Genomic DNA, 72,089 nt, shown 5'->3' with positions numbered 1-72,089 from the left:
TGTGAAGCTTGTGTCTGTTTGTTTGCGTGTGCAAGAGTGTGTGGGTGCATTTACATGTTAGGGAATCGAAGACAACTGCTATAAGTGCCGCGGGTGTCTCCTGTTTGTTCTTGTTAACATCACCATTCCTCCAGTTTATTGTTGCACGTGCAATCTTATCTTTCTTTCCTCCCTCTTTCTCTTCCCTCTCTCTTTCTCAATCCACCTAATAGCAACTTTACCCTTCAGTACATGCCCCTCCCCCTCAGTGATGTCACCCAGGCGTACCGCAGCGCCCCAGAGAAGACAGACCAGGCCCTGACCAAGGTGAGAGGAGCTCTGTTCCTTCACCTCGTGACGCCTACGTTTGCTGCATCATGTCATAAAAATGCAGACGGTGAATAAAGGCATTACCTGACAATTAGGGTCACAGTGATTCATGGGCTTGATGAATGACTTTCATTTGCTTGTGCATTAGAAGTGATGATTAAATCTGAAAGTTTTCATAGATTACATTGCTCTAGTGGAAGCCCTGCACATGTGGTATGAGCCGTACAGAAAGTTTGCATAAAAAGTTTTCCTAATGCGCCTTCTGAATATGTTGGTTTTACACCAGGTTTAACATAAAGTGGAGGTCAGTTTCATGTGAACTTGAGTTAATCACAGGTCCTTCCTGAGATGAGGACTTGTCAAAAAGCTGTTGATTCAACCCATTTACAGCGTTTTTATTCCTCTGTGCCAGCGACAGCCCTGGCTGGGGGCATTACGCTTTTAGGTTGTCTCTGTCCCTTTCTTGTGAAGGTGATATCCCATTAACGCCTCGAGGGAATTTCTTCAAATTTGGCTCAAATGCCTGTTTGGATTTCAAGGGTGAACTGTTAAGATTTTGGTGGTCAAAGGTCTCTGTGACCTCACAAAACACATTTTTGTCCATAACTCAAGAATTTATGCACTAATTTCACACAGATGTCCAATAGGATGAAAAGGTCAAAGGTCAACTTCACTGTGACATCATAATGCCCTGCTAAAATGTCTGTCCATTATTCAATAACATTACTCAGGTGGGAAAATTGTGACTGTATGTCATTTTGTTGGATACTGAATTGGTGATGAATTGGTAACGTTAGTTGTGGATGTATTGGCTAGCAGAGGCGCACAACTGCAATGCAGTGATTCTAGTTTTAAGTCTGGAGATGGGCAGTATTTCAAATTAATATATTTATAATATCTATTTGATTAGAAAATGCTTATTTTGTCATTTGTATTTTGCTGGATAGAAAACAACACGATGCGGTTTGTAACAAAACACTGAAAGACCTGTATTTGTGTGTTTAAGATACTTAAAATACAAAACACATTTTTATTCCCAGGCTTTAAACGGAGAATAAACATCTGCTCGACAATTAACCTACACTTCCACTTTAAACGGCTGTTCACTCAGTGGTCGCTTTGCCACTTCAAATCTATGATTTGTGAATAGAATATATTTTTGTATTTTCAAATGACAAATTACATCTAATTGAATACATTTTTCAAATGAATATTTTGTATTTTATGTCGATGCATTTTGTGAGCAAGTATTTGTATTTTGTAACAACTGATGTGTTTTGCGCCCATCTCTGGCTGGTCAGTGGACAACAGCAGGCAACAAGTGTTCCTCTTTGTCAGTTTGATGTGTCACTGTTTGTCACCCGGCTTGTTGGCAGGATTCTCCGCACTGTTCGCCAGGTCACATCAGCCTTGATGAGTCATTGAAGCAGTGCATCTGCCATTCAGATGTCGGCTGTTCAGTTGTGTATCCTGTTCATTTCAAAGCTCATACTGGAGTGATGGATCTCTTTTGTAGCCAACATGTCACTCTTTGCTACTGATTTGTATAGATGTGGTTACACATTTTAAAGTCCAACTGAGATTGAGTTGCATTTTTTCTTGCTACACCACAAACGTGCTCTGAATATTGGTGCCTTTTTTTTTTTTTTTTTTTTAATTTGTGAGTTCAGTTCACGTTTGTTCCAATATGCCTCTGCTATATATGTAACTGGAGATAATTTTCTTTCATATAGCCAATCAAAATATTTAATTTCAAGCCACGTTTGCACAAAACAGTAAACTTCTCTCTCCGGTATGTGGTAGTGACATATACTGACAGGCAGACAGCAGCCAATGATAAAGACACAAAGCCGCTCTGTGCAAACAGTAGCTTTTTGGCCGTTTTGTTTTTCTTGCCTGGACACATTCTACATCTTATCTTGCAAAATGGCTTGTCCAAATCCATAAACAAATAACCATAAAGGAAAAGTGGCCTTACTAACATTGCTAGAGTGGATAGATGGCTGTGGCTCAATATAAACGGCTGTCACCGTAGAAACTGAATGGTCTGGTCATTTTTCTTCAGTACCACTACAAACTAAATGCTGTTTGTCACATGGCTTGTGAGCTGCAGTTAACAGAGCAAGTCTGTTTACGTCGCATGTCAAAGTCTATTTCCCCGGCGGTTCAGCTGTCAGTCAATCAGGCACCACATCTCACCTCCCTGGAAGCATGGAGGCTAAAGGAGAATTCCTGATACATCTCCAGAACAATGAAGAACAATTTCAACAGGATATTTGTGTATCAGATTAACGGGGTATTTCTAACAACAGAAATGGATCAGCTGTGGAACTAGCCTAATGCATCATGTGCATGTGTAGTGGATGAAGCTATTATTTAGGTTGGGGGGCCTTGTTTGTCTGTGCATTGTCTGTGAAGCTCCTAAGTCCTTGAGCAACCCTTGATTCCATCTTTCACTACATTAGATGATTAAGCAGTGAACACCTCCACCTGCTGAGTCGAGAAAATAAATCAAAGGCATCCCGTTCATTTTCGGGGGATCAAAACTCTCTCTCCAGTCTCCTTATTACCATGCAAATGGACTTGTCTCCTGTCTCCTGCACACTGTGCTTTGTAAACACCTGTCATCTCCATTCCTCTCTCTCCTTGTTTGTTTTCCATGTGTGTCTGTGTATGTGTGACAGATCCAACGCGCTCTGCTTAGGAACAACCAGACTCAGCGTTTCTCTCAGAAACAGGCTCTCAGGCTGCACCAAGGCCTCGTCACCAGCACTGCTGAGCAGGTGTGTGTGTGCACATGATGGGGAACACCTCGAGATTTTTAGTTAATGTGTATTTTACTGACTCTTTCATGTATGATCACACACATTCATGTATTCATGTTTGTTTGGATGGGTTTTATGTGTGTAGGTGATGGAGCGCCTGTGCGTGCGGGTGCAGCAGCAGGTGTGTGTCCTGAAAGGCTGTGAAGAAGGAGAGGACATCCAGACGGCCAGACAAATCCTGAAAGAAGCCAGGGACTCCAGAGCTGTGAGTAGACTCTTCGTGCAGCTAAAGAGCCAGATGTTTCCCTCCAAAGTTGGTGGAGACCAAAAACAGAGCTAAAAAAGACCTCTTAATTTCCCTTAATCCCAAGTAGCCAGTAACATGACTCCAGTCAAATGCTAATGTTTGAATAAGCAAATGTTTGCTAACAAGTTTATTGTATCAACATAGAAGCTGATAATATGGTAAGTGTTATTGGCACCCCCAAGTGGCCAAAAAAAGTTGCTCATGGAGTTTTAACTAGAGTTTTGAGGTACTTTTACTGTACTTGAGTGTCATTTTAAGATACTTCATGCTTCTAAATATTGTAGATCTCACTTCATTACATTTATTTTATAACTATAGTGACTAAACATTTTGCAGATTAAGTTTTCTAATTGTATTGATTGACAAGTAATAACTAATGACTTTATCACTGGTTATTTAATTTACTAATTATTTACTAATTTACTAATCTGTAATAAGCAGTTGTTTAGAACAACTATTACTCTGGCTGGCTGGAGTGCATGATGTACCCTGCAAAGCATTTTAAGTTACAGAAGTCATTAGTGAATTTTAGGATCATGTTCAGAAGCCAGGGTGGTCTGAGTGTTTCAGTTAGATGTAAATAAAGTTAATGAGAACCGCATAAACTACGAACCCCTGTGGTTTAGGTTGCTATGGCAACACTGACACACGGCACACTATAATCTAAGATCAGTAACAAAGGAGTCTTACAGCCACAAACTCAGGATGAGCCCTCAACAAGCAGAACTGACAACACTACAGAGCAGCTTCACTGAGTTCAGCCCAACAAAAAAAAAAAGTATGTCAGTGCTGAACGCTGACAGAGTATCAATACACCTGAGCACCAACACACAGATCCACTCAACACCTCTAAGAATAACAAACAAGCTCCTCCGCTGCACTCGGTATGACGGAGGGAGAGAGTAAACGAGGTGGCAGGGTGTTTAACATTAAATGTGCTCTCCAACAGCTGAAGCAGCAAAAACACAAATGTGACTAATATATACTGCTGCCATTTCTCTCTTAATTAGAAGAAAACTCAATAGAAAGTTGCTGAGCTACCTGAACTAAACGGTTTACAGCTCATTTGTTTTGTATCCAGGTCCGGTTGAAATTCAAGCCTCACACAAACCTCCCTTTTCCGTGGCACTCGGATTAAGCTCCTTTAAAGTCTAATGGTGAAAAAACTCCACCAAATATACATGTCTCACCTGTAACGGTTGGGCACTGTCTGACGCTTCACAGAAGTGGAGAAGTCGCCTGCTGTCAACCCATATTTATACTCTGATGTGTGACTGACATAAAGACTGTCAGTCACACATGAGAGTAGACGGCCATGTGGTGCAGTGTTGCATATTTGGAGCCGTTTTTCCCTCTGAGGCTTAAAAATAAAGATCCCATTGAGGTAAAGAACATGAGAGCAAACTGTGCTGTTTCTAAGAGCTGATGGCAAGACAGCATACATAATTAACACCAATTGAGCTACAAATTTAAGATTCACAGGTTTCTAACTTTCTAATAAGTCAATAGCAAAACTTGGCAACCTGGAATCCTAAAACATGGTCCTCTTAATAGCTTATAAATACAAATAGTTTACGAATGAAAATAGATTATTAGAAAATAGTCCTGATTTGGTACACAAAATACATGGTCAGCTTATAAAATATGCTGATTTTGTTGTTGATTAAACCAACCAACAGTATATAACAGTCAGAGTTGGTAGTTAGCCACCTGCCACTACACATTAATAATAATAATAATAATAATAATAATAATCTTACAATATACGATATACACTGATATTCAGAAAGGGGACATTTGGCTTCCTTTTGGTACTGCATCCTTCCTCCATTGATTTTTACCCTCTGCTCTTCCCTGCCCTGCTCTGTGTGTGTGTCAGCTGTATCCCTCTCTGTGTGAGTTGGCCCACGTGCTGTCAGTGGACGGCCCAGTCAAACAGCGACTGGACACTCTCGCTGGAGAACTGGCCAAGGCTGCCGACAAGGAACTGCAGGTAGGTTTGAGGTGGAACCATGGCCGTAATTGCAGAAACAGCCATTCCCTGATGCACCCGTATTTTAAACAGTGGTGGAGCTCTGGACTAGTTGCATTTAAATAGCCCATTAATAGCACGTGGCTGTGTGTGCGGTGCAGGTATGCTGACTTCAAAAGAAATGTAGCATTTAAATTCAGAGGCAAGGAACAGTTTAACATTTCTTCAGTTCTGTTATGTTCCCTTTGGGGTTCAGGAGCACAGTGAAGTCCGATGATAAAGAAGCAACACACCCTGAGGACGAATCTGGGACACTTTGTATCTAATTTCAACTTACTTGAACATGATTTACATTTCTGTTTGTGCGTTGCAATTTTGCACCCATGGACAAGGCTAAATTTCTTCACTTGCAAAGGTCCAGATCAAATAAGTTGCAAGAATATCAGCTGGGGAATTTTCCCACAACTTTGATGTGAAAGCGTGAAAGATCTTGAAAGGGGTGTGAACAGATCATATGAATTGTTGCCAGCTGATGGATGGACTGCTGCAATGCACGTAAATAAAAGATGACAAGTCCGAGAAAAGGAGCTAGATGAAAATCAATGCTAGCAGATGAAAACACTCACTGATTGATTAGATGTTTTGGAAACATAGCTGAATATACAGAGAGTGGATAAAAATGTGCGTGATATACGTCTGGTGATGCACGTCACTTGTGTCCAGGTGGTGGTGGACTCCATGGTGTCTCTGTGCCGCGAGTTGTGTCCAATGTCCTGCTCAGCCGCTGAGAGACTCAGCCCTCCTTTGTCGTCCATCTCAGAACAAGTCTCCATCCCTCGCTCCGCCATCCGCAGCGCCCTCATGGAGAGAGCAGCTGAGGACATTAACAGAGCCCTGGAGTAAGGAAGCGAGCGGGTGAAACAAGTCCAGCCAAAAACGTCAGCTAAGATCCTGGTTTAATTGTTATTCCCTCCCCTGTTTTCCTTCGCTCTCCTCTTTTCAGGGAGGTGAAGTTGTCTGTGGTCTCCTATCTGACCAACTCCATAGTGGATCAGATTCTACAGGAGCTCTACACCACTCATAAAACACTGGTACTGGTAATATCCCTTTACTGCATGACTTCTTTGTAGAAATGTAGAAACAAATGTTTTCACGTTGAAAGCTGAAATCTGTGACTTTACAGCAAAGATGGAGGATCTTGCATGAGGTACTAACATAACATTATTCCTGTCTCAACAAAGATTGGTGAATGGTAGAAACCATTCTTTACTGTAACGATGCATCATGACAATATTTACATCATAATTTGTTACAAATTTCAGCTTTAAATTCAGATTTTTGAAATGGAATATTTCAACATTTTGGGAAATGCAGTTATGAGAGAATTACATACAGAGAGTTTGCTGAGAAGATTGATAGCACTAAGTATGCAGCTGTAGCCAGGAGACGGTATCTTAGCATTCAGGCTGGAGGCAGAGGGAAACAGCTGGCCTGGCTTGGTCCAAAGGTCAAAAAAATCTGCCCACCAGCGCCTGCAAAGCTCACATTATCAAAAGCAAAGTTTGAAAATGATAAGTTGGCGTTTTAAGGGAGGTTATGTGCCGGACTATTTCTCTATGGGCAAAAATGACATCATAGAGACTTCGCTGGTTTTGCAAAGTCAAATAATTCATTAAAGTTGGTTCAAAGTCATAAATTTGCAATCTCAAAGTCTTCCCAGAGGCAGATTCAAGGTGATTGACAACAAAAGCAACATTTTCTATTGCTTCTATATGAAACATAATATTCCATGAGGAACTTACTGCAGCATTCACTCTCATGTAAACTCACTGATTTGTGCAGTGTTTTTGTGTACAAGTTTGTGAGTCAATATTTTTCTCTAGTAGGATAAGTCACGGGTTCATGGGTGTACTAAAAAGTTTGTATATTACAGATCACACCCATTATTGATTGCATGTTGTCAAATAAGTAAATTCTGCCTCCAGCTGCATCAACCTATAAAAAAAAAAAAGTGCTGTAGACTTGGCCCAGAAATCCCTCCAGAGTACACTCAAAATGCCAGAAGTCAATACTGAACTCACTAAACCGCTAAATCATCAAGCGCTGAAGCTCATTATTACTCTATGGCCTCTTAGAAAGACTTTCTGTATCATGGAGGATCCATTAAAATCCAATATGTCTGTAAAGTTTGTGATAGAAATCTCCCATGCTGTCGAAAAGGGGGTGTATCTTTAATTTTTAGTATCTTTAAGTGATTGGAATTTGATAGCTGTTATCTGTCATTAACATATCAGGATGGAGTATAGAGCAGCTTTTTAGGACAATATTGTCCTCAGAAACAACATGACAGCTAGATTTGAGTCAGTTAAGGCCATGATTAGACTCTGCAGGTTCTCCTCTCCATGAAATTAGATTGTTTAAAATGAAGTCAGAGGAAGGAGGAGGCAAAAATAGAATTCTGGCAATAACACTGCCTGCCCTGCTCTGCTCTGTTTTGCATTCCATTCAGTGCCTCTACCGTTACATCTCATTTTCCTTCCTCTGTTTTGCTGCAGTGCCAGTTTGTCCTCTATTGTGCCTCACTCTGCTTTGATAATCAAGAAAAACTGTATTGTATTCACATTCTTTATGGGCTTTGCAAACTACAGCAAAGTACCCTTTGCTTTTGTTTATGAGCTTCTTGGGTACAAGGGCAGACACACTTCTCCTCTGAGACCGTGCTGAAGGGTAATGTTCCAGGTGTCATCACTGTGTGCAGATCTGCTCATGCATGTGTTTGATGTGTGTGTTGCATCAGCTGCGGCAGGTGTCTCAGACGAAACGGTGGGATGATGTTGGGACGGGCAGACGCACTATCAGACAGTCCAGACTAATCGAGTCTCTGGAATTTCCTGATGATGACTTCGGTGTCAACCTGGGAATAGTAAGTGTCTAAGGACATGCTGATAATACGTTTGCATTGGCAAGTGAGAAGTGAGTTTCTTTTTATTCTACGCACATGAATATACTAATGTAGTACAATACAATTACTCAGTAAATCAAATAAGTGACAGCAATTTTGATTCAACTTTTAAAGTAAATTCTTGTTCACCAGTTTCGGGGACTGAAATGTGAAAATTTGTAGCAAATTATGAACTCTACTTGTACTAATTATGAACTGAATACTATTGGATTGGATTTTGTGCCGTTGAAGGTTCAAAGTAAGCAGTTTGAAAATGTCCCCCTGGGCTCTATGAATTTGTGGCGTTTTATAGATTGATGGAATAAATCCATCAAAAAAAGGCCTACGTTATGTTAGTGTTGTGTGCTAATACATAATATACCATTGTCATTGTTTCCCATAATCCCTGTTTTCATTTAGCCTTTGAAAACCTTTGCTCCTCTTTTCTGTTTTGTGCCATATAACAACCAAACTGATTCCCTGTGAGATTTTTTAAACATGGGCCCTATCTTTACATATTTTGAAAAGACTGGTAGGCACCAAAGCTTTGTAGAGAGTTCCTCCATTAGCAGGTGAGAACAGGCGGCGAATGAGCCACAGTTGCTGTAGTTTAATCCTTTGGGGCAATTGTGCAAGATCAAAGTACATCCACTAGACGTGTGTTTTTGCCACTGACAGGCTCAGATAGTTATTCCAAGTGTCTGACAATTACAGAAAGTATTCCTACAGAGATAAACCAGTAACATCCTTTTTGTTTAACCAGACAAAGCTGTTGTATAGTGATATTTAAACCCACCAGATTCCATTGACAAAAGCAGTCATTTTACCTTGCAGAACACAGGAGTGGGTGGATTATTGTAGTGTAGTTTGTGTTAAAGTATGTAGCACAAATATTGTGTTGGATCTGAACTAACCCTTTAAAGAAACTGAGACAGCAGCAACTCCCATGTAGAAATGACAGCTTTTGTCAATGGAGTCTGGTGGCTCAGAACTGAACCATTTAACGGCTATTTTTGGTTAAAGAAAAAGGATATTCCAGGTTTATCTCTGTAGGAATCCTTTCTGTAATGTTGTCAGACACATTGAATAACAATCTGAGCCTGTCAGTGGCAAAAACAAGCTCTTTCAGTGGAGGTTCTTTGATGTGGTGCAGTTGACTCAAAGGATTACATTACAGTCATTGTAGTCTGTTCACTGACCGTCTTGGCTGCTGGTGGAGGCGTTCTACTGGACACATTCCAAACGTTTTTGTTGCTACCGATCATTTCAAACCCAAAATGTGTAAAATGGGGCCCAGGTTTAAAAATACTGGAGTTACTCTTTAATGTTAAAATAAAATACATGACACAGTTTTGCTCGCTTTGTGTGTTATCGTCACATGTGTTAATGTTTATGTGGATTTCGGGTTTGAAATAAAGTCACTGCTAATTATATATTTATCTCCTTTGACAAAAGGACACAATGGCTATTAAGAAGCGGAGCTCCAGAACTAGAAGAATCCGTCCCGTCTCCACCAGACTGAGTGAGTTTTTTTTTATTTTGTGCGTCCTACCGCAGCTAATTGCCCCTCAACTCGAGTGCTCATATAGCATGACATATTTACAGTAATAGCAGGGTAAGGGTCAATTTACTTTCTATTTGTAATAAAATGAGAAAGTACAATATTGCCTCAGCCATACAAGTGGTATGCAGCTCACCATAATGACATGAGTGATCACGTCTTTGAATATTTAAACTGTCTTTTCTCAGCATATGCTAATGCTTATGTTAATGGTAACTGTGTTATTAGCCACTGCATTTAATTTGGCACATAACATTTTAAAATTAAAGGATTGACCCTTTTTAGATAATGACGTGGCTTTATCTCTGATACTGTCCCCAGGCCAGACTCGACATGTTTTGGTCCATCAGTGGTAATGGTCTAAGAATAGCAGAGATTTTCATCAATTTTCTGCCTCACAAGGCATCTAGCAAGGCTGTGGGCTTTTGTCTTTTTTTAAACACATAATTTTTTTTGTGTTCTCATATTTGACTTAAGAAACTTTGAATTGAAATTAAAGAGGACTGTCCTTAAAACAGGTTAATCTGCAGTGTAATGTCAAAAGTGACGTGAAAATAACTTTCATTTAGTCACAATCCTTTCCTGTCTCATTGTAGGTCTATGTGATGAGCCCAGTTCCTCTCCTACCCCCTCTGCTCCACTGCACTCTGCCTCTCTCACCCACTCGGCATCGTGGGAGTGTCTGTCCACCCTCCCCACTAACGGCTCGCCCTTGCGTCACGTGACCCACGTCAGGCCTCGCCCACCACGTAGACACAGAGCGGGGCACCCTCCCCCAGAATCTGTAGGTTGATGGCAAATGGAAATGACCTTTGACCTTATCATGATCTTCAGAGAGCAGGAATCACCTTTCTGAGTGAAGAAACACTCTGACAGGCAGTTTCTCCTCCATGAACAGATGTATGAGATTTGTATTCTGAGCTGATTCTAACACCGCTAGCACTTTTAAAACAGCATCTGAGCCTTTTTTATGGCACCGAGAAGGTAAGGGAGTTTTATTGTTCTAGTGACACCATTGTATATGTTCAACAGCCCCATGTTATATGGCAGCATGAAGTTCAGTCTGTGCGTTTCCACAAAAGAGCTCTTGAGGGTGTAGAGGTGAGAAACCCAACATGTGTAGTTTTTAGGTTTCTTATCTCCTGGCTGCTTTGTGTGAACTTTTGTTATTGATCTTGTTTTCCATGCCAGAGGCACTTTCTAAAAATAAGTTCCTTTTTAAAGTAGGAAGCTGTCGCATGTGTCTCTGTGACTCAAATGTTAATCACGCACAGGCATCTCCCAGGGGCCGTGGGGCAGCCTCTAACTTAGCGGCTTGTTTGTTTTTGCGACTTCATAAAAGCCTTTTCTAAATCGGTACAAACTCAGTTAGAGCGGAATGATGAGGAGTTGTTTTACAAACACACTCCTCTTGGCAGTGGATTCGGTTTTGCCAGCCAGCCATTTGAAATGATAATACCTTTTGTCAGCCTTTCAGCTTTTTGTCGACATGGTGGATTGATCGTTGTTATCCTGTTATTCTATCTGTTTCCTGTGTGTGTGTGTGTGTGTGTGCATGTGTGTAGCATTGCTCAGAGAACGGAGGAGTCAATATGCTGGAGGATGGACTGCCTGATTTCTACAGCAAGAGAGTCCTACCCGACAGGTAGCTAACAGAATCAGCTTTATTTTTGTGCACACGTCAAAAAATTCAGCAGATCCGTCATTACTACGGTGGCCCTTGAGGACAACACGCATACGAGAGAGAAAGCACAAACATTAAGATGAACTGTGAATTGGGTGGATCAGTAAAACCTGACATGATTTCATTCCAACCCGACATGTAACATATATTTCTTTAAACAATGGATCTAATGACTACTTGCGTGTGGAAGGGCTTGCTGTAATGGTGAACCCACGGCAAATTATTGCATGACTCTGCAGCTCCCAACGGCTTCACAGGGCATTTTAGCATGTTTGAGCTCATTGTTTTGGTTTTGTGACTCAGTGCAGCGGTTTTGCTTCACTCTCAGTGTGCAGTGCTGTAGCGAGCACCTGCTGTAGCAGTGAGTTTTCGACCACTAGTAGCCCTCTGCATGCTAGCAAATATTTAAGAAAAAACAGCCTTGCAAATGCTTTATAATGAAATCCGTTTGTTATAGAACTAAAAAGTGCACACGACAAATTGAAATTGTAATTTTCTTTGTTTACCAGAAAATACCGCAGGGTACAAACGGTAGAAGCTTAATTTTTTCGTTGATCTTTCTCTCAGATCTTGTTTTACATAAATTTCACCAGCATTTCCACACCCCCACCAGGGAAAGCAAAATACCCTGAACCATGTTTTCATGAACATTCCTGGCAGCTATAAATGAAATTCTCCCCTGCCCCCTTTATTCTATCAGACCACATTTCACTGCCTCGCCTGCCTACGAGCTGATTAAAAGGGTCAAACCTTTAGAAAAAGTGTGTATAGAAGAAGCTCTGTGGGAGTTTTTAGTGCACAGATTGGCACATATTTAGAAGTACTGCCACCCAGAAGAACCATATCAGTCTTGAGGACAATACATCAACAGTGAAATCAGACATCAGCAAATGTGTTGATGATGTAGTGATCACGATAAGATAACAAGACAATAAACCAATTCCCCAGTCTGAAAGCTTGAATAAATGGAAAGGGTGAAGGGCTCTATCCAGAGCCTTGCACTCATGTGACGAAGAAGCATACCGCCAGCGCGAGGCTGAAAGCAGGCATCCTGGCGGCAACGTGGAGACGTCAGCAGAGACTGGAGAGAGACCTCAACACCAACAACGAAAGATCTGTGGCAAGTGATCGAGAACATCACAGGCTACAAAAGCAGGACCGCCCACATCAAGTGTGACGCCACGTCGCCGGATGAGCTCAACACATTTTATGCTCACTTTGATTTCTTCAGCAAAGAGTCAGCTGTCTGTTCTGCCCACCTCCAGAGGACCAGCTACTGTCAGTATCCACAGCTGATGACAGTGAACAGGAGTAAAGCTGCTGGGCCTGCTAAGAACATGTGCCAACCAGCTAGGTGACGTCATTACTGACATTTTTAACATATCACCGTCACAAGAGTGTCCCCACTTGCGTCAAGACAGCCACCATCGTTCCTTTACCTAAAAAGGCAGCAGTGTTTAGTGTGAATGACCTCTGCCCTGTGGCACTCTGGTTCTCCAGGAACATCCCAGCCAGAACCAACAGATCCACAGACGATGCCGCCTCCACTGCCTCGCCCAGTCTTCAGACACATCCAAGACACCTTGAAATGTTCAGACTCATCAGAATCACAATGCTGTTTCAGCTCAGCATTCAACGCAATCTCCCCCATGAAACCGAATGCTCAACATCGGAAAAGCCAAGGAGCTGATGACTGATTTTTAGAAAATAGGAGGCGAGGACAAACATCCTTTTTCACCCTGCTGCCGTCTGGCAGGAGATGCAGTATCTGCTGTCATGCCACCAGCTTCCCTTCTCAGGCTGTAGAACTCATTAACTCGTCTTCCACACTCCCCCATAAAACAGTTCTTGTGTAGCAATTAGGATTACAGCTTGCATTATGTTGTGCAACCTTGTGTAGAATGACAAACCTTGTACATACAGTTCATTCTCCATGGATTAAAAGCAGGACTGTTAGATGTCCTTGTCTATTGTGCCTTTGCATTGTCATGTAATATCACTGATGAATGGACAGCATGCTCCTAAAGCCCTTTGGCATGTAGTGGAAAAGTTCCATTTGCACTTAATAAAAGCCTCATTTGTAGCCCTGTTTGTTCAATAACGAGAACATATTCCATTATATGAAATAGATCATCTTGTTGGCAGTCACAGCCAAGCCTCTTTTTTCACTAATTTCTTCCTCACTAAAACTGTACACTGGCCACACACAATTGTTTCTGTGTTTCTCTGTAATAGGCCAGAACTGTCCATGTGATGAAGCAATTATATATTGTAGAAACACAACTATTTACTTTCATCAAAACACCTAATTCTAATAACTATAACGTTAGTATTTGTTGATAGTGGCGCAGACTGCGAACATAATCAACGAAATTCCAATAAAGCACCGACTTTGACAGTGTCATGCAGTGATGATTGTATCCCGAAAGCAGCTATAATCAATATTTCTGTAATATTCTGGATCACATGAGTACATGTATGTGATAAAAGTGGCTTGAAGTGATGAACCAAGTAAGGGGTCATGTTCAGCGAGCCAGTCATTTGTTGGGGTTTGTTTTGCAATAATGACTGCAGTACATTATCCCGCTTATTACATGGCCTCGTACTAAAGAAAACAACAACCTGACAGAAAGTACTGACATAAAAACAGTTTTATTGATATAAAGACGATTGTCTTGCTTCTGCTATCACAACTGTGCCCATAGCAACGGCCTGTTATACAGAAATGACACACCATAGAATGCCGTAATTGACAAGCAGACTTGAGTATTCAACAAAGCTGTGCAATTAAACATGATAATCACCTGACTCTGAAGTTCACCTCAGCTCTGAGGAGCATTTAAGCATCTTTCAGCTCATTGTTTTGGTTTTCTGGTCTGCTATTATACTGTAATGGTCCAGTCTCATTGCTCCTAGCAGCACTTATTGCAAACCTTTATCATGTAGGTTTGTCCAAGTCTCCCTCAATTTAATTTTAGGATGTTGCCAGAATAAGATCTAAGTAAGAATATACATACAGCCTGCCTTTTCTGGGAAGTTAAAACTGCACATTTTACAGCATAAATGTAAGTGATGCTAGTAAAACAGAGAAGCTGTGTCATCACAGTGTGTGTTTAATGCTCGCCAGCAGTGCATGTAAAAGATTCATTGGGGCAACATAAACTATGCCTTCTGGCAAATATATTAAACCATCAATACTGAGAATAAAAAAGAAATCATCTATTATTGCTAAATGACCTATCAGCATACCTGTTAACGCTGAGACTGCCAACCAATGATAACATATGTAGGATGTGTGTATACTGGTCAGTAGAGGTTGATGACTAATTGCATTAATAGTAGGACCTCGCCAAAATGACCTAAATCCTCCTGTGTGTATCTCTGTCTACAGAATATTCATCTGTTCTTTTACTCTGTTGTTTTTAATAGTAACCTCTCATTTCTCCTCCTCTTTCCCTCCCCTTCAGTCAGTTGTCATCCCTCCATCAGGCCCAGTCACTGAGGAGAAAGAAGAGACGCAGTGTGTTGTCCATTTTCTCCGGCTTCCGCAAGAACCGCAACTCCACCATCTCTAATCAGGACTCGGAGTGAGTGTGCAGCACAGGGGCTGAGTGGAAAGGGGGGATGAAAGTAATATTTAAGTGCACAGACCCAGAGAATGAGATGCCGTTTAAATTAATCTAGCGCAGGGCATTAACGTCATTTCATAGCTTCATAAATATTTGAATGGAAGAAAATATTTCGCTGTCTGTGTTTTCTTTTGCTTTAAATTTACGGCGTTGCATACATTTAAGCTGCTGTTACATAACAGCACATTGGTTAAAAGGTAGACAGCAGTACTGCAAAGGGGGGAAAAGTACTGGATGCCAAACTTGTTTAAAAAAATGAATTTCACAGATTAATAGCTGACGGCAGAGAATAGCACTCAGTAGGCACTCTTTGTAAACCTCACCATTATAAGGAGTTGCACCAAACTGAGGAGAAAAAGGCACTCAGTGAGAGCTACGGCGTGTGTTTCAGCTGACAGAAGCGCTTACAATTTAACTTAAAAGAATTGTGGCAAGGCTGAAAACTGGTGACGCAATAGCCTCTGCTGGTTAACAACCTTGCTGCGGCGCAGGAGGAGTTACTTTTTGCACAGAGGCCAAGTTTTACAGCAGCCTACAGCAGTCTGAAAGAAAAGCACAGAACAGATGACTCATCTTAAGGCCAGCTGCACATAGAGACAGCTTTATAGAGAGAGTTGACCATGTGCTGTAGCATTTTACCTGCAGATTGTTGCTAAGCAATCAAAGACATTGTTTGTTGCTGCATTCTCTTGGCTGCCCTCTGCATCCATGTCTTTTGTCCCTCTACAACAGCCCATTGTGTGTGTATGTGTGTGGGAAGTATAAAAGCATCTGGGCCAAAGGTGTGTTAATTAACTTCAACATTTTCAAATTGGTGACAAGGTGTAGTACAGGCTTGTTCTGTACACTGTAAATAATAATCTTACTAGTATTATTAATTGCTCTAACAACTGGTGTAGACCCAGTAGCATGACACAAATACCAGGCTCTTGGAATCAAAAAGACTTTAGTTAGAAGGTTTGGTACACAGATGATCAGTCTGGAGAATGATTTACAAGTCAGCCAAGCAAAAAGGCTTAGTGAGGAACACAATACACAAAAACCTGGAACACTAAACACGAGTAGAGAACGTTTGACACGGAGGTACAAAGACGAACTGGCACACAGAAGGGAAACGCAGACTAAATACACCGGGAAGGGGAGGGTAATATGGGACGGGTGAAACAGATGAGGGCAGGAAGTGAGGTATCTGGAACCGAGAGGAGGAGTGGGTATGACAAAGTAAAACAGGAAATGATGAAAAAATTAAAAAAAACAATGACAAACATAACCTAAGAAGCGGGTTGTGACGTCACAATCTCATTAGCAATAGATACATACTGTGAATGTATTAATATAGCTAGTAAGTCAGTTTAAGGTCAAGTCGAATCACCCAACACACACACACACGTCAAACCTCATAAATGTCTGTAAATGTGACTCATCAAAACGTCTTGTGTGTTTCTTTCCGTCCGTACCAGCAGCGCCTTAGAGAACGTCTACTCGATGATTCAGCACCCTAAGGAGGCTGCGAGGCCAGAGAGCGCCGTTCCTGGAGCAAACGGGACCATGCCCTCACCTCGGCCCATGCCGGGTGTATCTGTGCACGGCATGAGGACTGCCAGCCCCCCCTGCCTCATCCAGAGACAGGTACAGTGTTGGGGGCACTCACAGGGAGTTACGTTGTGATGAGTTATCAACTAGAAATCCCCAAACTAAACTTCAGCTCAAAGTGCACTGGGCCATAGCGACCTGTGCAAGCACAGTGATACAGCATAGTGTTTTTGTATTTAACTTTGTAAATATCAAAACATGTTGGCACAAAGTAAATGCAAATGTTCGACTATTTCAATACCATATCTTCTGTCTGCTTCCAGTCTGACCCATAAATATGGATCCAGATTGTGAGCGCACTGCTTCCAGTTCCTACTGTTTCACACGACATGATGCAGTGCATGGTTACATGCTGTGCCAACCACCTGCTATTCCTAGCCTTTTTCTGTGTTACACTTGTGTAGCTTCCCAGATGTGTGGAGAGCTATATGGCCTATTTTCAATCTCTGCCCCTGCGCACACACACACACACACACACACACATTTACTCACTCAGACACACTCACGTGCGCACGCAAGACTCGGTGTCGTCCAAATCCCTCTGGTTCTCAGCGAGTCCAGGGAATCCTGACTGATCCTTGAGGGGATTTGAAGACATCCCCAGCAAATGAGAGAGAGCCTAATTTAATTTTGGTATAATTGAATTCAAATTTAATTGTAGCCTTCACTCTCACCACTGTTACCATCAGTCTAGACAGTGACTGATTCAGTGCATCGTCAGTAACAGCAAATCTGAGGCAGTTTATTATATCATACGAAGGTGTGTGGAGTGAAATATTTGACTTTTTTATGGTTTGAGGACTCATTTATCTCTCTTTTTATGTCCTTGTCCAGTCCACAGACCTGGTCAGCATGGTGTACAGCTGCATCGGGGCAGAAATTGATGACTCTGATGGGAGCAGCACCTGTGACATCAAAGCGACAGACGATACCGACAGATCGACCACCATCTCGGATGCTCCTGCAGATACTCGGAGTAACGGCCACGTGGTGTCCTCCAAACAACAGACGGACAGACAGATGGAGGCAGGCAGGCAGGAGAGGATCGTACCCCTGACAGACTCGCGGGCTGACATGGAGGAGGACGGGCAGAGCGGCGGTGGAAGCACGGCCCCCTGCGGCCCGAGGCCAGAGCCGCCTCCACACAGCACCAAGCCCAGTCTGGCCGTCATGAGGCAGAGACACCTGCAGGAGAGTTTAGGTACTGCAGCTTGGACCTCAAGCCAAGTTCTTTTGGAGTGTTTTGTGATTGCTTTGGCTCATGTTGAACAACGGAGTTTCAGTGTGCACACAAACTTAATTCTTACTTTTCAAAATGCTGAGCTTATACACAGTGCAAACACTAAGTCATATGCTAAATCCTCAGACTACAGACGCCTCATTAACAGAAGTTTGAATGCTTACAAATACTAAATATAAGGTAATGTATTGAACTGATGTAGTGATTTTATATATTGACTACTACAGAAATTGCCCCCCACACAAGTCTTTTCTTGCTTTCATCCCTGTAAACATCATATTATTTACGGTTTATTTAAAAAAATGAGTCATGGAAATAGCAAAACGGCTTAAAGCCTGTGTGTGTCAGAATCATTGTCAGGTAAGCTGAGATGCTATGGTACAATTACTGTATTCAACAGACATTTGATGGTGTTTAAAATACTGTATATTTATGGTCCTCTATAATAATTACTAATGATCATATAATATAAATAATCTGATAAAGCATCATTTATATATGTGTATATATATATATATATATATATATATATATATATATATAGAAAGTAACATACTGTAAAAACAGCTGAAAAATTAGACGAACATCATTAAAAGTTCAAGAAAAGGTCTGTCAAAGTGAGTTAAATGAGACGTGCAGTATGAACAGTGGACAACAAATTGATTGGCTTGGTCCCAAAGTTACGCTGCTCCAAGCTATAGGGGCCTTTACAGAAAGGGGGCATTGTTAAGGGCCAAGTCTGGACTTTGTAATGAGCCAAACATATCTGCTGCAAAAGTAGTTTAGGCTGCAGTCTGGCTCCAAGGGATTTAAAAGATCAGTGCAACAGTCAGAGACCAGAGCCAGAGTCATGTGTCAAAATCAGTGCAAAAGGTGATTTTGCATTAAAATGGAGAAATGGTACAGAAAAGTACACTTTTATCATCTGACTGAAAAGCCTGCTGCGATATGTGGAAAGCAAAAAAAATCATAATTTTGGTCACTGCCGTCAGAGATGACCAATCAGCACGCACACAAACAAGTGGCCAGGATAACATGTCTTTCTACAAATTGTAGCAAGCGCCCAGAAAGGTACAAGCAAGCCAGTCCATAGTTGAATACTCCAGACCACATGTTGTATCGATTTTTGTTTACTTGAAGTTTTTGTTTGAATGTTTTGGCAGTGATTTCAGTTCCAGTCCAACCACGGCTTCCATTTCCAATTACAGAATGCAAATGAAATGTGGGCTCCAGCTTCTTATAAGCACTCGTGCTGAAGTGTTTCTACTTTTAATTTTCAAACAAAACTCTGATGGGTCGTCGTAAGGACTGTGTTGACTGTGTTTTTTTTTTCTTCTTACCAGAAGAGGCAGGAAGGCTGGAAGGAGAAGAGGACCAGAGTGAAAGAAAGCGTGAAGAGAAGCAAAGAGCGCGTGGGCCAGAGGGACAGCGTCCTCTTCTACCCAATAAGGTGTGTGTGAAGCATGTAGAGCAGAAAGAAAACGAATACGCACTTTGTAGGAACTCTCACACAGCAGACTCTGAGCTGTAACATGAGCAAATGCTGTGCTCCCTCTTCAGCCCAGCGTCGACCCCTCACGAGACAAAACCCCACCAGAGGAGACTGTGACCTCTCCCAAAGCCTCACCCGTCAGTCCGGCTAAAGAACCAACTGATGACCAGAGGAGCTTGCCTCCCGCACAGCCGATCATTCCAGAGGAAGGTACCACTGAGAGGAAAAGTCCACCAGTTGGGATGGAAGCAGCCGATCCTGCCAGTCAAGGTACTGCACTTTCCTTTTTTCCCGTATAGCCACGGTAGCTGGTAATGTCTCTTGGAATAAACCGCCAGACATCTAGAAGACAGATTACTGTATGTTGTTGGTGATGTCGCTGAGGCCATATGGATAGAATGAGATGGTGCGTATGATGATGATGATGATGATGATGATAATAACGATAATGATGATGGTTTATGACTGCTCCACCAATCAGACAATGAAGACGGTCGTAATGGATTTTCAGCAACATCACGACACACCAGGAAGTCCAACTCCTTTGACATAGGTACTGTATGCCTGCCACTGTGGCCACAGCACCCCCGCTGTTGTGCACACATTATATCTACAATATGCATGCTGTTGAGTTACACACGTGGCTGTGTGAGTCAAATGCACATCTTGCTGTTTTTGTTCATAATTCATAACAATGGTGCATAACGCCTTTGTTATTTTTTATCAAATGAAAGCAGCGTGAGTCTCTTATTTGATGTGCTCCCAAGCCTGTAGAGCTTGGTGGCTGTGTGCCGCATTACTGCTTTATCCTGCAACCCCATTTTTTGGTTTTTTTTTTAGTTCCCAACCCCACTCTGTGTGTGTGTGTGTGTGTGTGTGTGTCTCATGCCATTTCCCCCCTCAGGCATGGAACGGGACAGCCCTTACGATCTGGAGAGGTCTTCAGATCGCAGATTCCCTGTGAAAAAGCCCTGTTTCCCCCAGTACAGAAACAGATCTCTGGACTACCCTGCTGGGACCAGATGTATGTATCTGTTTCACTTCCTGCAAACACAGTATGTGTGGTGTCACATCCAAGTCGCAGGAAAAGTTTGCACCCTAGACGTTTCGCACAATTTATTCTAATTAACCTTTTGTTATTTGATAGTTAAAATTTGACTCTAAGCAGTAAGACATTCAGTTACTCTGTATACAAAACAGTCACAACTTCTCTGTAGACTTTTTCATAGCACTTTGTGGATGAGTAATACCATACATATTGGATGCATGCTTGCTCCAGTTTTCTATAAATGGCTGGCCAAAGAAAGGATCGTTAATCATCATTTAAAGACATGATTTGGCTGTTTTCCAAAAAATGTCTCATTGCAGCTGGCAGGCGGATCTGACACTGCCAGGATAAGTGTGCTATTAGACGAGAACTTAACCACTTTTCAAATAAGGACCTTTTACCATTCCTGCTTTAATTGGAGATGATTCCTTTTTGATACTACTGTGTTCCATTATTGAGATAATTGGCAGCCATGTTTAGCTGATTCATCAGTCCTGACACTGAGCTGTTTGGCTCTGAGGATGAAAACCCTGAGGCAGCGGAATTCAAAGGCCACTAATGACATGGCAAAAGCACAGCCAATTACCTCGGTAACAGAACAGTAGAAGAAAAACCTGCCGCAGGGGCCTCAATTACCATCATTGTGAGAATGATAAAAGGGTCCGCATGTCACAAGTGATGGCGTAAAAGCTAGTTATATGGAAGGTGTGAAACCCAAGTGGTCCAGTGTGCCCTATCTGGTTCAATTGTTGGCAAACAGACACAGTTCACACTTTGGACAACAGACACTTTTCACATTAGTGTTTCCTGCACACAGTGAAAGTGTAAGGGTGGTGTTTGAGGGATTTTGTGGCAAATCCATTTGCTCCCAGTTCCAAGGTTGGTAAACTTAAAGCCACATCAGCTGTGGCCGCTGTGGGCGGTGAAGTGAGCTAGAAACTCATCAGACATACAGTATGTCACCTTATGACAAACGGTTTCCACATCCAGCACACGCAGAACATGAGCATTCAGCTGGACTTGTTTCCTGCCACTTGATGAATAGAAATCCAAAACTTCAGTCTCCTCTTTTAGCATTTAGCAGCTAAATGCTCCACCGTGCACCTAATCGCTAACTTTGCCTCTCTGCTGTTTGGTTCTGAGCAGCGAGAGCACAGTTGGATTATATTTAGAGTTTTGCTGCCGAAAACAGCTACGGCTGAAAAGAAGCTTGCAGAGAGCCGAGTCGTGCGCCAGAAATCCCAAAACAAGGATCCCAAATAGACTGAAAGGCTGTGAAGAGCTGAGGACAACTGCATAGTTTGTGATTATGCTCTTTGGGTTTTGGCACTCAGGAAAACCCTTTACATTACACATAATCTGAGCCACTGTTAATGTGAAAATTCGATTAGTGCAGTTTTAAACCTTCAGTAACTGTTTTTGACCACGTGGGATCAAAAGAAACAACCTTGTAAAGTTGATACGAGGCAGCAGTTGTTCCTCACCTGATGAATGTAAATCCAATATTCCCTCCTCTAATTCACTCTGTCTCGCTCTTCACCAACGCCTTGGAGGAATACCTGTCTTCTTAGCAGCTAAATCACTCACTGTGTTCTCCAGCTAGCCGCTAACTTGTTTAGTGCTGAGCAGGTAGTGTACAGAGAGTTTTTAGAGCTTTTTAGCTGCCGCAGGAAACGGTGAGAATGGAAGTGAAGATGAGCTAAAACACTAAAAGGCTCAGCAGAGTTTGGCTGCAGGTTTGGGTGATCACTAGTGACACCTGTCACATTGCACATAATCACATGATCCATTACTAATGTAAAAAGAAATGTGATTATGTGCAGTATTGACACTGTATTTGCCTCTTTAGGTTATGAAAGCCCCCAGCTTGGTAACAGAGATGCGTTATGACATTACCAGTGGACCAGGAGAAGCTTGCTGGGGAGGGAAGACTGGAACATGGAGGACTGGACAGAGACGAGCTTTTAAAACAGTTTGGACTCAACTGACAAAAGCCGACAGCAGCTTTTTCTTTTTTTTTCTTCCTTTTTAATCCACGTGAACATTTGTTGCTGGAAATGCATGTACTGTATGCTTTCTGTTTTTAACTGGTTGTACTTGCTATGGTTTTTCTCAGGCATAAGGGAGTAGTACGTTTCACACAAGCACACACACACACACACACACACACACACACACACACACACACACACACACACACACACAGAGTAGTTCCATGTCTCCAGTATGCTCACTCTACTATGAGCTGTTGTTTTATGCATTTGTGCAAAATCATTTAATATTGAAAATACTGTCTTCTCATCCCCTCCCTGTCTTCTACTGACAATCTGTGACTATTAAAAGTGAGTTTGTACTGTATTTATTCTAATGGAGATGTAAATACTGAATATAAAACTGCACTAACCATTGTGGTAACTCTACCAATTAACAATCATGTTTTTATTAGTGATAATATATCGTTTGATAACTGTGTTTGTAAGTATGCTTTTGGTGTATGCTGACGTTGATGATTGAGAACCGTGTTATCATGCACTTGGCACTCCCATCTCTTCAAAGTATTTAGGTCAGTCAGTGGATTACTTACAGTTTTAATCTGATTTTGCAGGCCTGAAAATGAGTATATTTTCTAAAAATGCTTCTATGAATCAGAAGAAATAAAATTGACTTTACACAAGGAACTGGATTATTGAAAGTGCATAATGCGTTTGTCTGCGTATGTGTTAGATGTGTTAGAATATGAGAGTCATTTCCCAAAAGGGAGCTGCACCAGTTCTGCACTTCTGACAGGCCAGTTTATTCGACATGGGCCCTCCTGTGGCTGCAGAGGAGCTTGAGCGAGTCTATGAAAATAACCCTGGATAATATCATCAGGGTTCGCTGCGTTTGGGTTTGATAACTACACATATTTAAAGCAATAGTTAAAAAAAAAATTTTTTTGGGGGGGGGGGGGCTTGCACTCATTTGCTTTCTTGCAAGACGTTAGATGAGAAAACTGAGTTGGTCTCTGTTGGTTGCATGGCAACCTCACCGTGACGACAAGAATCCAGAAATCTTTGGATGCAGCCAATCTTATCAATCTAATGTTTAAGCAACACGACGGCTAAGCTAGCTGGCTGCTGGGTGTAGCTTCATGTTTAAGCGGCAGACACAACAGTAGTTGTGTACCAACCTTCTCCTTTAACGACATGCAACAAATTTTCCAAAATATCAATCTATACTGCAATGAGGGGGTCTAATGAACAAAAAAAAAGTTCTAGGTTGTGTTATAGGAAATGTGTCCACCATTGCTGAAGCTTGATGTATGCCAGGAACTACAAGTCAGAATACTTTAATCCTTTGTCGCTTCGATTTTGACCATTCTTTATAAATATCCATCTTTGTGGAAGTGCAGTACTAAATTGGTGGATCACTCCTTTAAACTGCACAACACAAGCCAATAATGTTCCTGTTTTAGTTGACCGACTGTGTGATATAGGTAGTTGAAAGTAAAGAGTCTTTAAAGAAAATTAAAAGAAAAAGTGAGACAAGAGTCTGAACTGTGTGTAAAAAGAAGTCACAGAATAAGATGTCAGTCCAATACTGAGACAAATGACTCACTGGTGACTCATTTGTATTATTTCCTGGTGATGTGAGACTCCAGATCCACCTTTTGATGGGCTCTTACCATTTCTGGGCAGCAGATGGCAGCAGAGACTAAGCGCTGTGTCCCAGCCTGTGCTCAGCCTGCTCCCTGTTCCAATGACATGTCGCTGCCAAGTCGTGATGCACCGTCGTTGCCATAATCATGGATCACAGCGTCAGTCGCCGCCGCTGCTGTAATGAGGGGCAGAACGTGCGTGATGACACAGCTGTGGCGGTGTTGGTTTTTACGGACGACATCAGTCCATGCTAATGAGCGAGATCAGTGCTTAATTGACAGTACAAACATGCTCATTAATTCCTCCTAACTCTGGCGTGTAAACACCATATTAGGCCCATATAGTAGGTTCCCACTCTGTGTTGCCATGCGCAGGCCTCAGATCAGGCACCAACGCTTCTGTCGGCTCCTCCAAACAAAGATGAGCCCGCTGTGCTTGTGGAAACGAGAGGCTTTTAGTCCCCTCCACCCAGTCACCTGATCTCCCACACCGCCAGGGGGGATCACAGGCCGGGGTGTCACATTCACCTCCGCTGGGTCACCAGATAAGCCCGGTTCATTCTCTCTCTGTCTCCACTTCCACACACAGTCCCACACACCATATGCTCAGCTGAACGTTTCATTCTTCTGCGTGTCAACCTAACGCACACGCACAAACACAATGCTCCACCTGCAGAACTGCACGTGCATATCATCATCCTCCATCTCATTCATCTCCATGTGTATCAGACGGTGTGTGGCGTGCTCTCAGATATCAGCGTGTTTCCAAGCTGGCTCATTCATCCACGTCTGCAGTGTTTGGAGAGAGAGGTGTGTGTGTGTGTGTGTGTGTGTGAGCCGCATGTGTTCAGCACCAGCAGATGGGTCAGCAGCAAACCACTTGACTTGCTGTGTCAACAGTGGAAGGCTGGTAATGAGTTTACATGAGCCAGTGCGCTTCACCGGGCACCTACCGAGCAGCACAGATCCGCTGCATGCACGATGTCAAGAAATGATTACAGGTCTTAGTGGGCTCATGAACAATAATAAATACAATCTGTACATACTAAGACTGAAAGAATTCATTCCCTCCCCCATGCAAACACTCAAAGTGTGGCTCACGTCTTCATGACTGAGGGCTGATTCCTGTGATATTGAGGCATGTGGAGGCAGCAGCAGCCAGACAGCTGTAGATTCTGAAACAGACCTGGATTGTACTGGTTTTGGTTTCGGGCAGCTTTGCTTTTTGATGTTCTTGTAGCAGTTGGTGCTCACTTGGGCAGTTCAGACCAACAGACGATACCTCTGATATCAGACCTTGCTGTCCTGACAGTAAAACAGGCACACTTAAACATTTAGCCTTTAACCATTCTAAAGTTAATCTGTCACGTTGGTCTACACCTTGCAAACAACAGCCATGTCCATTTACTGCTCCCTCTGGAGCTTTTGACCATGTTGTGACTTGCTCGCCTCGTCTTGACTCTGACTCAAGACTCCGTAGCCGAGACTTGAGAGACTTTGCAACCCCCAAAACTACGGCCTTGCCCCACCTCTGCTGGATCTTGCTGGATTTTCAGACCGTTTAATCTATAAATCATCAGAAAATGCTAAAAGTGGCTATCTTGGGTTCCCAGATCCCGCAGTCACATCTTCATCTTACCAGAGGCATTTGATTTACAGTAATATGAAAGAAAGAGAAGAACAGCAAATCATCAAAGATGGATGCATCATTTGTTCTGCATTTTGACCTCGGAGACCTCATAGAAAATGACTTAAAGTGAGCTAAATGTTAGTATACAGTATAAAACACAGCAGCATATTAAATAGCATTTTTGAGCAATTGTGAAACACAGTCAAACTGCTTCAACACAGATTAGCAGAGTTTGAACCCCACTGTGCTGTCAGACTGGCACGGCTTCCAGTGAAGCAGTAAACCCATAAACTTTACTGCCTCCATCTTCCTGCCATAGCTCAGGTTAACACCTTTATTCCACATATTTGGATTCCTCGGGCTCCGTGCTGAACTCTGCACGACTCAGACATCTCCCACCGACGCAGCTGTCGCCGTGTTTTTCCTCTCAGGTTCATAAAAGGCTTCTGTTCAGCCCGCATCCATCTTTACGATCTGAGGAGGCGTGTTTGACACTTTCCACGCAGGTCTTGTTGGAAGCAGCCATTCATCCTCCCCTCCTCCCCTCCTCCCCTCCTCTCTCTGCATCCGCCTTGTTCCTAATGCTCTCTCACCCCATTCCTCCCCCCTGCTCTCTCTCATACACCTGTTTGTTTTCCCTTAGAACAAGTGAGTCTCATAATACCTACTGCCAGCAATTAGTGGAGATTAAAGCCGTGTGTTTGTGTCTAGGTGTGCTTGCACTTGCGTAGGTGTTTCACTGTGTTCGTGTGTCAGTCTGTGTGAGAGAGAGAAAGAAAGTGAAAGTGAGGTCATTGCTGGAGTAGCTGAGGCACTCTTAGGTTTAGTGGGAGTGAGATATTTTGTTGACAACAAATAACTAGAGGGAGAGAGGCCGACTGAGGTAACCCAGCCACAGAGGGGAGGGGAGTTTTCAACTTTAAAGCCCTGAAGTTGTATGCTGGAGATACTTTACATGGCCAGAAGTTTGTGGACACCCAAATATAAGCACCATATGTGATCTTTAGCCTCGTTAGTACTGCCACCGCGGAGGTGTCCACCACCGTGGTCCAAACTGAAATATCTCAACAACTATAGGATGGTTTGTCCAAATGTTCATGTTCCCCAGAGGATTAATCCTAGTGATGTTTGTGATCTAATGACTTTTCCTCCAGCAGGTCAAAGTTTCCACCGATCCGGTGAAATATCTGATCTCTACCAGACAGACTGGCACCAAATTTCTACAGATATTCATGGTCCCCAGAGGAAGATTTCTAAGTTGTTTTCACATTTGTGGTTTTGAGTGAAATGTCTCGACAACTATACGGTGGATTTCCATGAAATGTGTGACAGACATTCATGTTCCCCTCAGGATGAACTGTAAAAACTTTGGAGATCATAATCAGGTCAAAACCTCAATTTGCCCAATACTTAGGTTGATAATAAGTGGAATCCAATGAATGATTCCCATGAGCCTCAGCTGGACTATTTGTTGGGCTCTGGGCAGTGTCAGCAGATGAACAATGTTAACTTGCCTCCGTGCAGCCTGCTCGCAGAGCAAAAGTCTGCCGGATGACAGTGGCTGTTGTTCAAACTACAGATTGTAATTCAGAATTTTCTGTCTGTAGAAAATGATTTTAATAAGTCAGACATTCAGGGAGAAGGAACACGCCGCCACAGCTGAGAGTCGAGCATTTCACCCTCATGAGGCACAGTGGTGCAGTGCATTCTGGTTGTTGTTTTTTTAACCTTTTGAGCAAGGGAACACCACAGCCCTAACCCACCCTAACCCAGACCAATTTCAAAAGCATTCCCACGTTTCTACGGCATATTCAGCCCAGTTTCATGAAAGGGCCATCTTTCCAACTGTTCTTTAATGTGCTCATCTTTTCATTGATATAGTCAGAGGCTCACTTGGCACATTTTCACATCACTCAGATGCTGTGGGGGGAGAGAAAAAAAAGTGCATTACTGTGTGTGTGCATGCGTGGTCAAAGGGCAGCAGTGGAAGTCAAGAGGAGGATGGGATTCAGGGAGGCGCGCAGGTGTGTGCCTTCTCTTCCTCCTCTTCATACAGCTCATCAGCTGCTGGGGAGCGGAGGGCTTTTCCCCTGAGCAGGTCACTCTCCACAGTAAGTGAGGCACACACTGTACATTTAACCTCTTTGGATTCCCACTGTGCTTTAAAGGCCTTCCTACAGTCCACACCTGGGTCAGAGAGGCGCTGCACAAAATTCTCGGCTTCTGTTTTAGCCCACTTGAGGCTTGACTTTGTCGTGTTTCTCAGTTCTGATGACATTTTTTTGCTATCGTCAGTGGATCCTCATGTGAGTTACTGATTGAATGATCATGTAACTCTTCTTTGAGTTGCACTTGTGCATTCATATTAATGTTTCTCATGTTACTCGTGATAAAGCTGTCCTGGCACGTACGAATGTGATTGAGTGATGGTGATGTGACTGCTCATCTTGTTATATCATTCCCCTGACGTTTCTCTGGGTTGAAATGTTGCCAGTAAAGCCAGAGGGAGGTCTGATTCCAGTGTGCAACTTTTCTGTCGTATTTGATTGATCTTTGTATCCTCGATCTCCTCGACTTAAGTTTTGTGGACGTGCTCACGACAGCTCTTGCCAATTATTGTAGCCTGTTATTCAGTGTAGCTTTAGAAAAAGGGTTGCTGTTGGATGCTGTTGGACTCATGTCTGGTTTAAACTACTGGATATCAGATGCTGCTGCTGGTGGAAGCTGATTTGATTGAAAATTATCCATGATTTAAACATTTGTTATTGTAGGGGTGTTGTGATGTTGACTTTTCCATGAAGACGTTCAATCTACTTTACAAGGAATCCAAGAAGAAGATAATAGTGTCTAATCATCCAGCTGAGGCTGAACCAGCACAGCAGTGCTAACATTAGCATGCTAACATGCTCACAATGATAAAACAGAATGTTTAGTGCATCTAAGCAGGGTCACCGTCTTAATTCAGCATGTTGCCATGCTAACATTTACTAAGAACAGCCGAGGCTGATGAGCTCATCACAAGTTGGGCTTAAAACTAAAAAGTTGGACAATTCCGACCTGATGGTGGCGCTAGATGAAAAGTCAGGGGATCAGCAGAGTGATTACAGTTCATCCTGTGAGGGGATGTCTGAACCCATTTTCGTGGCAGTTCATCCACTAGCTGAGATATTTTACTGACTGCCGATCCGACCATCCCTAAAGGAGGACCGCTGCTTGTTCTGATGGCCAATTATTCCAAAATCCCAATTGTCAGAATAATGTCAGCTATCCTGAAAACAAATGCCCACTGCTCTGGAAAGCACACACTCTCCCCGCAGTTGTTAGTTCAGTGACTGCCGGCTCTGTCCGTGGTGCCAGTTCAGCACCACGGACAGCGAATAGATTTGCCAAGTGTGTGGAACTGCATCGGAGGAAGTGCCTCTGCTCTTCCTAAAGATATTCCCTCATGTGGTGTTTTGGAGGAGTCGAGTCTAAAGTATGTTGCTCTGAAATCTCCCCTAAGTGTTTAGTGATTCAATGTAACAACTGGGGGGGAGGGGGCGCATGATTCATAATATCTGTATACCCGTCAAACCATGAAATGACCCCTAGTAGTCTGCTTCCCATCCTTTTCCTGTAATACGTGACCCATCTGCATTTCTGAATTCAATTTTGTGGTGAATTAATATTTTTTTTTCCATCCTGCTTTCCCTGAACACCACAACCTGGACGGATTGATTTCCACGCCACAGATGTATGTAAATCCATACTCCTGCTGAGGAGTGAAAGTGAAGTGGTTGGACTGAAAATAGCCGGCGGCCAGTCACAACTTTGGAATCAGTAAAATCAGTTCAGCTAGAGGTCAGTGTGTCTAAAATGAACCGCAATTAGTTTGGCCTTGTGTTGCTCATTTCACGTCTCCGTACTTCCCATCACTTCTGTGTTCTTGGCTGTCTCTCCTCATCCGTCATGTTAGCTCTCTCCCTCTCAGCCATTTTCCACTGCTTCAGCTCTTCGCTCCTCATTCAGTCGCCGCTCTCCTAATAAAACCAGACTGACAAGAAATATAAAAATACGGTGAAGCTCTGTTGTCAGCCTCTCTGTTATTATAATATGAGCGGTGAAATTTAGTAAGGCTGGAAGCAGGCTGCTAATTTGTTATTTCCGCCTCACAAATAATAAATGATTTCCTCTCTAATCACATTCATGCGAGGCCTGCGTTCCACACAGACAGACAAAAGTTAGCCATGACTCTTTGTTGAAAACACGCAGTGACCTTTTGGCTTTGTGTTTAAAGCGCACATTATCACCCATCCCCCCCCCCCGCAGAGATGAAATTTGGACAGGGATGTTATGAGCTTGAGTGAGATTACTGCATGAAAGGGACAGATGGACGAAGGAATGAACAAACGTTTGTTCATTTGTTCGTCCATCTGTCCCTCACACGCAACCTCACGAACACAGTCGATCAGGTTTTGACAGAAGTGGGAGTAATGATGCATCCCACCACCACACTGGCATTTTCTGATTCCATTGATAACATCACAGTTACCACAATTAATGGCTAAAGAGCATATCTGTAGAGCTGAGAGAAAATGCCACACAGTTGCTATTGTCAGTAATAGAAAATAACTAAACATATTTAGTACAATTATATAATAATATATAATATAATATATAATATTATATAATAAGTACAATTTTTAGGTCGTTTACTTGACTATTTCATGCTGCTTTAAAATTCTGCTTTACTGCATTTCAGAGGATAAATTACTTGTCTACATTTGTGTAAAGGAGAACTATTTGGGGTCTAAATGACTAATAGGTGGTAAAAAGTTTTGACTGATCCAGCAGCCAGGAAAAACAGCAGTGGTTGGTTGTTTTTGCAACTGGAAGGCTCAAATTGTTATTGGAAGTGTGTTAGAACGTTCTTGAAAGGATCCCTGCAGAGACAGAGCTGTAAGATCCTTCTTGTTTAACCAGAAACAGATATCATATCGTTCTCTTCAAATCCACCAGACTCCATTGGAAAAAAACAGTGATTTTGTGATGTTGGTGCTTTAAAGGGTTAGTTTAAATAGAGTGAAATACAGACTTTGTTTATACCGTATGAATGCGCTGCATGAAACAGAAACATGCTGGGTCATTTTTCTAAACCACATGACGTCCCACTGGAGATATTAGTCCTGTTTGAACAGGGCTTTAGCTGAAAATGTGTGAAAGTAACATTTTGGGTATTGTATTTGAGTGTAGACATTACTCCAGGGGAGTTTTAAAGAGCCTTTGGCTTAATCTGTCTCCAAAGTGGTTTGGTTTGGTTTTTTGAGGATGTTCCGGCGGGACGCAGTGGAGAGTGGCCGAATCGATCCACGAAGCAGATCGGTAGCTCTGCTGACACTGAGTGGTTTGCTCCTGTTTGGGTGTTTGGGGTCGAAGGATCAAGGCATATGTTGGACATTCTGCCCGGACAGTGATGGAAAAACAGTGATTCAGGAATCCTTCCCAAACATGCATAGGTAGCCGAGTCACCTGTTTGACAGCAAGGAAATGATTTGTTTGCTGTATGTTTATATTATGCACACATATACTGTATATTTGCAGGGCTTCACTCTGGTCGACTGCCTGCTCTTTACCGAAGACTGCATTTTTGTTTTCTCTGCACAGCTAGTCTATGTGTGTTGTTTATCCCCCTGGGAACAAATGAGCTCTCTGTCTCTGTCTGTGCCACGCGCCCATCGAGGTGACTTGTCTTGTTTGTGTCGTGATGCAGTTGACTCGATGTCACAGTGTGTTTGTTGCTTAAGTCTCCTGAGAGAGGCGGGTGGGGGTGGGGGTGGGGATGGGGGTGGGGGGGGTTGTCTCGTCTGAATCATCAGGGTTGTCAGTCACAGGTAGAGCCTGGTGAGCTCTGAATCGTAGGTGATTTGGAACCCACAGAGCAGCAACCATTAGAGGCATGAATAATGCATGGGCTGATTATTAAAATGAGTTTTCAAAACTATAATAACTCTGCGTGTCTCTCTCTAAATTCCTGATTTTGTCTACCTTGCTCTCACAGTTGTTGATAATTCTCTACATCTCCAAATATCCTTTTTCTCTATTACCTCTTCGCTTTCTCATCATCTCTGCGCGGCTCCTGTCTCATCTCATTTGTAAATTCTCAAATTGTTTCTTGCATTCTCTCCTCTTGACCGCTATGTCACCTTCGGCGCATTCATTCCCTTCATCCCCCTTCATCCACAATCCTATTTTGTAGAATTGCTCCAATTTGGGTTTTTTTTAAGTCCTCATACGTATTCCTCCATTTCTTTCCCCCCATCTCCTCAGCTATCCTCCAACTCTGAATCCGTCCTTCATCCCAGTCACATATTGTATTATTACCACGCCTCGCCTGCACCATGCCTGCTATAGTCAACCTCCTTTTCAACGTCGTCTCCGCCAACACCACCATCTCCTTCACCGTGGTGCTGCCCATGGTCAGTCTGGTGTCTCTTGTCGTGGGCTTTGGAGGCCACCTCCTGCTATGGCTGGTGCTGGTGAGGAACCCCCGCAGTCGCTCCAAGCCGAGCTCCGTCATGCTTCTGAACCTCAGCCTGGCAGACCTGGGCGCCCTGCTCACCCTGCCCTGCGTCCTTCTCAGTGCCAGCTTCCAGAACTGGCAGCTCGGCGGTGCGACCTGCGTCCTCCTGGGCTACATGACCTCAGTGACGGTGGGGGTGGAAATCTTCAGCCTGGCCGCGTTGTCGGTGCTGAGGTATCGTATTGTTGCACCACGGATGAGACCACCTGCTAGTCTGACACAAGTGTGAGTATTACTTTGCATGCAGAGTGGGTTTGGAGAAGATAAGGCCGACGATATCATTCATTTTTCTAAATGTCAACACATTCCATAAACCCTCAAAAGCAACAATGAACTGATCCTACTAACTACCTTGGTGCTCATTGTCACTGGTGCACCAAGTGTGTATTAATCCACGGCTGGAAATAGTCTTCAACAGCTGCATTTGAATATAAGTTGTTTTAGGAAATCTATTTAAAAAAATCGAATATTTTAGATTTTCAATGGGAATTGATTTTTTGAGCTGACAGCAGCACTCCACTGATTTAGCGTTGCTCTCCTCTAACATTGTTGGACTCGTGATGGACACTTCACTTTGGACACAAAGCTATAGCGTTTTTTAGACCACATATTCTACGTTACCCACAATGCAACTTGACATTGCATTGCAGACAGTTTGGTCGGACATTCAGTGTCCGACCAAACTAATGAAGCCTTGAGCAGACCAGCAGGCTGCAGAGGTCTGGTAAGCTCACTACTTTTAAACCCGATACTTTTCATTTTCTAACTCGTAGTTTTCAGCACCAACAGAGGTGACATCACTTGAGGCACTTTATCAGACATCATGCAGCTCCAAGGTGATTTGTTAAGTTTTAACTGGGGGAGTAATGGAAATGCATAACGCGATGGTTTTGCTTTTCAGTGTTGTCTCCATTGAAAATAATACATTTGTGTGTGCAAAGATGCAACATCTGGACGCATTTTGATCATTTTGCCAACAAGGGTTTGACATTCCCCCTCAACCCCTCTCGAATCCCCTACTGTCCAAATACCTTTTCACAGAATTAGTAAAGAAGGCACTTCAAAGCTGTTCACACAGCAGGAAGCTCCAAAGATGCATTACTATTTTGACATATCACAGGCCCGTGGAGACATTGTACATCAGTGTTAGAGTCGTCGGCCAATCCCATCACATCAAACTGCCACTATCTTCCCCATCAGACCCAGGTCTTTGTATTCTCACAGTAGATGTGACCTACTTTTACTAGCACAGACGTGATCCTCCTGCACAAACAAATAAACCTATCCATCTTCCTCTTCTGCAGGTTATTCACCGTTGTCGCCATTTGGCTGATCTCAGTAACCATGGCCTTACCCAAGGTCACCTACATCGACTTTGATGGGGGTTGCACGTGGTCAGTGGGCCGAGACGAGTGGCTGCTCTTCCTGGTTCCTGCTCTCCTGGTTTATTACGTGGCCCCCCTCCTCTGTATCGCCATCAACTGTGGCCTCATCATCTCTCACCTGCACGGCTGCAGGGGCACTCTGGCCGCCGACAGACGCAACAAGAAAGCTACTGCTCTGCTGATTGGTTCAACGCTGGTTTTTGCAATTAGCTGGTTGCCATATTATGCGCTTGAGTTTGTCAACGTTATGTCCCCTCGTGTTAGCTCAGCAGCTTCTCCCATTAGCAGATTCGGACGTACGCTATTTTCAACTTTGCCTCCATTGTATTCGCCATTCACCCCGCCTGGGCCTAGTGAGGAAACAGGCCCAAGGGTGTCCTTGCTGTGGGAGGTGGCGTCCCTGATGGCCATCTTGTTGGTGTGTCTGGCTCCCTGCTGGAACCCGCCCCTCTACTTCCTGTTGTCACGTCCGGCCGTGCGTCAGCTCCGAGCTCTGCTGCCTTCCTTCTTTCATAAGCACTTGGGAAAAAAGCGTGTGCAGCGCTGGCGTATTGCTCCTGCTCCTCCCCCACGCCTGCCACACCCTCAGCCTCCCACACACTCACTTACTCACCAAACCCTGACACACAGACTGACTCAGTGAAGTTACACACACGACCGCGCTCACTCACATATCCCCATGACATCTTATTCACAATGGCCGTCACAAGAAACACTGTAGCCTACATCCAAAGACATGAGTCACAACGTGTTTTGTTTACACATCAGAATACAATTGTGTTTGTTGAAATGCTTGTGTGGCCACAGCCACATCCTCTTAGCTTTTATCACATTACAGTAAATGTATAAAAACGCTCCAGGCAACAGTGTCTTGGGCCTCTCAGATAGATGACAGTGTATCATAAACAGAATACATTATGTGCCATAAAAACACAAGTTTTTTTATCCCCGTCACAATGCCACAGTCACCAAGCAGTACAGAGCTTGCAGGAGGAGGAGAGCCTCCAACTCCAGATGGTTGAGGAGAAAATATTGCGTTAAGACAAAGCTGTTTCTCTTTCCGTCAAAAGCGCACATCACAATTTACAATTCCAGGTCCGTGAACTTAAACAGGCGTCTTTATAGCTCCCATGCCGGACCTGAGCAGGAGGACGTCTGCAGAGCCCACAATGACTGACATGAACCATCCAAGCAAACATAAACCAAAGTCCCTATGGAGCTCTAAACAGCCGTCCCTGAACTGCAGTAAAAAGAGCATATGATAAGTATGACATACAGCATGTGCACAGCATGAAAAGAGCATTGCCTGTTTCAAGAAGCCTCCATAGGACGTCATTACATTGCATCTAGGATTACGACAAGCAATGCAACCCTGTAACCCCATTACTGAGCTGTCTGACGGAGCAAAAACACTGGGGACACAGTGCGCCATGCCTGCCTGCCTGTAAAGCTCCCTGTAAAGCTCTTGGTCGCAACATTATCTAAATTCAATGTCATCTTAATAACCCTCTAAAAAAAGGCCCCTTTGACTTATGACAAGCATTAATAAAAGCTGACTTGTTTTGTTCCGAGCTTGAATGCGGAGAGGTGCTTATTAAATAGGGATCTGACACAGAGGATCAAATCAGAAGATGACTGCGTGGGGAAATGACTCCCTAACAAGTGGAGCCCATCTGCATCCGGGGTGGTTTATTATGAAAATGTAAAGGGTATGTCATGTACTGGTAGCTGGGCTTTGTTTGAGAAATTGCCTGAGGACAAGTAATTGGGTTTTTTGTTGTCGGCCTATTCAGACTGAGAGATGTAAAGAAGCGATTTCAATTTATTGGGAAGTTGGAATCACTTGAGCCTCCCTGAAATATTATATAATGGGTTTGTTTTGCAATAGGAAAGGAAATTGCTCGAATTTTTCATCTGGATCGCACACGAGCACACTTAAAGGAGTAGTCCAACCGCTTGGGAAGTACACTTATTGGCTTCTTTCATATCTGCGAGCTAAATGCCAAGCTACAGGCAGCAGCTGGTTAGCTTAGCTTAGCATAAAGACTGGCAACAAGGGGAAACAGCTAGCCTCTTACATGTCACGAATTGTACATGTCATGTCATGTCATTTTTTTTAAATCTCTAAAAACCTTTTTAAAAAATATCTTTATGCTAAGCTAGGCTAGGTGGCTGCTGTGGCTTCAGTAAGCAGTTAATAGTTGTCCAAAACAATTCTACATGTACATGATTTATCTTCTTGTATTGGTCACACCTCATTAACATCCAATCTCATTGGATGGCAAAAGGTAATTCACTTCCCACTTCATCGTGATCTGTGGATGGCAGGCATGTGATGAACACATATAGTCATCTTTGACCTTGCAGGTGTCGTCTTATTGGCAGCCATAAATCCTACTTGGTTATCTCTTGACCTCCTGACATCTCCCAGACTGCACCGCTGCACATTCTAATGACGAACCAGAGTGTTTCCATTAGCTGGGAGCAGGCACTTTTTTCATCAATACCATCTTGGTGGCTAATAAGAGCACTTATCTCTGTCATCTGTCTGCGCTGTGATCCTCTCACACAGTGCGCGGCACTCGCGAGCTCTGATGTCCTGATGAGACTTAATTAAGTCTGGAGATTAGTAACAGCTTAAAAATAAGTCACGCTCAGCAGGCCCATTGAGAGGATCTTTCCCATTTCCTTTCAAAGTGTTTACTGAGGCCCTGAAGTGTCTGGAGGCTGGTTGTAGTTCTTGAGAACACAGTGAGATGAGCTGAGGACAGCAGCGAGCAGAACGGGCCGCCCAGCGAGCCTGAGAGGAGATTCAGATCCAAGGAGGCGGCTGTTATAACGGAAGGGACTAGATGAGCGTTTTGGAGAGGTATGGATTCTGTGAGTACGGCCTCACACAGCCTTAAAAGGATGTCAGGTCATTCACTGTCATTGAACACTATTTAAATCCCACAGGGACGACCTGTTTAATACAAAGAGCTATAGACAAGTAGTGATTCCGAAACAAGCCTTCAGCATGTTCACACACTTAATCGACTCTCTGGTCCTCTTTTCAAACAGACCTACTGCCATTTGTGTAAAACTGGAAATAGGCCGGAGGAACATGGTGTTTTTTCATATGTATCTTTTCCAAAACATGCTTGTAATTAACACGTATCAATCTTTGATCTGACACCGTTTGTTTTAAGAAGCAAATTCACTGCATTTCAAAGGACAACAATTACTGGCTGCATACTATTTTTCTTGTTCTCTTTTTGTAGCTTTGGTTAATGATTTGAATGTGGTTTTGGTTCAAACTAGTTTAAACACCTGATTTAAGACCAATTCATGTTCCCCTTCTTTGAAACAAAATAAACCATTAAATGTCCTTATCGTGATTTTTTTTCCTAATTATTTATATGAGCTGTCTTGAAAGAAACTCATCTTAACCCTTTCATGCTTGAATTCCGATAACCTCAGTTAGGATTTTTTTTTACTAAGTGTTTTTATTCATCTTTAGGCACGAAAAACAAGGTTTGAACTTTTTTTTTTTTTCAACCCAAATTTTATAAAGATATTTTTACATGTCCAGTAGTTGAAATATAGCTACTGATGCATGATGTACAATTCAGTGGACATGTGGTTAATCATAATTTCCTCCCAATATAAAATCAATACTAATAGCAATTATAATTTAGCAATTGCATGACTCCTCAGATGTTACTTGATGTCACCATATTTTTCTTACCTGCAAGGGTCTCTTTTTATAGAAGGTTTGAACAGAAAGAAATGAGCAACTTGGTGTTTCTGGTTGACCATCTTGGTTTCACTCTTTTTTTTTTTCACTTGCAATGGCTTGGCACTACATAGCAGTGTATGAGATGATGCAATAGCATCCACTGTAGTGGCTGATGTGCAACTATGCCATCAAAACTCATGCATATACAAGAAAACAGCTTTTGAAGAGCTGTACACTGTAGTGACCTCTATGTATGAAGTCCTTGTATCATTACGTCGCATTAAGGTTTAGTAGTTGGAGATTAAAGGAGTTTAAATTGTATTGTTTTTGTCAGAATCTTGGAATTACTGCTACAGGGTATTTGGTCTTGATATTGATCTTTTGACCTTTGGGAGCAGCAGAACAAGTATATTACACAGAAGGCATTTTATCATATTATTATCATAGTAAAGTGCTTCCTTTTTACACATCCAGGAGTTGGAGTTTAGTGTTTGTCCACCTCATGAATGTAGGTCTGATAGTCAGCTCATTTAGCTCCGATGTTTCCTGACGGTAATATCTGAGTCTTTAGCTGCTAAACGCTCCATTATGTTTGCCGGCTAGTCACTAACATTGTCTGTCTGCCATTTGGTGCCGGGCTTTACAGTGGCTGTAATTGATTCTCTTAGTCATTTGATCCATTTTTAATGTACAAGTAATGATAAGTGCGGCTTTAAATCCTACTTTTTGTGAAAGATTTTAGTTGTATGTGGCTGCTTTTAAAATAGCTAGAAAGGAATTAGCCCCAAGCTGAAGAACATTGAATGATGATAACACTCAAGGTGTCTGAACATCATAAAACTAATTTATGATGTCCTACAGTGGAGAATTGGGAATTTTTTACCTGCTAACTGGTTAAGTACTGCTAAGGACACTTTACCTCCAAATGCATTTAATCTTCACATTGTGAGTCATCAGAAATAACAGGAGTCTGAGCCTGAGAAATAGGCTTCTCAACATCACTGGCGTGTAGCATTCCACCTCCCCTGGCCTTTAACTTGGAACTTAGAGGCCAATCTGTAAGAGGGAAGAAGTTAAGAGCTCTCGTTCATGCTGGATTCATTTCATATTAAGGATGATGCATATGCTTTCTGCTTGCAAACATCAGTCAGGTCAGCTACCCGAGTTTGGAGGAATGAATGGTACAAAATGAAAAAGGGAGATGAGTCAAAATGAATTAAACTTTACAGAAGGCAATAGAAAGCATTAAAAATGTGATGTTTAATGGTAATGCGGGCATAACCTTGGCTTAGAGATGAACATTAAAAAGCTCTGCCTTCAACAAGGACATCACTAAAAGCAACCGCAGCAAACACGCATCAGTGATTGCTTCTGGGAGCCTTTTCCATATGTGCCCACCAGTCTACAATATTCAGTATAATTCTTAAAAGCATAGAGTGAAATATGATTTTCTTTCCAGTCACTGTGAGCAGTAAAGCAGAGTCAGTCGTTTTAAACTCGACACACACACACGTTTTAAAGAAACTTTGGGAGAGAATGTGATGGACAGACTCAGCTGGTTTTATGTCTCACCCATCTGACAGATATGATCTGGGGCTGAGATGCTGTCAGTCCAACAGGGGCTTTGTAAATGAATTGAAGTGATGAATTTTCCACTGAGAGTGTCACTTAGCTAACGCACACAGTCACAGAGGGGTGTCGTGCTGGTGACGGACTCGATAGCTGAGCGTAACAAAACATCAGGTCACTCAAAAACATCCTCCTCTATTTCATTTTATCACTTAACAAAACATCTGCACTGACTTTGTGACAGCTTGAATAGAAAGGTGCGCCGACTCGCTCAAGTTTTCCTTTATTTCACATTTCAATGCTTCTGAAGCAAAGCTGAGAGTATTCATAACCAACAGAGACCCAGCTGCATTGTTATACAAGTACCTGCAAACATCACTGTGACTCACGAAGCAAGGCAGGGCAAGTATCTTGTGATTTTTTTCAGATTTTTATTTTCTTTATGTAGAGCCTAAGCCCATGTTCTCATTTTAAGCTGAATATATAATAACTGAAGTTAAAGGAGCACTCTGGCAATTTATCATTGCACTCTTATAAAGTTGAGGGACCCACAAGAGACAATCATCAAAATTGATACAGAAGGGGCTGAGATATTTTGGGTCAAACTCCCAAAGAAAGGAGCCTACAGTTCCCATAATGCAATTTAGTGGTACATTTTCTTGGAAGTCCTAAGTCTGGTAAACACTAATGTCTTTTTACACTTCATGCCTCAAATTGGTAACTTAAAATGATGATATCACCAATTTAATTTTTTTTAAGACTACAGGGAGCTCCTCAGGAGCCACAGCAGGTATTATACAACTGCTTTTAAAGATGAAGAAGAAGAAGAGTGGTAGTCCTTAAGACATGTAAACTGCTCGGCATGTGGAAACTTGCCGCTTTAAATTCTTCCAAAAATGAATCCAAGCATGCATGTCATCTTCAAGAGGCGCCCCTCTGCCTCCCTCTGGCGGCCGCTTCACCTCACAGCAGCAAAAAAAAAAAAAAAAAGCCGAATATCAACCATCAAACCTGAGAAAAACACCAGAGGAGCCCAGATAGGTGTTTGACAGCAGGCGGAGAGAGAGGAAAGAGGAGAGAACCTGATCTTTTACACCAGAGGAAGGAAACAGGGGGTCACTCCTTCACCTACATCGTCCCTCCCTCCACCTCCAACCAAACCCAGCCCATAGGAAGATCAGCCACTCACTCAAAGACGCGCCCCCCAATACACTCTAGGCAGATGGGAGGGAGAGAGAAACAGAGAGAGAGAGAGAGAGAGAGAGAGAGAGAGAGATGCAGGTATTAACTGGAGGTGGGGAGGGAAGCTCAGTCGTTGCTGGCCGTTGGGACACCAACAGACCAGGAGGGGATGTGTTGTTGTGCTGATGGCTTTCTCCCTCCCTCCTACAAGAACTCGCCTCCTCATCCACACGGAGACGCAGGTGTAGCCTCCTGACTCTCCCTCCAGCCCACTACTACTACTACTACTACCCACCCCAGTTTTTCCACGCGCCGCGCCTCCCTTCTTCCAGTCACCAGGAGGAGGATTTTACGCGCCGGAGTGGCGAGAAATCTCACCATGTTAGATGAGATGTGGTGCGTCTCTTTTGTGCGCCGCCCGCTGCCGCCGATGTGAACGCGATGCCGGGTCTGCAGCAGGCACACATGACTTGAACCGGGCGGCGAGAGGCGGTAGCAGCTACAGCACTTGTTCCATAAAGAGAAGACTTCTTGATCACCATGGCTGACCAGGTAAGGCCACGCATCTATTGTCCACCTCGTGCGCTCTGCACAATAACCCAGCAGGTAGACCACACACTCACACACTCACACACACACTCACTCACACACCTTCTGTGTCTCAGCTGGTGGCAATCATTGTGTGTATGCAGCACTCTTTGGTTTCTCCCTCACACACTAGGGGGGGATTCAGTGTAGAATTTGGGGCATTTTCCCATCTCCACTCAGGATGTGATTTTTGTGTATCATCACTTGCAGTGTGTGTGTGTGTGTGCCACTCACCAGTGACTTTACAGTGAGCTCTATGTGCCTTTCTACTGTATTTGGACGCTCTGTGTTTGGATTATCGGACAGTTAAAGGATTTGCTGATGTTTGTCCAGTTTATTTACAATGAGCCAAAGATACAGTTCTTAAAGGTGGTCGATCCATCGATCTGTCTCTCCCCTGGCGGACCATGTCATTCCTCATACATTATTTCATAGGTACCCTAAAGTGAATTATCAGTAAACATGGTTTGGGGGGAAATCAGAAGTGCACCAGACATAACCAGGCTGCAGCAGTGGGTGTCGGGCTGTAACGAAGGAAGGTAGTATTAATTTTGTATTGTGCTCTGTTGTTTGCCCCAGTTTCTCGGCAGCCTGGCGAGAGAAGGAGATTAACCCCTGACACACTGGCTCAGCCCGCGGTCAGCCTCCAGTGTCTCTGCGTGTACAGCTCCCTGCTCACAATAAAGGCCATGCTTAATTGATTAGCTCGTTCAATTAACCCAACCCGAGGGAGTGTGTGTGTGTGTGTGTGTGTGTGTGTGTGTGTGTGTGTGTGTGTGCGTGCGTGTGCGTGCGTACGCGGCTACACAATTGGGTTACACACAGCCACACCTTAACTGCATATATGAAGAATTATAATACTAAACTATACTATACTATACTATAAAACAATACATTACACAACACTACACTACTCCATACTTCATTATACTATTTTACACTATACTATGCTGTACTATAGTATATTATGATATACAAACAATACATTACACATAGCAATACTCTATTACACTGTACTTCATTACACTATACTATACAACAATATATTGATATACAATATACAACACTAAACTATACAATATATTACAGTACATGACATTGAACAACAGTTTGCTGTATTATGCCATACTAATAACTGATATGCCATGTGTGCACAGACATTTTGAGGGTCTGCTGCTCTAACCTGAAGAAAGAGATTTCTCTGTGGCCCAGTGGGAGCACACAGACCCCCTCCACCTCAGTGCACCACAGATGCGCCTGAAATAACAGGCATGGTAGGCAGAGCCGGTTCTGCAGAAAGACCACTTATCTGGTCAGAGGGCAAAGGGGCAGGGGATGAGCACCACCTGAGGTCTGTCTGTGCACGTGCCTGTACTGTACTGTGATATATACATATATACATATATATATATCCTGCTGCATATATTTTACAGTATATAGCGGCACTATACAGTGTACTATACAGTATTTTAAGGGTCTTAAATGAACAAAATGCTACAGGAGACAAGTTACCAGCCTACGAGGTACACCTGTACAATCAAACTGTCTAATACAATCCCAAACAACAGCCCTGTCATTAATCTTAATTTTGTGAAGTTTATAATCTCTGTAATTTGCTGACACCGTGTCAGAAAGGCGTCGATTCAGCTCGTAATTTGTGACAGATTTTCTCTGTGGCGGCACTGAGTTGGACTGCATTATATTCTAATGTGTTCATGTTATTGTCTCAATCCCCTTTAACAAGCACAAGTAGTGTACTTAGCTTTGCCACAGGCAGACGCTCGGCCGCAGACACCCAGGGGTTCGGCTGGAGCTGGATTAATTGCTGTATTAATATAGATGAGGGATTTCTGTGGTTGACCTGCTGTGGCTGCAGACACACACTATTATGCAAATGCATAAACACACACACACACACACACACACTTTTCTCAGCCAAACTATTGTTCTGGAGAAAACCGCTAACAGCTTTGCTTTTTTAAATAACTGGGGATGGAGATCAAGACTTTACGTTTGTGACCTATTTTTGTGTGAATTCATGCTGAACTGACTACAGTACGTAGTCACCGTACAGTACAGAGCCACCTGACCACACTTATGTCCTCATTACACACAGCTGCAGCCTCTTTTCCTCTGTCCCTCCCTTGTGTTTCTGTCTCTACAGTATGTACCGTACCTCCTCCTCTTTCCCTCATCTCCTCTCTCTGTGTGTCCTTATAAACTTGTTTTCTTTTAGCATCTTATCTCCTGTCATTACCCCCCCCACACCCCCCCTGTCATTACCCCCCCCCCCCCACACACACACACACACACTCCCTCTTCCTCTCTTTCACTCTGACACGCTCTGTGTCTTCATCAGCATCTTTCTCTCACACTGCCACTTATGTCTCACCTCCACTGTTATCACCTCCCCCCTTTTTACAGACACACACACACAGTGGAAAAACCCCTCCCCCGTTATTCAGTGATAACATTTACCAGAATAGAACAGTGTTACAGGTAAATCTGCAACCTGATTGGTCCTCTTGGACAACTTTAAAGTAGCGCAGGCAACAACACTAGATGTGTGCTGATCAGTGGCTCCTTTCTAGACTAACACATATGTCTCTTTGTTATCTGTCTCAATGTCATTCTAGTACAGTATGTTTCTCACCACGGCGCCCCCTCTCCGACGTGGAAGCACACCCCTGCCTCTCAAACACCAGCTGCGGAGGGAGGAGGCCGTATCCGAGGACTGCGATTGGATCCCGGGTCTGGAGGAGCCTGCCACGTTGCCTATCAGTGACACAGCGGTGCCTCGGGATGAGTCTTTCACCCAATCAGCAGCCGCCCAGCCGGCTTACCACAGCCATGGCGGGGCTTTGAGGATAGTGCTACTGGGACAGAATGGCGTGGGCAAGTCGTCGCTAGCCTTATCTCTGGCTGGGCAGTCGGACAGATCCCTCTCTATAGACTCTGAGACACAAGCTTGTGGTAAAGACTTGGATACGGGTTAATGGAGGGTGTTTTTGTGTGCATGCGAACCTGTGTTAAACCAGTTTGTCAGAGTCAAACCGGTCACAATTCCTTGTCAAAAGTTAGTGATGAGAAGAGATGAGAAGATTGATAAAGGAAGATCTCATGTCTGGGTTAAATTTGGAGCCAGTGGACAGTTAACATAGCAGATCACAGGGCCTCGAACCTGAGGTCAAACATAGCACAGTCTGCCTACCAGCACATGTAAAGTTTTAGAACTACCACGTTACATCTCTTTTTTCTAATGCGTAGAAAGACTTTATGCTAAGCTAAGCTAACTGGCTCCTGGCTTCAACTCCATATTTAGTATGCAGACATAACAGTGGTAGGTGGACAGGGTCATGCTAGTTGTCTCCATGGATGTATCGTACATAGAACTGGATATTGGACTGCTGCTCAGCCTCGCCTCCATTTTTCCCAATGGCCACTCGCCGTTGCACATGGAAAAATCTGTTGCGGTCCAAAAAGCATTTCCCGCATCATTCTAGAAGAGACTGAAAAAAAACTGCTGACAGGACGCCTCCAGCTATAAAAGTGCTAAATTATTTCTGTTTATATTGTATGTTTTAAATAATGGGGGTTTAATCCTTGTAAAACTTTTCCAAAGCAAAACTTTTGCTGAATGACATCACCGCTGTAGTGCGAGCCAATCTCCAACGGGGCTGGGCCAGAGGCATGATGGGATGAACACTACTGTGTTGTCCGCATAACCCGAGACTTAATCTGGAAGCCGGAAACTTTTTTTGGTGTGCGCACCAGGCAAGCAATTCTCACTGAAGTGAATGTCAGCCATCTTTGCCTTGGGTATCCAGCTCTTATAATACATCCATTATTGTTTCCTTCAGTTCCCAGTCTTTATGCTAAATAACGCTAACTGGCTCCTTGGATTAACTACATATTTAGTATACAGACATAACAGTGGTACTGACTGGGTTAGGGTTGAAACGGGGGCGAAACAACTAGCATTACCCTGTGCACCTATCAGTCTTTATGCTAAAATAAGCCAGCTGCTACATGTTGCCTCATAATTAATGGATAGACTCCAGTGCAAAAGTGATCTCATCTCATCTAACTCTTAACAAGAAAGTTGGCGATTTTCGCCCCTCTGGATGTATTTCCATTTAAAACTGCTAAAACAGCCTTGATCCCCCCCCCCCACTCTGTCAGTCAATTGGTCTGTCTGTCACAAAGCCCGGGATTATAATCAGCTCTAGTCTTCAACCACTAACTAACCAGCCAATCAATGAGTCAGTGTCACTCTGCCTCATACATAAAGCTGACTTGCCCCTGACTCATGCCATACAGTATTTATTCCTGTCCATGTAGTACGCTTGGATTCATGCATCATAAATGGACAGAAAAAGCACTTTCATCAAAGGGAGCTTGTACACATCTCCACGATGGCGTTCTTGTCCTCGTACGGAGTTTTAGCAAAGTGCTAAATTATTCTACGAGCCGTCAAAATTGCAACCACCAATCAACACCTATGCAATGAACACATTTTGATCAACACCTACTTAATGAACACTTTTTTGATAATTTTGAACAGATGGTTCAGCACCATATTAGCCTTGCGAGCGGGGGTAACGCCTCACCAATCAATACGCGTCGCCACCAAGTAATTACAAGGAAAAGACAGCACTGATTAACACCAGGAGATTTGGTGTGCTTGTACCTCAAGATGTGTCATTCGTCGTTGCGGGGTTTCTCACCTGTTTTGGATTAATACGTATTTTAAAAGCTTCCATGTAATTATAGGTAGTGATTTTCTAGGGGTGCATTGAAAGGAGGATAGGACAACCATTTTTCACCTTTTACTTCATCGCTTTAGATTTTCCTTTTATGTGTTAATGTAAATGCTGCTTTTTCAACCATTTTCTTTAAAGGATAAGTCTGGTGATATTCTATATTTTTTGTATTGTCAAAAAATCCCACAACCAAGAGCAAATTGGTCCTCTTAGTAAGATTCTGTGTGTTAGATTCTTGATGCCTGATATATCTTACTCCTCTGTGCCACAGAGCTTCTTTGTTGTCCAAACACTATTAAAAACACATCAGTGGGCCACACCATCGCACTGGGTGACATGTTAATTCATCACAATGGGCATGAATACTGTAGATTATTTTGAGCCAGTCCCACATACACCAGCTGCTGTAAAAACGTGATACTGCACTGAATGTTTATTAAAACGCTGCTGGAAATAGTCCACAACAAATCCAGTACTTACTCCCATTTTAGTAGCCTTTGCTGAAAACTACACTTGACCAGCTGTGCTGGGACATTACTGAGTCTTTTTGAATAATATAAGTAATTACCTGTGCCCTTTTCTTAAAGATTCACTGTAGGAACAAACAAGCCTCAAGCTGAGTGCCACACGGATTTGTTGACAATAAGAAAAATAAAGAATATCACCATCTTTTAAATTGATTAAAAAAAGGCCCTCATAAAGATAGGAAGCAAATGTCTCAAACTGGTTACAGTAACATTTTCCACATAACCCAATTCAGATTCCAGGTTTCTGGAGTAGGTCAAGAACTTTTTAAAGACCTTGATGAACTGAACTTCCCTTTAGTTAATATTGCAGCTAATTGAGACTCCACTATGCATACTGCCATATTTCTATATTGAAGTATACAGTGCCCCTAGTATTTGATGACAGTGACGTACAGTGTGTGCTGTGGGGTTGTTTCATTGCCCTCTGTGCTGATGTATCTGACATGGTATTCGCTTGCAGGTGAGGGCTACGAGTGCACAGTGACAGTCGACGACGAAGACAGCAAACTCATCATTTTTGACAACTGGAAGCAGGTGAGCTCCTGGCTGTCGGCTCCACACATCAGTCACTCTGTCCTGTTTGTCTCGTACAGTTTAGACTGACCCCCTGACTGACCTCTCGCTCTCCAAGACACCTTTTACTTCTCCTGGTTTTGACAGTCTTTGCTTGTAGTTAAGAAATGGAAAAAGCAATTTGTTCAATTTCTGTGATAGGCAGATTATTTGCATGCATTAGAGCGTAAAGAGTGTGTTTGTACTTTTGCTTTTATGTGTGTGTGTGTGTGTGTGTGTGTGTGTGTGTGCTACACTGTACGGGGAATCCTGCAGGAGCAGCTGTGCTCACTGTAGTTGAGCTTTTTGAAGTTCTCTCATTCGGAAAAGTGCAAATCTCTCAGTTATTAACCCTAATGGTTTCAATTCAAAACAGCAGTTACCAAAAACATTTCTGGCGAGGGCTGAAATTGCTGCGGCTATGCATCATCAACCTTTTGAGCTGAACAGTGTGAATGAGTTAATTTGCCCCTTTGGCGACGGTTTTTGAGGAGGAGAGGAAGAGTTTTTATCTGCAGCAGACAGCAGCAGAGAGCAATAACAGCTTGTCAAAAAGCTCCTTGGGACAGTAAGGACATTATGCAAAATCAAAAAGCATGCCATCATTAATGCCTGTTAATTATGTGATAGGACGGGAGAGCACTCTAATTAGTGTGTAGGGTGGATCATCCCTGATGTATCTTATTCTACATGTCCACTCGGCCATCAGGGGCTCTCCCCTCGAGGTTAAATTATTCACACACATCTACGTTTAGCTCTGGGGAGCTTCACTTCTTCATTTCTCTCCCTCCTCCCTTTCTCACCCCCAATTTTATTGCATTTCTTTACTGCAGCTGTCCCCATCTCCAAATCTCCCCTTCCCCTTCCATTCCCTCTCTTTGTTGTTGGTGTTTTCTTTTGTTTTTTTTGTTATCGTGCTCTCTCGCCTCCCTCCACTGGCCCTTTTCTGCCGCAGTTAAATCTCACTGAGAGTTAATTACATTTGTTATTCTGTGCGTGCTAATACAAGGCAGGGCATTAAGGCTGAAGCAACAGACGCAGGCCAGCGGGAAGCTTGGAATAACTCCAGGGCCGTCAGCAGTGTGGGGAGGCAGAGAGGACTGGACAGCGTCCCAAATCATCCGCCAATTCATTCTCATGTTTGTGAGCTTTTTTTCCGATGCTGCCCATAGTTAAAACGCACACGTGTACGCGCAACGGATACAAACTGACACACAAGGAGTCACGTTTGCTGACAGATGTTGTCCAGCTGCCTGTCACGTGTTGTGGCCTTGAACTGGCACATTGCTAACCGACAGTCCCAAGAGGCAGGGCTTCTGGCCTTGCAGCGAGTTGCAAGTGTTCTCCATGGGGCATCCCAACCCACACCCAAGTTACCATAGCAACATGCAAAGACGCGCACACACACACACACACACACACATGTACGCACGTACAGGGCAGACTTAATCACTCACTCATGCATAAGATCATGCTAGAACAGTCAGCGTCCAACGCTGATGGCTGTGTGGCCTCATCCGTTCTCTCGCCAGTCCGATCATCGCCCCATCATTCCCCTGCAATGCAAACTGCCAAAAAATATGAAAAACTGTCATTGAGCGATTGTTCCCTCAAGTGCTTTCTTGGCTTCACTCGCAGCTGATTGACACATGAAGGTCTAGCCGGAGCTGTGATTTTCTCCACTGCCGTGCAGGGAGAGGTGCACTGCATGCCGCAGGTAGAGCGAACCGGAAGTGCAGAAACACATGTACATGAAAAACATGTACGGAGTGTCGGCATGGCCATATGTGTAAAGCACACCAGCAAGCACACACACAGAAGGGTGAGAGTCTGCTCAGCCAGACGCTGGGACGTTGTGAGTGTAGTTGATGTCACAGAGGTTGGATGGTTTTAAATAAGTTATCCGTGTGCCCAAAATAGAAACATTGACACACATGGCCTTGACCTTGCCGGCCCATGCTGTCCTTTGCCTGTACACTGAGTTGTGTAATGTATCTTTTAAACAGCCAACTGGGTTTTGCATGTAGGGAACCAAGTAGGAGATTGAGGTCACTGAGGACCAGAGGGCCCTCTCACCCTTTAATCTAATGTGTGTTTGTCCGTCTCAGTGTCTGTGCGCCCCTGTGTGCCGGCGTGTCGGAATTTATTCCAAGCACAGAGTTTTCATTATTATTTGATAGCTTGAAATTCAAATATTTATTAAAGACAACCAAAAGGTGCAGCTGGAGGCTTGGAAAAAATGTAGGCCAGAGATGTAAATGTGTGTATTTATCAGCATGCAGTGAGGAGGGTTTGCTGCTGCCTCGGAGGACACGATTGTTTATTGTGTTAAAGCAAATTAGAGAAAAAGTCCAGGATTCAGTTTAGAAGGACTTAATTGCTGCTTGACCACATTCTTTTGCTTGATTAGGAGGGAAGAAAAAACATTGTTCCGCCATCCAGTTCTTGGAATAGAGGCCGGTTTTGGCGTAATTTGTGTCCAGGGAGTTCTGTCTCCGGTCATTTTTCTCTTTCCTGTTTTGATGTTCTGCCTTCCTCATGAGAGTCGTTCTGGACTATTTACAGTTTCTCATTTCTTGCCCTAATCCACATGAGCTATTATACCTTAACAGTTTGTTTGTTTTAATCTCCACTTGGAGTCACTTCTTATTTTATTTGTGTCAAACACTCCGTGTGAACTAAAATAAAACAAAGCTAAATAAAGCTGAAATCTCAACCGCTGTCATGTATTTAAGGGATAAATATATCCTATCAAAATTTTATTTTTATTTCAAATTGAGTTTTCTAGACCAGGTGGAGATAGCATCTACAATTAGCCTGCTGGAAAGCTGAATTTATCTAGCATCAACTCATCCCAACTTATTTTTCTAATTTTTGCTTTAATTAGCATTATCTCTAAAGTAGTCACTGTCACTCTGAGTTACTTATAATGACATTAATTCCTGCTAACAAATGGCATGAGTTGAAACTGACATTATATGTATGTAAGTAAGAAAGCTTGTTGTCTAGCATGGTAGCTAAAAATCAGCTTTTCATCTAGTTCAGACAAGAAAAAAATTGTTTAACTTAGCCGTCATTCTCAACCGTCCCAGTGTCACGGCATGCATTGACATTGGCATAGTAAGTAGGTAAGTAGCATTAGAGCTTTTCAACAAGTTCATACCTGATAAAAAATGAGTCGCAGAGGCAGAATGTGATTGGTTCCTTTGCACATTTCAAAGCACTGACTGGCAGTTGGAACCTTATTCTGTAGAACCAAGAACCAAACTAAAAATACAGTAAACCTACACAAAATGTTAATAACTTGCCCAAGATTAGTGCCGTGTGAATGACTCACAAAAAAGTCAGATGGAACCCTGTAATTACAAGGCCATGAAATGTTTGCTGCTGTTTTTACTAATGATGCAGTGCTTGTGCCCTGGAGTGCAGTCCTTGTTTATCCAGGTTGATAACTGAGGATCAACCCGATCAAACAAGGATTGACCTCTGAGATCCATCCACAGGGAGGTCAGAGGTCAACCACAGAGCAGCAACCTTACAGGTTTCAGGGATAATGGACACTTGAGCAAGTTTGAGGCTCCACATGCTCATATTAAATCTTAAATCTGGGTCAGGCAGAGACACTCGCTACACTACCCTCCTGAGTGTGTGTGTGTGTGTGTGTGTGTGTGTTTGTGCTTGTGTGTGTGTGTGTGTGTGTGTGTGTGTGTGTGTGTGTCATGACATGTAATCGCCTGCGTGGTGCTCTGCACTATGTCCGTGGTCTGACGTCAGCTGTGTTTTGTGATGATGTCGTCATTCGTGGTCACCGGTGCTCAGCTTAAGCAGTGCAGGCCAGATGGCCTCTAATATACTTCCTTAGGGAAGCATTGTGCAGCAGAAAGTAAGTGAGAGAAAAAGAGCAAACCCACCAACTCACCATGCCATCTGCACTAAGCTTCATCATCCTATTATCAGATTCTGACTTCCCTACCAGAGTAATGTGCTCTTCTGTCGCCATGTTCTGCTCCTCTCTTCGCTTCCGTCCTTTTTTCCTGTCTATCTTTCATCCCCTTCATTCATCACTCCTGCGTCTGTATTGATCTGCCTGCTATTTCATTTTGCTCCGACAGGCAGTCAGATAGATAGAACACAAGCCAAAGAATCAGACGTGTGCTAAGCACATGTGTTTACTTTTGATAAAGCAAAATTGTAGCACGAGCCTCCATGTAGTTATCTGTGCGTGTGTGTGCATGCCGTCGGTGTTTGTACAAGCAGGTGGGGATGTGTTTGACCTTTTGTTTCTATGTAAAGGCCATAAGCTGCTTTGCTCATGTATCTTGTTCTGCAACGCAAATGACTGGTGAGCCAATAGATTGCAATAGTTGAGACTCTGTGTTCTAAGCAGTGGGGAGTATGTTGTATAATGAGGAGTGGACACACTTACACACATGCTCATGCACTCTCTCAAAATATGGCCTAAATATGCTGTGTTTTATGCCCTTTGTCACAACTGGATGGAATAATAGTTTGAGTGCTCGCGGGGCTGCAGCATGTTATGCAAATTATGTCTGATAAGTGATTCATTGTCCTCACTGTTAATGGTTGCTGATGTGGTGCCTGGCTTTAGAAAGTTGGTGTGTGTGTTTTTAAGTGCATGTTAATGTACGTGTTTATAATGTGTGTTATTTCTGCACATATAAAAAGCTTTTGAAACGTCTGTGTGTTGTACTGATAGAAACAGACATGGAAATTTCTGTCAGGTTTTATTGGATGTGTTTGAAAAACATGAAAACCTGGTTTGTGACTCTTTCTATTTGGTAGAACAGACAGGCCTGACGGACTCTACTGTGAGCCTCCTGTTTTTGAAAACAGTATTTATCATGCTGTTTGAAGGCCTGAGTGACCTGTTGGACTGTGTTTAGACAGAATGAGAGGCAACAGCAGAGTGCCATTGGTGTTCTATCAGCCGATTTGAGTTTTTTGTGTACATATCTGTGTATTTCAGCCATTTAGTAGCAAAATTGCAGTAGCAAAATTGCATAGAAGTGAATAGTTTAAAGTAATTTACAAACAGCGTTGCCATTCATGATTTAACTTTTCTATTGTAAAATATCACTCTCAGTATTTATTGTAAGTCTTTACCAAATGTAATTGTTATTGTCTTAACTATTTACTGTAACAATGAATTTTCACTGCTAAATAATGCTACAATCAAGTTAGGAGAAAAACATTGTTAGGTACAACAACAGTCATAATAAGGTTTATTTATATAGCACTTTTGTGTAACTTTTATGTTAAAAAGTCCAATAATAAAATATAAATACATGAATTAACTAAAATTCGCAAAATTCAGTTTTTCAAAGAAAAATGTTTTAAGAAGAGATTTAAAAGTAGTGATAGATTAAGCAAACCTATTGTCAGTAAGTAAGTCATTCCAAGGTTTGTGGGCCCGGACAGCAGAGGCCCTGTAACCTTTGGTCACCAGTTGGGCTCTGTGAATAACTGGTAGTTAACTTTCATATGATTAGGGTCTTGGTCGTGTAAAACTTTGAATGTCAACAATAAAATTTTAAAATCAATGCAAAAATGCATGGGAAGCCAATGCAAGGAGAACAGAATTGGAGTTACATGATCTTGTATTCTGGTGATGATCCTAGCAGCAGAGTTTTTAATCAGTTGAAAGCGATAGAGCGAAGCCTGAGTAGTACCTGTGTAGAGGGCATTACAGAAATCTAGACCAGAAAAATAAAGGCATGGACAACCATGTGTAAATCCTCAGAGGATGTAGTTATGAGATTCTGTCATGTTTGTCATGTTCAACTTAAGTTGAAACAAACATGACGGAAAACAACCTCAGCCATACTTGGTCATCAAATGAACATCAGTCATATAAAACACCCCAGTTTCTTGCAGTTTGCTTGACTGACATAATTTGGTGGCCAACAATATAACTATTTAGTCATTGTTAAGTTTTGAGAAGTCCAGCAATTCCCATTACAATCAGTTAGTAATGAATCAGCAGCCTAACCCAACTCATTGCCTGGTTTTTTGATCAGTGTATAAATGAAGAGCAGTAATGGACCCAAGACTGATCCTTGAGTAACGCCATGAGTGAAATGGGAAACAAAACAGAACTTTTTATAGATGGAGCTTAATTAGTTGAGAACAGACCCTTTTAGACCAACCTAGGTTTCGAGTGCTGTAGAAGGATGAAGTGGTCTACTGCATCAAAGACCCCACTCAAGTCTTGCAGGACCAGAATAGAGCTTTCACCTTTATCTGCAGCAAGGAGTGAGTCATTTGTCACCTTAATTAAAGGCTGCCTCAGTACTATGTCCACCTCTAAAACCAGATAATTATTGAAAATGCTTAACATTCATATGATCAAGCAGTTGAAAGGCAATGACTTTCTCCAACACAGTGGGCAATATGTGTTTTAAAAGTTATCGAGTTGGGAAGAGGATCTAATGAGAGAGTGGTTTCTAGGACTGAGATGGAAATTGGCTGAAATCTAGTCAACACTGCATAGTTTTACAGGGGAACTATCACAAATTAATCAAAACGTGGCCATGACTTGCATCTCATGCTCACGAAATAGCATTTCAAGTGCTTGCTGCAGTTAAACATGGCCTCAATATATATATATATATATATATATATATATATATATATTTTTTTTTTTTTTTTTTTTCTGTTGTCACTGTGTAGGGGACAGATAGGACGTGTGTCTGAAACAATCAGAGTCCTATTAGAATATAATTTATCAGAGCTGGAAACATAAGCAAACAAGCTTTGATTAGAATATTGACAAATCCTGATTGATGAAGGAAAGCATGTGACATCACCTTTTTCCAATAGAGACCAGTGAGAAGAGCTCAGACAAAGCATCACAGGCCGACATCACCCATCTAAAATAACCAAAGCTAGGATCTAATTCCTCATAGTGCAAATAAGTTTTTTTTAGACCTTTAAGTTCCCTAAAAAAATGAACTAAAGGGCCTAGACTAAACCATGAAAAACAAAATGAGAAAGCACACTGAGGTATGTACATCAAGTATGTGTCCACATACTTTTGGACATGTGGTGTTGCAAGGTGGGGAGTGTACAGAAAGGTGCCATTGAAGTGAAACCTCACAAAACGGCTATACTTGAAAAAAACAAACAAAAAAACAGCCATATCACTTCTTTGTTAATAAGATCATTTAATTAATATTATCCTGAATGCTCATGTGTGTATTTGCATATGATTTAAATATTACTGCATGTGGGACTGTCTTTGTTTGTGTTAGTCGGTGTGTGTGTTAGTGAATATGTGTGTAGCAGGAATTGACAGATGGCCTGCTCTCTGTGGACAGAGAGGAGCTGCTTAACCGAGAAAGAGAAAGAAAGGGAGGGAGAGAGTTTGGCACTGTCCTGAGCCACTCAGCCTCCAGTTGATAGAGAGGCGTATTTACATGGTCACAGTTTTCCTCCAAAAGCACTCCACCACACTCCTAATCGATGTCCACTCTTTGTACTCTTTGATTACAAAAATTAGCATTTCTCTCTCTCTCTGTCTGTTTCTGTCTCTCCATTTCTCTCTCTGTCTTGCTGTTTCCATTCTTCTTCCTCATCCCTGAATCAGACAGTGACAGGTGGCGGAGCCGCCTTCCACGCCAGTGCCTCCCTCCCCTCCTCCTTTCTCCGCTCCCTGTCTTTTCGTGTGCTCCATCAAACAGACAGAGTGCCAAGGGCCTCCCCATGAATTTCCTGCTCCAGGGTCTGATCCAATACTACTTGGCCGCGTGAGACTGTGAATTTTTTAGGCGTCTGAATTTACCTTCGGGGCTGTGGATGTAGGACAAGGGCATCCGCATGCTCACACATTACACACAGATGTAGGCAGTCCAAAGCTAGCAGGCAGATTGGGTTATCTGGGGGGAATAACATGTTTTTATATTGATTTAGTCACCAGCGTTTAGGGTTTCGGAGTCCTATTTCCTTTGAAATAAATTCTGATTGTGTTTGAAGTGCTCAAAAATAAAACAGCGGAAAGTTATAGATGAAAGCTTAAACCAATCCTCAAATGAAATTTCACCAATTCCCTCTGAGCACATTTACAGTTAAGTCAAGTGAAAAGCCTCTGAGCTGTAGCGTAAACTTTATTTTCTGGCACTGCCCCATAAACAGTGGACAGAAATGCTCTGAATTTCCTTTGAAGACTACAGTCACGTTCTGTGTTCCATAACTAGAAACCCATCTGGATATGTTTGTCGTCTTTATTGGGTCTCTGTTTCATCAACATAGAACGGGACTTTGACTGGCATAACACTGTGGAGTCTGGTCTCAGGTTTCTGTCTTTGGGAGAAAAATTGTTTGTATCGATTGTGTTTGTCCAACTTGTTTTAACCTCTTCAACCCCAAAGGCCTGGAGTATCTTTGCTAAATCCACAGAGCTTTAAAAAGTAAAGTATAGCAAAGTTGTCAAGGCCTCTAAAAACATAAAAATGGTCATGGTGTTTTAGGTAAAGGAAAATGCACAAGACGTCAAATATTTTCCATTTAATGCAATGTTCCAGACGTAAACACACAAATCCTAGTTCTGTAGAATCACTGAAATTGTGGCTCAGGCTGATCTGTATCCAACTTTGAAGTTACTTCAAAGAAATTTTAAAGCAATTTTAATAGATTGTGTTGGCAGTGGAATTCAGCAAAACAGTAAAGTTTCAGGCCGTAAAAACCAAAACAAGGAGCTGATAGATGCTAAAATGCTGAGAGGAACTGTAAAGTTGGGTGACACTTCTCTGTGGGTTCGTCACTTTCATCCTACACATAGTCATTTGATTTATTGTTCATATTAAGGTGTTCAATAGTGCACGTTTAAGGGGAATACTAGGAACCACATGGTAAAAGGTTAATGTTCTTTGACCATATTCTGAACAAGGACAGTGAATCATACAAAAAGCTACAATGCTGTGCAACACAAATGGTGCATATTTAATTCACATGACCACAGGCTTCAGACTTAAATCCAAAATTGGATTGCATTTTCCTCTGCAGTTCACAACCACAGGGCATGCAATAATCACTAAACCTTAAATCGTATGGCAAAGGCTCTTCATCTGAACTCACGCACCCAATTAGCTGAACTTTGACTGATACAGTATTGACACGATGTGATTATTTGATGAATTCGATAGATAGTTAGATTGATAATGATCAGCTGAGAGGGATTTGGCCATAAATGCGCCCTGGATATGATCACTTTCGTTGAAATTTCACTCAAGTTACAGCCAGGTACAGCGAATAGAACCTTGCCATGACCAATTTTTCCCCCATGAAGCAGCGGGAGTCCGATGTAAGTGTGGCTGACAGAATCAGGGAGAGGGAGCACGAGAGGACACAGATGGTCGCAGGCACTTCCCAAGCTGCTGTTTCTGCTAGAGCCACTCGGGCTAATTGAGCCTCTGTGACAGGAAGGCCCGATGGGATGTTGGTGGTCACTGCTAAAAGGGTCAGGAGATTCAAAGTGAAGCGTGTCGGTCGTACAGTCAAGTTGAGCAAAGCCTCCTCTGCTTCCCCTCATGGGATAGTGATAAGAACTTGAGTGGCTCCCACCGTGCTGCACTGATGTTCTTTCAATGGCTAAGCTCCAGCATGACACAACAAGGACATGAGGTGGAATCTGGGTTTAAATATGTTGTTCAAGGACAAATTGGACTATTTGTTGATAGCATTCAAAGGATCTTGTGCAATGTGTCAAGGCTGCCTGACACCCCACACCTATCCAGCTGTCACTGGATCTCTCCTTTATACTGAGCTGTTGTTTTATTAATGTGTGTCTGTGTCCCCAGGACCTGTCCACTCTGCAGTGTGATGTGTGCATCCTGGTCTTCTCAGTGACTGACAGGCGAAGCTTCCACCGTACCGCCCAACTCCGCCTCCTCCTCAGGGAGTCCCAGCCACACACACCGATCATCCTGGTGGGCAACAAGAGCGACCTTGTCCGCTCACGTGAAATCAGCTCAGACGGTAGGTGGAGAGGGGGAGGGCCCATAAGCTGTTTGCTCAACCCGTCTCCTGAACAGAGATTGTCCAATCACAGCTTCACGGCCATAACTAGGCATAGCAGGTCAAGCTATAGATGTCTCTGCATGCTGGAGCGATGTGCATTTGGGTAGAGTAAAAGAGATACTCAGTATTGTAAGAGTATGGAGGGTGGTGTTAGCTTCTCTGGCTAACTAGTAGTTGCTATTGGAAATGGAAACCTTGATTTTAACAAAGGTAAATAATGATTACTTTGCACTGATAACCAAAAAACTACAGCTCCCATAAAAATTCACAGTCATGGTAGTGCTGGTACACACATCGTCACGACATGGTTTCATCCATATCCATAAAGCTCGCCGACGCTCTCCTCTGTAGTCACTTTTCCTGTTTTTTAGCTGCATCTGTGTTGTCCATAAACTTTTACAGCGTTCGCTCCTCTCTGCTCAAACCACCACATTATTACTGACATGTCTGAGCTGACCACAGCCCCTCAACTCACTCACGGACTGTGACGTTCAGCCTGTGAACATCTCGGGTTTATGGGAAATGGCTGCAAAAATAGAAATATTAGATAAACACAGGTATTAGATTGTTTTTCGAAAACGTACTGTCCTTATATTGACAAATGAATTGAGCCACATGACACACTGCAAAGAATTGCTAAGAATTACTAAGACCCCTTTAACAGGGTTCACATTTCAAGATGAGTCAACTGAAGACTGAGTTGTCAATAAAGTCACGGAGCTAATCATAGCTTAAATCAGCTCACTCGCTACAGCTAATAAAATCTGCAAATGATTGCCAAAAGAATCAATGGTTGATAACGTAAGAATAACGTAATAACGTAAGACTGTCTAGTGGTCACGCTGTTAAAGTACATGCCATGTGCCCTGTGCTGCACGAGAAGCATATTATACAAAAGAATGCAACTTCCAGGTCTGAAAAGTGAAGCCAGTGTGGATGTGCCTTAACTTCTTTCTAATGACCAACAGGTGGCAACTCCATTGGCCGCACAAAGTAGTCTGAGTGTTTAGTAGTCTGAGAAAATGGTCCAACTTCTTGCTCGTTTTACTACCTCATCAAGATCGTGATGGTCACAGTGCCAAACTTGAAGCCTCAAAACGGTGGTCCACAGTGGGTGATGTTGGTTGGTTCATTATACAGTCTATGGTGAGAGCTGAAAGCTTGACGAGCATAGCAAAAGTAACCAAGGGGAGCGCGCGGCAAACACTTAGTTGGCTTCTGCCCAGACATGAACAAGGCTGAACAAACGCCAAGCTGCTCGGCAAATGATGCAAGAAAAGAAACACACAAGAAATATCTGAAGTGCACTCTTTTGTTTGCTTCTTTTTAAATGCCTTTCAAGCAGCTCTCCAAATAGAAAGTCTCAAATGGAAGAATTCTTGTAATTACAGGGATCTGGTAGATATTGATGCTTTTTTCTGCCAACGTTAATGGATAAGAGTGTGTAAATGTCTAAAATGCAAATCAGTAGCAGATACACATAGACACACACATTTTCCCCCGGAGAACAATGGTAGTGTGCTTTGTGCAGTTACTCATCTTCTATTAACCCTCTTTCCTGTCTTTCTCTGTCTTGGCTCATCCGTCTCTCTGCTCCGGTATTTTACCATAAATCTTCCTCCAAGCCGACATCGTCTCCATTAGAAAGACTCTTGGGGGATTTATCTTTTAATCAATTTCTACACTGTTTACAATATCCAGAAATAAATGTTCTGTTGGTAAACCCCTTATGGGAAGAAAATCCTATCATTCGTTATTGTTACAAAGAGGTGGAGGTACACACTGTCTATACAAGCTTTTTACCCCCGTGGCTTTGTTATGTTTTATTATTTTATCACACTGAATGAGTGTGATTAGGCTTTTTGACAGCGATGCACAGAGAGTTTAATGTGAGAAAAGATAAGAAATCTATCAATGGACCGGAATTAGCTTCAGATAACACAAAGCATCTAAACTTGGTTAAGTGCTATAATTGATCAGCAGTGCCAAATAATTTAAACACAGCCGTAACATTTGATTTTCTGCTAAATTGAGGTTATTTCACACAAATCCGTCATGAGATTATTGAATATCTCACCATCATGAATGGGCATCAACAATAGAGTGTCTGGGTGGCTACAAGACGATCCACATTCAGCAGACTCGAGACTGTAACTGCTGCCAAAGTTCCCCCTATTAAATATTTACACCATGAATACTTCATGCGGTTGATCATTCTGTGTTTTATATTAGTTTTTAATTTGTGTGTGACATTTGCTTTTGTGTGACAGGTGCATTTTTCCAGTTGATCATTTGAATTCCATCCACTGTGATTAAATGTAATGAATCTAATTGGGAAGAAGAAGAATTCGGATGGGCTTGTGTGTAAGTGCTGCTTTGATGCAACAATCCACAATGCAAAATGAACAAGTCCTGTGAATCTGAGCGTTCACTTCACTCTGCCAGATATCACCGCTGAGCAGCGAGCTTTACAAACCTTTTTAGATTTTGGCGTGCAACACTGAAGCAAGGTCTGACTGAACAAACAAATTCACTGCAGAGGAAAGAAACAGTGGTGCACTGAATCTGTTTAGTGATGCTCGGAAATCCACTGAACGGAGATCAGACCACAGGCGGGAAAACATTTCGCTGGACTTAATAGTGATTTTTATTTTATTTTTTTTCTTGGAACCACACCAGGCGAACCATTGTCTGAAACCCATTCATGTTTCAAATAGAAAGCGGCTTCAGAGTGACTGCAGCTCAGAGGGAGGGCAGACTGACAGCACAGCCTGACCTTGATTTGAACTTACATTCACGCTGAATTCAAAACTTCACAATCATCTCCGCAGTTTCTGAGTGCTCACAGAATTCATGTAGTTTATACATGTGCCCGCTGTCACATCCACCACAAAGACACATAGTTTGCTGCTGTTTTATCTTTCTCTATCACTCTCTCCATTTCTGACCCTCTGCTCCTCGTTTTTTTTTTCTGTTTGTTTTGCTGCTTTTTTCAGGATGCCACATCTCCGTTATCTCTCTGTAACAGGACTTACTATCTTTACGTATGTTTGTACTCGCCATACGTGCACGACTGCCCGCATGCACGCGGACACAACGAACGCACAAACAAGCAAATATCTTCTCGCTGTGTGTTTCAAAGCGAGAACTTTGATAAGAAGGACGAAGAGGAGTGACAGAGGGAAGGGCGAATGTAGGAGAATGGTGTGTGTATGTGTGTGTGTGTGTGTGTGTGTGAGTCTCCGTTCAAAGAGATGTGTGAATCGCATTGTGTGAGTGTGTGTGTGTGCTGTGGGTGAGTGGGGCTTGTTTTGTTGTCCTTGAGGGAACCACTTGAGACTGGCTGCTATATACTCAGGCATCAGTGCGTTGGATTTTTCCATCTGTGCTGATGTCAACCTCTTTTTGGAATATCTGTCTCCACGTCCTTCTTTGACAGTATGACAGAGGTTCTTCTGTAGCTCTCTTGTGAAAGATCTGATCATTTTGTCAAATTCTGCCCTTAAATGGCCAATCAGAAACTGCCAAATTAACTCCTCCTGAGAGGCTGTAAAGGTTCATTGGCTCAACGTCCACATACAATAGAAGACTAAATTATGTCAGCCTCCGCTCCACTCGGCTTTTAATATTAAAGCGGTTCTGATGTTACCACTGAGTCAAAAGACCCGCAACGTGAAAAGACTGCACGTCAAGCAAGTGAAGCAGATGATACCGAAGCACCGGAGCGTGATTCACACCTGTGAGGCTCACTGTTTTCAGAGCGTCGCGTTGGAGCCTGTGTGAAACCAAGAAAACCGCACGACTGTTCAAAAAGTGCCTCCATGACTTTGACAGTTTTGAAAGTTTTGCATCTAAACTATGTGCTATGATATGAAGGCAGGAGAATACAGCCATGGACTTTAGAAGGACATCATCACAAGTATTGGACTAGAAGTAGTAAAAGCAACTGATATGTTGGCCGTTTGGACAAAGCATGAATTCAGTATTATATAGTAGTTTATATAATTTGTGTAAATTACTGTAAGCTTGGGCTGCTGATTCTGACAAAGCTGTTGGGGAATGTTAGTTAATGATCATGCTGCCTGTGATAAATCAGTGTTAACTTCAAACCTGCTGCTGATTTAGTGGCAGGGTCTCTCAGATAATGTGTTCACCAGAGGCCAGAGGTTTTTAAATATATCTAGAAAGAATATTTTAAAAACAACACAAATTCTTACAGTATATAGTTTATATATATATACTATAAGAATTTGTGTTGTTTGTATTGTTCTAATCCTTTGGTATGAGTCAGGTTAAATTTAGGATCATGATTAGAGTTATAACAAGATTAAGGTTTCATTAATGAGATGATTTAGGTAAGTTAGGTTACGCAGTTGGTGGTAACTTAAGGCTTTTAATAGTGAGGGCTGAGACAGAAATGACGAATGCAGTCGGTGGAAGTTCTCACAAACACATATGAAGAGTGCGTGCCAGCGTCTGTGTTTATTGTGTGGAAGTGTGCAAACCACAGTCTGAGGTCAAATCTCTTTTGCTTTGCTTTGTTTTGCAAGTTAAACAGAGGCAGCAAGTGTAAAATTTGTGCACTTGGGTGCCTGCGCATTGCTGTCGACTCAAGTTCGGTCACTGCTCTGGTGTATACTTAATAACATGAGTGGAAGGGGGAGGGAGGGAGGGAGGGAGGGAGGGAGGGAGGGCGGCGAGGAATGAGTAATGAGAGATGCCCATACTCAGCATATTCTCTCTCCGTAAAAAAAAAAAAACAACAAAAACATGAGCAGCGATGTGGTCAGCGATATGGAAATGCCCCATCTCTGTTCCCGGGGAGCCTGACAAGGATGTCCTTACAGTATGTTCTCCCTGGACAGACCACATGTATCCTCTCTGATACGTGAGCCTGACAGACGAAGCTGCCCGGCCAGCGAACATCCTCCTTAAAGAACCTGGCTCAGAGTGCTGAAGTTATAAAGTCTATTTATGGCATGTACAGTGACACTTTTATTCTGCTATCCCTCACCCCCACGCCCCCCCTCTCCGTCCTTAACACACACAGTGATACACACACTGTCACACTGGCAACATATTTGTCATTCTCTCAGTATGGCTGTGGTGTGGCCCTGCTCCTCGGGGCTTTGATTAATATGCACTCTGGCTCCGTTTGCTTAGTCGACATTCTCTCTCTGTCTGTGTCCTCCCTCTGGCCGTCTGTCTCCTTCTGTCGCCGTCCTCTCTTCCTGCTTGCTCATTTCGTCTGCCATCTCGCCTGTCATCTCCTCTCCGCGTCTCTTTCTTCATGTTTCTCCCTATTCGTCTCAACACCTCTCTCGCTTCATTGTCCTTCCCCTTGTTTCCTTTCTCTTAATCGGGGACCTGTGGGTGACCCACTGCCTCATCTTCCCCTCATCTCATCTTTTCTCTCCTGTCTCGTCTCCTCCTCTCCCCTCCACCTTTCCTGTCTTCTCCCATTCTTCTTTAATTTTGTCTCGTCTCCTCCGTTCTCTCGTTTCCTTGTCTCCTGTCTGCTCCTTGTCTTCTAACCGCTATATTTCCTCTCCTATTTTGTCTCCTCTCCTCCTCATTGTCTCATTGCGTAGTCTCCTGTTCCTGACTTCTTCTCTCCTCATTTCTCTGTCCATTCCTCCTCTCCTCTCCTCTCCTCTCTCTCCTCTTACCATAGTTTCCTCCTCTCCTGCACTTATTTCCTCTCCTCTCCTGTCCTCCCTCATCTTGTCTCTCTCCTTGTTTTCTCATCTTGTCTCCCCTCCTCTCCAATTCAATTTCGCAGACACTCTTTAAACAGGTTATAAAGACTCAGTTCAATTCAATCAGCTGTCGTAGGTATTAGGATAAGCCCTGCTGATCTGGTTTGGGATTTGTCTTTTTTCCTCCCACTCTTACCTCACCCACTATTAGGTGACTCTGCTCTGGGTCGACAGCTGCTACACAGCAAGATTATTACACCCAGATTAAATTTTGTTGTGTTTTTCTGTAATATCTGTATAACACTGTCACATTCAGTTCACGCTGTGTAAGTGCAGCCACACAAAACGCACATAAAATGTTACAATGCAGTAGAGGATATTAACCAGGCTTTAACTAGATTTAATGAGGCATGAATATTTAATAACTTGTCAAGTATGGATAATGATTAATTATTAATGGTCCATTTTTGTTGCTATTACACTGAGATATGGCTACGGCTCATAGGCAGAGTGGGTCGTCACGTAATCGGAAAGTCGGTGGTTCGATCCCCAGCTATGAGTCAGCATGTCAAAGTGTCCTTGGGCAAGGCACTGAACCCCAACTTGCTCCTGAAGAAGCTTCAGCGTGTGAATGTGTGTGAAAGAATAGTCTCCTCCAACTTAGATACCTCCTGAATGATTGAGGATATGATGTAAAAGCTCTCTGAGTAGTTGAAATGACTAGAAAGGCACTATACAAATACAAATACAGACCATTTACCATTTCCCATTTTGTGCTTAAAAATTGTGCATTAAGATAAGATAAGATAGACTTTACTGATCCCCCATAGGGGGAAATTTACATATTAGAGCAGCAACAGACGCAGGGCAAGATGAGCAGTAATAGAGAGAAAAGAAATAAAATAATCAACAGTAGAAAAATAAGCAATAGTAATATTGTAATGATAATAAATAAATATTTACACTATGAACATAAATGTACAGTATGGAGAGGTATATGAAATGATGAGTGAAAAAACAGTGCCAATCAGCTACCATGTAGTGACTATGGACTGTTTCTGCCAGTGTTTTCGGCCAGTGACGCTTCTGTTAAATAGTCTGATGGCTGATGGGAGGAATGACTATTAGTGCTATAGGTCAAAGCTGTTGGGAAAACATCCCACAGTTTGGGCAATCATTTTAATGTTCATCTTTGTCTTACAGACAGTTATTGCCATCGAAAGGTGCCAGCCGAAAATAATGAAATAAGAATTATTGCTGACAGTTAATAGAAAAACATTTTACCTCCTCAATAGTTTCGACATGCTCAATTTAAAATCCCATTTTGGGCAGTAGTCACTCATTTTCCCTGAAAAGATTCTTCATCGACATTTTGAAGTGCTTATTTTATTTAATTTGTTTTACTTTTGTCCTGTGTTTGTATCCTCTGGGGAGTAGATGAATTGAGTTTTCTATCTGTGCTTACAGGATATTACTGTGTACTTGAAATCATTTTTCTAGATTAATACACAGAATCATGGTTATTGCTCAAAAGAAAAAAGAAAAAGAAACCATTGTTCTGAAACCCACACAAAATTGATCTATGGAAGTGACTTCTCCCTGCCGCCAACACTTTGTGGTTCTTTTTCAATTCAGGAGCTCGTAGACACTGACCCTGAGCAGAGCGCTGGCAATCAAAAAAGCGTTAGGTATAGTTGAAAAGAGAATGCCGTTTGAGCTGACAATGAAGCCTGTTTGCTGCAGAGTGATCTGTATCTTCCAGCTCTCCTTATCGTCCTGGCTTGTTTGACCAGGAACAAACAGGCAGCTTTTAGCTGAGATACTGAGCCTTGTCAACAACACGTTTAGTCGACCTGCCCTTATCCAGGGGAGTCACACCGAGATAGAAACTGTTTTCCCATTTGAGCTGCAACCAAGAGATTTGAGCTTATACAACTCAGCCAGTGGCAACATTAACCCCATCCTGCCACTGCGCATCTATAATACAGAATACAGTACAGGGTGATTCATGATTTTATGATTACCATTTGCAGCATTGATATTTAGCTAGTGTCTCTGCTCCAAATGCTAGTTTAAATAATTTCTTGTTTGGTGACTTTTCATTTTTCTCTTCACTTTGTATTAACTGTCTTAGTGACGCTCTTTGCGGTGGAACCTTTAAACTACAGTGGCCAGTGTCCTATTGCAGCAGGACACATGAAATCTGAATGAAAATCAGTTTAAACCTATTGATTTGTGAATATTGGTCAAAACTGAACTTTAACCACAGAATGTGATTTCGCCAAATCCTTCAAAAAGAAACCCAATTTAAGGTCCACTTTTTTCAAGGCTTTTAACCATACCACATGGTCCTCATCAGAGGATGGGGTTTGCTTGGTTGTCATGGAGATGGAGATGGTAACATGCGAGCTCACTAACGGTTATGATGTCATCCACAGCGCTTTTCTTGACCTTTTGTGGAGCGTAGTTTGACAAAGCAATCCCAGCTCAAGGTTAACTTGCTTAGATTTTTTTTTTTGTTGCTTTCAGCTGTATCACACAGTCCTTATCTGTGGATGCCCCTTCACATGTAAACAGAAGTATCTCCATGGCAACTGAGCAAAATCTTTGATTGAAATCTGAAAAAAAGCGGTTAATCATACAGTATATAAACAAATGGATGAAAAATATTTTGTAATAAATCACAACCCCTAAATCACATCACACCCTTCATGGCTATTTCTCTTTATGCCAGATAAGATTTCTAAAGCACACTAAGCAGAGAGGAGTGTCATTCCCCATTAAGTGAGATGCTGTAGATTGACTCCATTTGTCACAATTTGGCGCAGAAGAAGCAGCAAATTAGAGCTAAGAGTCTAATGGAGTCTCCCAAACAGCAGTGAGTGAGCTGTCCATCCAGAGGTATTATCTCGTGGAGATGCACACCTCACAGCAGCTGGGTCGTAAACAGGCTCTGGATGGTTTGCTGGTTTCATGAGCTAATGTCCTTACATTTGTAGCTGCTGCCTCTAATTGCTGTTTGCAGCTGCTAGTGTGTGAAGCCTCAATTATTTAAAATGTTCGCCATACAAACAGTTCTCTAAACCCATCTTCCCCTCTGTCACCAGAGGCCCAATCCAGCGCCATGATGTTCGACTGCCTCTACATGGAGCTCTCGGCCTCTCTGGACCACGGCACCAACGAGCTGTTGGAGGCCGCAGTCCGGACTGCGAGGGGCGACTGCGTGGGCCCCGGCTGGACCGACGGCGACCCCGGGGCGGGCCGCAGGGAGAGCCTGACCAGCCGGGCCAAGCGCTTCCTGGCGGGGCTGGTACCGCGCTCATACGGTCGAGACCGGGACCGGGACCGTGGACGCTACCGGGAGATGAGCCGCCACCGGGGCAGCAAGATCCTACGGCAGAAGTCCCGCTCATGCCACGACCTCAGTGCACTGTGACACACATGCGTACACACAGGCAAAGAGACACACACCCACACATGTACACACACACACACCAGATTGAAGGATATGGGGGAGGGGGAGGAAAAGAGGATGACATGGGAGATAGTAGGGAAGAGCAGATGACTAAATGTAGGGACCAGAAGGAGACTCACATGAGTGAGAAAATTAGTGGGGCGGAAGGAGAGAAATTTAGCAATAGCAGATAAAGGTCAAGGGAGATAAAGTGGGAGAATATCAGGATTGCAACACTGAACCTCCATCTTCTCCATCTTCTCTCTATCAGTGAAACCAGGTCTGGGGGAGAGGGGGGCCAGGTTGGAGGGGAAAACAGAGAAGCAGATAAGGACGTGAACATGTTTGGGTGAATCAGCCAGCATTCATTGCCTGATGAGAGCAGGCGAGAGAGAATTAGCAGCAGTGGATAGAGTCACTCCAAGATACTAATTGGACGTGTGGTGAAATGGGGGGGGGGGGGTCACAAATACACACACATCCAAGTAGCACGCACTGATGATGTAGAGACTGATAGCAATCTAATGTATACCTATTGTAAACAGTTTTATAGCATGCTGAATAGACGATTAAGACATGACCCTGTAGGTTTTACAGAAACACGATACTGGATTGACTGTACCTCAGTGGCCAATAGCTAATGCACAATCTAGCTAGTGTCTCTAGCAATGCCATCTCAAAGGCAAGACCCTTTATTAATGAAATAAATGCTCCCTCTCTGTGCATTTTGTATGCCACAATCTTCACACTGCGTCCACCTTTTGTGTCCCGTAGTCTGAAGAAGTGTTTGATGACACCACCAATGGCATACGTCCTTTCTGTGGTTTTTATACAAGGATAAAAACATCAGCGGCCAAGCCATATCTCAGCTGAATGCATCATGAGCGATCAGCACAAAGAACCCTTTACCGTAGGATTTGGAGCAAAAGAAAGATGGCTACAAGGACTGAGACGTCAGCAGGGATGACCAGGCTGATCTTTTCTTCAATAGGAGCTGAGTCACAGAGCGCTCGGATGTTGTTGAAGCACAGGAGGACAAACAAGAGAAAACCTAATCTACCTGTGGCTGTTTGATGTTTTCATTTTTTCTCTTTCTACCTACTGGCATTATTATGTGTGTTGAGACTGAATTCTGTGGGGGCTGGCCACACAGGTGACCCAAAAGAGAACGTTCTGGAAACGTTTGGATATCTCGTCAAGCGTGGCAGCGTCACTGACACATGCTCACTTCGTTTGTCACCGTCTACTAAGCACTCCCGTCTCTCAACTGAGAATAAATTCATTTTTGTTTGACATCCTCAATGAGCGTCTTGTCATTTTTTTTATAACAACGCCATGAAATGAATGTCTCGTTCCAGCCGTTACTAGGTTGAGGGATGGCGTGTCAGGTCATCAGATGACTCATAGGTCCTTTAGACAGACTGTGAGACGGCCTCTCAGGACACTTGTTCCATTTAGGACTAAGTAGCAGAAACATGCAATGTCAACGCTTTGTGTCTGTAACAAAATCTCAGGGTAAAAATAGATAGTATCAGGTGGGAGTATATGAACCAAGACAAAGCAATATATAACTGCCCTGACCTCAAGATATACACAGAACACATGCATTACGGGAGATCTGTTCAGTGATGAGAAAGTAAAAACCAAAATGCATCTCCATCTTCGCTGTGGTCCTCCATGGCAGTTGTTCCCAAATCAAGTACTCCTTAATTGTCATGTCACTTTACACTGGATGTAGTTTATCACTGTTAATTACATAAATTGCATATTGTTACAATCGTGTTTATTAACACACTAAGCACTTGGAGTACCAGCAGCTGAACCATCTATTACTTTCTATTTCAAGTCTTTATCAATTGCTCATTATCCATAATAAGAATGTATCAATGACAATATGAAACAATATGAAGTAAGAGGTTTCTTCTAGTGGTGAATCTACAGAGAATTATTTGCCAAATCTGTTGCTCCCCTCTGCATTACGGAGCTTTAGAGTTTCAGCTCATTGTTAAGCTGTCCTACTCGCAACTTGGTGTTTTGATTGAATCTCACAACTCTCATAGCATCAATTTTCAATGAAGAAGCTCGAAAAAAAATCCCACTGTGAACTACCTGCCCAGCACCAAACAGCACTTAGGTGCAGTGTAAGACTGTGAACAAAGCAGGTCAACATACTGCAGCATTTAGCAGCAAAAGAGTCAGATATTTCCTTTGGGAGTTGGTGAAGACCAAAAACAGAGCTAAAAGCGAGTGAATATTGGCCCGAGATTTATCAGGTGAGTCCAGAATGCTAGTGTTGCTCCGTGCCTGTACGATTTGTAAATAAGCAACTGTTTTAAACAAGTTTGCCCCATCAACTTAACATGTGCTCTTATGTCAAAGTTGTAGTCACAACTCATTTCCGCTAAAAAAAAAATCAGGTATTTATCAGGCAATTAAGCGAATAAACCATTTACCCATTACTAATTTGTCACCATTCAATAATGTTTATCCCTTACTATTAGCTATTTCAACCGCTTTTCCATTACTGTAGAGCATTCAGTTATTTCAAGCTCATTACTTTTAGCTAACAGCTTCTCTGCTCACTTGCTAACTATTTTTCACACACTTTCTATCACAACTTGTGTTGTTCAGGTGTTCAGTTGACTCAATATGTGAGCTGGTCCACAATCTTTCCACGTACCTCCTGTCGACTGCAGAGGTACCTCTGGTCTGCAGCCACAGGAAGTTAAATCCACCTTTTTCACAGCAGACATTTTGAGTTGTCTAACTTAGGTGTAGCTATTAATGTTGTAATGTATTACTCACTGTGTTGCAAGGCATCGTTAATGTTTCTAGGTTAAAGATAAGATAAAAATTCAGCTTGGCTACTAGTTCCGTGTTTCCCCAGTGTTGTTACCGACTCAGAACTCTATTAAATTATTCACTGGCAACATGAAAAAAAAATCATACCTCAAAACAAATAATATCAAAACTATCTCTGTGGCTAAATATCACTGGAGGTAAGTGGGCAAATATGTTTCTTTGCAATTCAGGTTAACTGAATTTGTATCAATCTGTCTAGCAACTGTAGGACAATACATGATAGAAATTACTTATCCTCCATCCTAAGATTATGTGATTATGGATGTTTAATGTCTAAAAATAACTAAGGCATATCTGGTTACCTGAAATAGTTCAAATAAAGTTAGCTGCATCAGTTACAGGGATGATTTATGGGTCAACAGTCTGGACTGACCTTTTGGATTCCTCAACACTTAACGAGTAAGTTCACCGATACTTGATCAGTCTGTTACTCTAACACAATGCGCCAAAGAAGCGTTTTAGTGGTTGGAGTCTCCAAAAACAGAATGACTGTAAACATTTTTGTGAGCCTCCCCTCTCTCTGCTCCACCCTAGTTTTAGCAGGTGTAGAGAAGTGCCTCAGGCTAAAAAGCAGGAGCACTGTTCCCCGCAGCCAATCACATGAGATCACATCAGATAGCTACGGTTTTCAGCTTCTGATTCTGGTACAGTAACTGTGAAGTGGATAAATGGGAGGACTCTTGAGAGGAAGGCAAACTGGCAAAGAGAAAGAGGGGTTGAGGAGAGAGAGGGAGAGAGATGGGGTTGGAGAAATGCTTTGAGGAGTAATGGTTGCTTGGAGACTGTTGTCAAGGAGACGATGAGTCCTAGAGTCCTTTGGCATCTCATATGTCCTATATTTATGTTGATTTCTATGTTGAGAGAGAGGTTTTTTTTGTTGTTTGTTTTGCTTTTCTTCCTCCAGTAGGTGATCAAGAGACCGATGGCAATGAGCACACAGATAAGGTGAATTCTTCAGACAGAGACAGACTGGATTTTATACGTAATGTGTCGGAGAACGGGGAAATGATGCATAAAGGATTTTATCACCCTTAAAGAGGTCAGATAACTGTCAGATAATAGCATGCATTTGACAGCTGCACAGAAGCCTGGAGGAAATAGAGAGAGAACGAGGACAATATGATACAGTTTCTTTTTGTGACACCCTATCAGTCTCTCAAATCGTGACAGAAATCCTCCCTCTCTCTGTCTTTCTGTCGCTGACTCATTCTGTAGGCATTTACTGGGATTTTCGGGCAAAAGAATACTTCTCGAGTGCAGGGGAGACAGAGGAGGCTTAAAAGAGGAAAAACCACCTACTGTGTGCCAGTGAAAGCCTGTCGAACTTACTCCTCACTTTGCACCAAAGAAAGACTATTTTCAGTGAGCACTGTGCATAACTAATGAGATACATGTTCCCCTGAAGTGTGGGTGTAGGCATGTTAGCTGGGAGGTAATACTGGCATAGGTCTGTGCAGTGTATCTGGGGATAGACCGGGACATGGGGAGGCTGAAGTGATGGCCATACGCTGGTGTGGCCAGACATTGAGTGGCATTGAAAGAAGCGTTGCTGAATCTCTGGGGAATCCATGTGATTTGCTTTCAAGGAGCAATGTCTCATTGTACCCTAAAGGTCATTGTTCCTCTGTTTTGTCTCCTGAGCGTGCAGAGCTGATTATACATGCACAGAGCTATAATAACCAAACAACAAAAGGGAGCGAGAAGGAGCCAGGCCAGTCTCGCTTGGATATCACGCTCAGAATGAAGCACGTGTGATTAAAACCGGTTTGGTCATAGCCTGAAATCCACAGTGAAGCATCAGGCCGAGTGATTGTAATAGAGGGTTGAAGAAAAAGACAGAAATTAACCTCATTATGGACCGAATGCCTCATGCTGTGCTCCCCACGTTTCCAGTAATGCGGATTAATAGCAGGTCAAAAGGTGAGAGCGAACCATGTGTTCTGCAAAATATGGCAAACTAACGAGATGCCGTCATGAGATTAGTATTGATCTCAACATTGGCTTACATGGTGGAGTGAATTTGTAATGTCTGTGATACTGTGCAATGCATCAAGTAAAACCAATAGAAATCAAGTAGTGGTATTTAGTAGTGCCTCAATGTCTGCACAACTGCCAAAACATGACAGCAAACTCTCAAAATCACATTCTATAAAGGAACAGTTTGACGTTTGGGGTAATGTGATTAATGGCCAAGAGTTAGACGAGATGATTGACGCCTCTCTCTTTATTTGTCTGGTGAATTAGCTTATTTAAGCATAAATGCTAAAAGTGGGGGAGAAACAGCAAGCATGGCTCTGTGCAAAGGTAGCAGATTCCTCCTACCAGCACCTCTTATGCTTATTAATTGACACGTTATGTCTCGGTTCTTCAATCTGTACAAAAACAGTGGTGGAAAAGTTCTGGTTTCACGTGCTTTTTTCTGTGGGAGCAGTGATCTCACTCCAGATCTAATCCAGTGCACCACACTTACTGACGGCCAATTCCCATGATGGAACATAAAAAAATGTCCATGGCATGTTCACTAAATTCTGCTAACAATCCCACAATGCAATGTGTCAGTTTCTTTAGATGTGAAACTATGACTCTACACTTAACAAAGTAACACTGATTCAAAAATGGCTGAAAACCTCGATTTAATGCCAACATTAAGCTTTTCTTTGTCTCTGATTTAATGAGTGAATGCATTATGTGTGTCATGAATTCCTGTCACTCACTATTAAGCATCAAGTCTCGATGAGTTTATGTGATTAGGTAAAGCTTAATGGGTCATCAAGTGATGACTGTTTGTTCAGTTACTTATTACATTTAATAATTCAATCATATGCCACGAAATTAAAAACATCGCGCGGCTGACGAGGTCAGGAGAGAAAGGACAGACATGTTTAAGCAAACATCACCGATTCACATTGTAATGAGAGTGAGAATGGAAAAACTTGTTGATGTATTGGAAATCAGATTGTGATCAAAAGGAATTCTGACACGTCCTCCATTTACATATACATTACATCATTATGAATGACAATCAATTTGAACCCTTATTAAACAGTATTAGTAAATATCTTTTGTGCATCATTGACAATTTGGCCTAATATTCTGCAAAAGGAGGAATGGCCCGACATTAAGATCTCTGTCCTCTGGAAACCATGAACACCCATGGTCTTTCATCTCTGAGCAGCCAGGGCAGAGTTTCACTTCACATACTTCGATGTTGAGTTTTCAGAAGTAATAGTCTTTGCTCACTTTGATCACTGCAAACTAAACTCCAGTGAGTTTAGTTGATTTGGGGTGTTGGCGTATCTCAAACCTCACTACAAAAACACCAAACCATCTTCATAGTTCAATAGCACTTGGGGGAAGGTGAGGAAATTGTTTTTTTCCCCCTGATTTT

The 72,089-nt window shown here is 42.7% G+C and overlaps 3 protein-coding genes across 3 annotated transcripts in view; all 3 read left to right on the top strand.

The window, feature by feature from the left end:
* The window catches only part of carmil3 (capping protein regulator and myosin 1 linker 3), an 81,155-nt gene extending 58,701 nt beyond the window's left edge, over window positions 1-22,454 (top strand). Inside the window, exons 23-40 of the mRNA XM_070845443.1 lie at window positions 213-306; window positions 2,994-3,092; window positions 3,220-3,339; window positions 5,261-5,374; window positions 6,077-6,252; window positions 6,357-6,444; window positions 8,151-8,276; window positions 9,750-9,816; window positions 10,452-10,639; window positions 11,421-11,500; window positions 15,007-15,126; window positions 16,629-16,797; window positions 17,596-17,962; window positions 19,345-19,451; window positions 19,562-19,763; window positions 19,975-20,046; window positions 20,398-20,517; window positions 22,391-22,454. Coding sequence (XP_070701544.1) covers window positions 213-306; window positions 2,994-3,092; window positions 3,220-3,339; window positions 5,261-5,374; window positions 6,077-6,252; window positions 6,357-6,444; window positions 8,151-8,276; window positions 9,750-9,816; window positions 10,452-10,639; window positions 11,421-11,500; window positions 15,007-15,126; window positions 16,629-16,797; window positions 17,596-17,962; window positions 19,345-19,451; window positions 19,562-19,763; window positions 19,975-20,046; window positions 20,398-20,517; window positions 22,391-22,431 — 2,350 coding nt within the window. The 3' untranslated portion in view covers window positions 22,432-22,454. The remainder of the gene's footprint in view (window positions 1-212; window positions 307-2,993; window positions 3,093-3,219; window positions 3,340-5,260; window positions 5,375-6,076; window positions 6,253-6,356; window positions 6,445-8,150; window positions 8,277-9,749; window positions 9,817-10,451; window positions 10,640-11,420; window positions 11,501-15,006; window positions 15,127-16,628; window positions 16,798-17,595; window positions 17,963-19,344; window positions 19,452-19,561; window positions 19,764-19,974; window positions 20,047-20,397; window positions 20,518-22,390) is intronic.
* A 9,731-nt stretch (window positions 22,455-32,185) lies between these two features.
* LOC139214049 (somatostatin receptor type 5) lies at window positions 32,186-34,395 on the top strand. The gene is made up of 3 exons (XM_070844786.1): window positions 32,186-32,592; window positions 33,672-34,040; window positions 34,092-34,395. Exons 1-3 carry the CDS (start codon window positions 32,186-32,188, stop codon window positions 34,393-34,395), a joined length of 1,080 nt encoding a protein of 359 aa, XP_070700887.1.
* Window positions 34,396-40,761: 6,366 nt separating this feature from the next.
* Window positions 40,762-65,821, top strand: rem2 (RAS (RAD and GEM)-like GTP binding 2). Its single transcript, XM_070845751.1, has 5 exons — window positions 40,762-40,773; window positions 43,446-43,782; window positions 46,560-46,633; window positions 56,467-56,644; window positions 65,493-65,821. Exons 1-5 carry the CDS (start codon window positions 40,762-40,764, stop codon window positions 65,819-65,821), a joined length of 930 nt encoding a protein of 309 aa, XP_070701852.1.
* The last annotated feature ends 6,268 nt before the right edge of the window (window positions 65,822-72,089 follow it).

Source organism: Pempheris klunzingeri, chromosome 15, assembly GCF_042242105.1.
Source record: "Pempheris klunzingeri isolate RE-2024b chromosome 15, fPemKlu1.hap1, whole genome shotgun sequence".
Classification (NCBI taxonomy): domain Eukaryota; kingdom Metazoa; phylum Chordata; class Actinopteri; order Acropomatiformes; family Pempheridae; genus Pempheris; species Pempheris klunzingeri.
Note: the sequence above shows the minus strand (reverse complement) of the source record. Positions and strands in the feature narration are given on the sequence as shown.

Bases quoted from the DNA above. Each gene is read 5' to 3' on its own strand.
- LOC139214049 (XM_070844786.1), top strand. From the start codon at position 32,186: ATGCCTGCTATAGTCAACCTCCTTTTCAACGTCGTCTCCGCCAACACC. The intron at 32,593-33,671 runs GTGAGTATTACT...CCTCTTCTGCAG, and splicing joins CCTGCTAGTCTGACACAAGT to GTTATTCACCGTTGTCGCCA. The intron at 34,041-34,091 runs ATTCGGACGTAC...TTCGCCATTCAC, and splicing joins GCAGCTTCTCCCATTAGCAG to CCCGCCTGGGCCTAGTGAGG.
- rem2 (XM_070845751.1), top strand. The intron at 46,634-56,466 runs GTGAGCTCCTGG...CTGTGTCCCCAG, and splicing joins TTTTTGACAACTGGAAGCAG to GACCTGTCCACTCTGCAGTG. The intron at 56,645-65,492 runs GTAGGTGGAGAG...CTCTGTCACCAG, and splicing joins ACGTGAAATCAGCTCAGACG to AGGCCCAATCCAGCGCCATG.